Source organism: Artemia sp. Qi Xiang Cuo, chromosome 12 (assembly GCF_049724085.1).
Source record: "Artemia sp. Qi Xiang Cuo chromosome 12, ASM4972408v1, whole genome shotgun sequence".
In the NCBI taxonomy this organism is placed as follows: domain Eukaryota; kingdom Metazoa; phylum Arthropoda; class Branchiopoda; order Anostraca; family Artemiidae; genus Artemia; species Artemia sp. Qi Xiang Cuo.
This window is the reverse complement of record NC_142805.1, coordinates 30,298,722-30,370,810: the sequence shown is the minus strand read 5'-3', so window position 1 is coordinate 30,370,810 and position 72,089 is coordinate 30,298,722. Positions and strand designations below refer to the sequence as shown.

The window sequence follows — 72,089 nt, the reverse complement described above, 5'->3', positions numbered from 1 at the left end:
CACCCCCCTGGATCCGCCATTGGGGTGGAGGTAAGTCGAAAAATACTACGTGCATCCAGGTCATTGAAATAGCATATCTGTAATATCTCTGGAACGGCATGGAATGAAGTTGAAACGTTCAGGCATTTATTGGGGAAGGACGGGGGAGGGGGGACAGCCGGACTTCAAATTTTTTTCTAAAGGATGAGAGTATGGGCTATTTTTGTCATTGGCCCACCAAAACGCTTTCGCATTATAAACTCCTATGGGACTTACAATCCATGCATAGTTAAGCAGCGAGGCAAATCAGAAGTCACAGTGTATTGCTTGGTTATCAAAATGGCGTATAAGCAATATTTTGGAAATAACTTGGGGCATCGTATTAAAATATCCATGTAGTGTTGAAAGTGAGGGGACAAGAGAAAGTTGATCTATGACTTGGGGGAGAGGGTTGAACTAAATCAAAAGATACTATGTGGATCCGGCTTTATAAACAAAATACCATATTTGTAATGTCTCGGGAACGACTCAGGGGACTTTAAGATAGTAGTGGAGAAGAAAGGAAGAAGGAGCAGGGAAACAAATTTTATCTTGGGCGTCAAGAACGCCCATATGTTTTGTCTCTTGTTATCTCAAACGCATAGGACTAAAAGGTGCTTGGGACTTGGGAGCTAAGTAGCGAGGTAAATCAACTAAGACTGTGTTGCCTGGTTATCAAAATATCGTACCTGTAATATTTTGAGAGCGGTTTGTGAGACGAAGTTGAAGGATTTTTTTATTTGTCTGAAAGATCATGGAGCATCAAATTTCAACTTTGGGGAGAGGGCAGAGAAGAGCTAAACATGCTGTCTCAAGTCTGCCTAAAAATGCTGCTACTTTAAGTCCTTGTGAGCCTTGAATTAACTTCGTGGAGAGGGCAGAGAAGGGCTAAACACACTCTGTCTGAAATTTACCTAAAAGTTTTACAAATTTAAGCCCTCTGTGGGACTAGAAACTATTCACGCTAAAGTAGCGATATGGATTTTTTTTTTTTTTTTTTTTTTTTTTTTTTTTTTTTTAATCAAATATTAGCGAAAATCAGTTAACTCGGGCATCATGTTTTTTAAAATATGATGCCATATGTTCCAAAGAGATCATATTAATGGATACTAAATTAAGCTATTTAAAGATATCTACATACACGTGTTCTTAATACGAATGTTTCAATATTTTCTACACTGCACATGCCTCAATCGGGAGATTTAACTTGCCTTAGCTTTTGTATTGCAATTTTACACCTATTTCGAAATTCGATAATGTAGGTAATATAAGATTTTTGGTGCGGTGAAAATGTGTCATATGGTATATACTACTACTACTACTAACAACTCACCGCAGCACCAAACCATCTGAGGCCAACACAGCTACGCACGCTCCTCCTCCATCCCAATCTATTCAAAGCCTCCCTCTTTACACCCTTCCACGAAGTTCCCATTTCCTTTAAATCTTCTTTATGACGTCCTCCCATCACAGACGAGGACGACCTGCCTTCCGTTTAGCCCTAAACGGTTGGCCGAAAAGAACAATATTCGGCAATCTGTCATCCTTCATCTGCGCAACGTGCCCTAGCCACATCAACCTTTCTTTCATTATAGCCCTAGAGAGCGGCATTGAACCACATTTCTCGTACAGTCTATTGTTTGCAATAAAGTAAGTCAGCCGGGTGCCCAAAACAATCCTTAAGCAATTTCTCTGGAAAACATCTAGAATCTTCATCTGCTTTTCGGAGTGCCGATGCTTCAGAGCCATATTTGACCACTGTCATCACTGTAGCTTCTAATATTCTAGTCGTGGTTTCCAGGCGTATCTTCCTATTCTTCCAAACTTTTTTTTAACTGTGAAAAAAAAACCGAGCCTTGGCTATTCAACTTTTAACATCTTCACTGCTCCCAACATCTTCTTTACTAAAAATACTAACAAGCCAAGTGAAGCTGCCAACCTGATCAATCTTTTCATTACCCAGCATCACCTTTTCATCTTCACTTATTCCTAGCCTTAGTGACTTAGTCTTCTTAACATTCATTTTCAAACCTATTCTAGCTCCCTAAGCTCGTAAAACCTCTAAAATTTCATTCATTTTGCTCACCCTTTCATCTAGGATGCTTAAATCATCAGCATAACCTAAGTCCATGAGTCTTTTTCCTCCCCATTTGATTCCGTGGTCTCCCACTGCCTTTCCTGTGCTCCTTAAGACGAGTCCGTCAAAATTATCCATATAAAGGGGGATAGAACACAACCCTGTTTAACTCCTGATTTAATACAAAACCAGCTGCTTACCTCATTTCCTACCTTAACCGCAGCAGTGTTATTCTCATAAATAGCACTAATCACTTTAATGTATTTGTCAGGTATACCATACAAGGATAAAACCTTTAGTAAAGCTCTTCTGTCAACAGATTCGAACGCTTGCTCATAATCTATAAACTACTACTACTACTAACAATTCATCGCAGCACCAAGCCGCCTGAGGCCAACACAGCTACGCACGCTCCTCCTCCACCCCACTCTATTCAAAGCCTCCCTTTTTACACCCGCCCACGAAGTTCCCATTTCCTTTAAATCTTTCTTTATGACGTCCTCCCAACCCAGACGGGGACGACCTGCTTTCCGTTTAGCCCTAGATGGTTGGCCGATAAGAACAATCTTCGGCAATCTGTCATCCTTCATCCGAACAACATGCCCTAACCACCTCAACCTTTCTTTCATTATAGACCTAGAAAGCGGTATTGAACCACATTTTTCGTATAGCCTATTGTTTGAAATACGGTCAGTCAGCCGGGTACCCAGAACAATCCTTAAGCAATTTCTCTGGAAAACATCGAGCAAATCTTCATCCGCTTTTCGGAGCGTCCATGCTTCAGAGCCATATTTGACCACTGTCATCACTGTAGCTTCTAAGATTCTAATCTTGGTTTGAAGACTTATCTTCCTATTCTTCCAGACTTTTTTTAACTGTGAAAAAACACCCTGAGCCTTGGCTATTCTATTTTGAACATCTTCACTGCTCCCACCATCTTTACTAATAATACTACCAAGGTAAGTGAAACTGCCCACCTGATCAATCTTTTCATTACCCAACGTCACCTTTTCATCTTCACTTATTCCTAGCCTTAGTGACTTGGTCTTCCTAACATTAATTTTCAAACCAATATTAGCACCCTGAACTCGCAAAACCTCTAAAACTTCATTCATTTTGCTCACACTTTCATCTAGGATGCTTAAATCATCAGCATAATCCAAGTCCAGGAGACTTTTTCCTCCCCATTTGATTCCGTGGTCTCCCATTGCCTTTCCTGTGCTCCTTAAAACAAAGTCCATCAAAATAATCCATATAAAGGGGGATAGAACACAATCCTGCTTAACTCCTGATTTAATACAAAACCAGCTGCTAACCTCATTTCCTACCTTAACCGCAGCAGTGTTATTCTCGTACATAGCACTAATCACTTTAATGTAATTGTCTGGTATACCATACAAGGATAAAACCTTTACTAAAGCTCCTCTATCAACAGAATCGAACGCTTGCTCATAATCTATAAAACTGAGGACCAAAGGTGTTTGAAAACTTAGGCACTTCTCAATTATTAACCCTAAGAGTGAAAATTTGGTCAACACATCCTCTACCTTTTCTAAAACCGCACTGCTCTTCTCTTAAAACTTTGTCTACGGCATCTCTCAGTCTAAAAAGTATCATATTACTAAGCAATTTGCTACCTACACAGACCAGACTAATGCCTCGATAATTACCACACTCACTTTTATCACCTTTCTTATAAAGTGGCTTAATTAAGGTTTTCCTAAAATCGTTAGGTCCTTCCCCTTTTTCAAAAATCATATTCATAATCTTCAATAACTTATTTCTAACCTCAGAGTCACCATATTTAAGAAACTCATTTACTACCCTATCAGCACCTGGAGCCTTATTATTCTTTAATCCTTTTAGTACTATTTCTAATTCCTCCTCACAAAACAAATCTTCCTTCACATCCAAGGTATCACAAACTTTTTCATTTTCCTCTATATTTATTCCTGCAACTCTATCTCGGTTAAGCAAATTCTCAAAATGTTCGACCCATCTCACTTTAGCTTTTGTCTTATCGCTAATTGCCACCCCTTTCCTATCTTTTACTGGGACAGGTCCGCATTGACTACTACCTCTCAATTTTTTAACGTGCCAGTACAATATTTTACTATTATGCCGTGAAGCTGCATCTTCTAATCCTCGTCAATTTTATACATGGCCTCCACTTCACACCTTCGTAACTCATATTTCAATGCTTTCTCCACTCTCTTTACATTTCTTTTGTTTTCATGTGATCTATCACTCAGATAATTCTTGTACAAGTCCTTTCTCCTTTCTATTAAACATAAAGCCTTTTCACTAATATTCTTAGCTACAGTTCTAGCTTTCTTCCCAAAGACACCTTCAGCAACTTCACAAATTATTATTCTAAAATTATTCCAACCATCTTCCACATTATCGAATTTTAAACTCTCAAGTTTAGTATTCAACTGTTCCTGGAAAGTTTCTCTCAAATTCTCATCCTGGAGTCAACTAACATCATAACTTCCTGGGAGGTAATTACCCTTCCGATATTTCAGCTTTAAATTAACCCTTGACACTACTAGATGGTGATCTTTACTTTTAACATCAATAACAGCACTCCTATATACCCTAGTATCTTGTATTGATCTTGCCAATCTTTGATTTACTATAACATAATCAATAAGGTTTGCTGTCTTACCATCACGTGAATACCATGTTAGCTTATGAGCCATTTTATGACCAAACACCGTATTGGTTATAACTAGATTGTTATACCTACAAAATTGCAAAAGTCTGTATCCATTACTGTTTTCTTTTCCTACACCAAATTTACCTAAGCTGGGATACCATCTATCCTTATTTCTACCAACCTGGGCGTTAAAATCTCCCATCAATAACATCATATTTCTACCTGGGACCTTGTCTATTTGCTCCTGTAACTGTAAGTAGAATTCATCTGAGTAACTAGTATCTCCATCAGTCGGTTCTACAGGGGCGTATACTACTATAACTGATACCTTGAACTTTCTAGTCATAAAATGAGCAATTAGTATTCCATTATTAATACCTTCCCAGCCTAAACAAGACTTAGCAGCTTCCTTATTCATCATGAGCCCTACTCCCTGTCCATGTAACCCATCCTTCCTGCCTGAGTAAACAAATTCTATATCACCTAATTTCATGCTTCCTACCCCTGGGATATGAGTTTCTGAAACTCCTAATAGATCCAGTTCGAATCGTCTGAATTCGTCAGTCAAAATGTCGATACGATAGTCTTTTTTTAATGTCGTAACATTTCAAGTTCCAATTTTAATGTTCTTTAAATCATTGAATTTTTTTTGGCCTCAAGAAAAGCAATTATCCCGGATACCAGTGAAGGACGGGGATCACATATCTTCTCACGTCTACACCGAAGAGCTTAAGCCGACTTAGAACCGGACAGCAAGAAGTCCCTGAGACTTCCATGAATGGAGGCTTTGTGCAATCCTGGGCACATCTTGGTCACAACATGGTTTTCAGCGCTTGGCGATGCTCTTCTATCAACAAGAGTTGATATCCTGCACAGACAATCTCAATCCTATTACCTCTGAATTATTACATATTCATGTCTACAAATATTATTCTACCATGGGGAGCCCGCTCATAATGGGTAGATTAGCTCGAAAAAGATTTTTGAGCCCAAAGACACCCATCAAAACATACTAAGCCTAGAAAAATTGTCTATTAGGCAGAATCCCGTGCAAATGCTGTGTCGTTTACTAGGCTATAATTTCCTCGAGGGGCGCCACTCCTCAAGTGGGAATAGAGTTGACCGCAAGGTCCCCTGTCTTGCAGGTACCCCAAAAGGTCGAGGCAGCCCTTTGCAGAGGCCGTTGTCCATAGATCTGGATCTTACGCCCTGCCACAGTTGTCCTCATATAGAGGGTCCTCCCGCGATGGTGTTCTGCATCACCATGCAATTTAACCCATTGCTGGGAGAAGGTTTGCAACTCATGGAACTTGTGTATAAACAAGTGGTCCCTTTTGAGTGTACATTTGAGTGGCCTTCTTCCTCCTCCACCTGTATTTATGACCCCGGGCAAGGGTACCCCAGATTCTATTATGGACCCCCAGGGACAAGGTCCCCCCTTGGTCCATGCCTCCTATGGAGGTACCCTACATATCTGTGGAGCTTTCCCCTATCGCCCCCTGGGGACATGCTGAATGGCCTGGGGGAGGCCAGATAAACGGATCACTTTTGTTTTGCAAAGGCAATAACTCAGTGACATATTTAACCTACTACTTATAAATATACATAACTCACTGACTAGGCCTATATAAGTTATATACAGAAGTTATATATGAAGAATATATATGAAGTATGAAGAATATGAAGATATGAAGAATATGAAGATATGAAAATATGAAGAATATATATGAAGTATAAGAGCATCTTAAAAGAATCTATAAATTAGTGTTAACATTATATTTATAACAAATTAGCAACGTATTAAGTTTTATATTGGCATTCAGAAAAAAATTTCAATCTTTGAGGGGACAACATACTGAAGCTACTGCATGCATTGCTCGCATAGTTGATTGTGCGCAATATATTAAGTCAGAGCAGTTTTTCATTATCTCTTTTGGCTAAATTTGCTGTAATTTGTGCTTTGTGTTTTCCTGTTTATTAATTTTTTAATAGCAAAATATCAAATTTTACATCGGCATTCGGATCGAATTTTGAATCTTTGGGGGAAGACATACTGAAGCTGGTACGTGCATTGCTCGCATAGTTGATATTGTGCAACATATTAAGTCAGAGCAGTTTTTCATTATTTGTCTTTTAGCAGAAGCAAAAAAGCAAAATGAATTCTGTCACTGATATTTCTGCGTCTAAGCGATCACAAAAGCCTCATTTTCAAGTTGAGTCTGAAAAAAAAAATCGGTTTGTATTACCCCCTTAACACTGCTTTTTTTTTTTCTTAGTTGAAATTGTGTAGCTAGTCACTGCGACATATTATACTAGAAGTAAAAGAAATAAATCTTTGAAACTTCACTTAAGATTTAGAAAAGTTTAGAGTAAAAGAGAATAGCAAAGAAATTAAAATCCCGAAGCTAGCCTTTTAAGGCCTAGAAGATCAAAATCTACTTAAAATAAATGTCCACATATATTTTTAACTAGAATGCTTACTAGAATATCCTAATAAACTCCACACCAATAAGTAAAATTTTGGAAACAAATACATCCTAGAGAATTAAATTTACACAAAATTTGGCCCACAGAATCAAACTTACACAAAATATACTATATAAATTCAAACAGGAAAACACAAATCACAGCAAATTAAGATGGTTAAAAAAAATCAGACTAATTGTAAGAATAAAATTGTAAAGAATAAAGCCTTGAGTGAAAGAAGTGTAGTTTTCAGGTTCCATTCTTGACGGTTCTCCTGTTCCATACTTACTCCCACCATTTACCGGTGCCATTTAAACATTTTTGCCTCTCAATTACTCGGACTATCTGTCTTGTCTTTTTATTTTTGATGCCTACTACAAAATACTTGATTTTCAATTCAATTCATTTATCAAACAGTTCGTGGTAACGAACTGTAAGTAAGGAGCGACCCGGTTCAATGGTAACCGAAACTCTAGAAAACGGGTTTTTGATACCAATAGATACATCAAAAGAATCAGATTTCAATGCTGAATTCAAATATATAACTTTCAACAAATTTAGTCTTATGTATCAAAAGTTACACGCACGAGAGAATGTGGCTGATTTTCGGAAAAAGAAATACGGACTGCCTGAAAGATACTGAACCTTATTAGAAATCCCAACATTATTCAGCGTATCTGAGACCTCACATGTACATGTTTCAAGCTCCTATCTACAAAAATGTGGAATTTTGCATTTTTTGCCAGAAGAAAGATTTTGTTCAGCATGGTTGAAAATATGATAAGTATGTCCTTTAGGATGACTTAATTGAAAATATGGTTGAAAATATGATAAGTATGTCCTTTAGGATGACTTAATTCCCAGAAGCCCCCCGGGGGGGGGAGGGCTGAAAGTTATGAACTTTACCCACTGTTAACATATAGTATTGGTTATTTGGAAGTATACAGACGTTTTCAGGGGGGATTTCTTCTGTTAGTAGGGGGGTGGGTGGGTCGGGGGTTATAGCTATTTATTCTAAATAACGGCCTTTGTGATTAAGGGGTCATTTTTAAAGAATTGGAACAAAAATTCGAACTTTAGCTTAAAGAGCTAGGTATTGAATAGGGGGCGAGCCCCCTAATATACGTATTAAAAATATATGAATATAGAAGTTCAATCAATCATCAATCAATCAATTTATTCAATCAATAAACTTAACAAAATACACTTCAATATAAACTCCCCCGTAAGGCTCTATGGCCAGGAAAAAAACAGGGGAGAAGTTCGTTACGTAAGTTAATTCATAAGTTACGCATATTTATTACTAATAAAAACGTTTGTAAATAAAATCAAACAAGTTTTGAGAAAGCGATTTAACGAAATAAAAATAAAATTAATATGCAAATTTTTTTTTATTATTCGTGTACGGTGAGCTAAAATCAAAATCTGCGTTAATTAAAAAATGTTCAAAAATTAAATAAAAAATAAAAAAAACAAGTTTTTTTTTAACTGAAAGTAAGGAACGACGCTAAAACTCAAAACGAACAGAAACCACCCCGCACATGAAAGGGGCGGTCCCCCCCCCCCAACGCCCCGCTCCCCACGCCAAAGTTTGACTCTGTCTCACAACTTTATTTTTTAAAAAATAAAAAACTTTAGCTTAAAGAGCGAGGCGTTGAGGAGGGGACAGCCCCCCCCCACACACGGAATAAGCTCCGCTCGCTTCAAGTCCAAACGTCGCTCCCTACTCCCAGCCAAAAAAAAAACCCGTTTTCCTACTTAATCCCCTAAAATATCCACACTGAGAAAATTCGAAGACGGCATAACTCAACAATCAGACTAAAAAGTTCAATGATAAGACGACCTAATTTCTACCAGACAGAGAGAAATAGAGAAGAAGATATAATTGACAACGGATATGGGATGAAAAATTACTATATATATATATATATATATATATATATATATATATATATATATATATATATATATATATATATATATATATATATATATATATATATATATATATATATATATATATATATATATATATATATATATATATATATATATATATATACACAAAAAAAAAAAAATATATATATATATATATATATATATATATATATATATATATATATATACATATCATATATATACACACACATACACATACATATATACACACACATACATATATATACATATATATATATATATATATATATATATATATATATATATATATATATATATATATATATATATATATATATATATATATATATATATATATATATATATATATATATATATATATATATATATATATATATATATATATATATATATACATATATATACATATATATATACTTCTCTTAAAACTGTTCTTCTCTTAAAACTTTGTCTACGGCGTCTCTCAGTCTAAAAAGTATCATATTACTAAGTAATTTGCTACCTACAGAAGCCAGACTAATATCTCGATAATTACCACACTCAGTTTTATCACCTTTCTTATAAGTGGCTTAATTAAGGTTCTCCTAAAATCGTTAGGTACTTCCCCCTTTTCAAAAATCATATCCATAATCTTCAGTAACTTATTTCTAACCTCAGAGCCACCATATTTAAGGAACTCATTTACCACCCTATCAGCACCTGGAGCCTTGTTATTTTGAATCTTTTTAGTACTGTCGCTAATTCTTCCTTTAAAAAAAAGTCTTCGTTCACATCCGAGGTATCACAAACTTTTTCATTTTCCTTTATATCTTTACCTGCAACTCAATCTTGGTTTACCACATTCTCAAAATGTTGTGCTCATCTCTCTTTAACTCTTTTCTTATCCCTAATTGTGGTCCCGTTCATAGCTTTAACTGGGACAAGTCCAGATTGACTATTATCCCTCAGTTTATTATCATGAAAATACAATATTTTACTATTATGCTGTCTAGCTGCATCCTCCAGATCCTCGGTAAATTTATCCATGGCCTCCACTTCATACCTTCTTAGTTCATATTTTAATGCTTTCTCTACTTCCTTTACATTCCTTTTGTTTTCATATGATCCATCATTCAGATAATTCTTCTACAAGTCCTTTCTCCTTTCTATTAAACATAAAGCTTTTTCACTAATATTCTTAGCTGTCTGGTATACCATACAAGGATAAAACCTTTAGTAAAGCTCTTCTGTCAACAGATTCGAACGCTTGCTCATAATCTATAAAACTGAGGACCAAAGGTGTTTGACAACTCAGGCACTTCTCAATTAATAACCTAAGAGTAAAAATTTGATCGACACATCCTCTACCTTTTCTAAACCGCACTGTTCTTCTCTTAAAACTTTGTCTACGGCGTCTCTCAGTCTAAAAAGTATCATATTACTAAGTAATTTGCTACCTACAGAAGCCAGACTAATATCTCGATAATTACCACACTCACTTTTATCACCTTTCTTATAAAGTAGCTTAATTAAGGTTCTCCTAAAATCGTTAGGTACTTCCCCCTTTTCAAAAACCATATCCATAATCTTCAGTAACTTATTTCTAACCTCAGAGCCACCATATTTAAGGAACTCATTTACCACCCTATCAGCACCTGGAGCCTTATTATTTTTAATCTTTTTAGCACTGTCGCTAATTCTTCCTTAAAAAAAAGTCTTCCTTCACATCCAAGGTATCACAAACTTTTTCATTTTCCTCTATATCTTTTCCTGCAACTCTATCTCGGTTTAGCAAATTCTCAAAATGTTCTGCCCATCTCTCTTTAATTCTTTCCTTATCCCTAATGTTGGTCCCGTTCCTATCTTTAACTGGGCCAAGTCCAGATTGACTACTCTCCCTCAGTTTATTAACATGCAAATACAATATTTTACTATTATGCTGTCTAGCTGCATCTTCCAGATCCTCGGCAAATTTATCTATGGCCTCTACTTCATACCTCCTTAGTTCTTATTTTAATGCTTTCTCCACTTTCTTTACATTCCTTTTGTATTCATATCATCTATCACTCAGATAATTCTTGTACAAGTCCTTTCTCCTGTCTATTAAACATAAAGCTTTTTCACTAATATTCTTAGCTGCAGTCCTAGCTTTCTTCCCTGAGACACCTTTAACAACTTCACAAATTATTTTTCTAAAATTATTTCAACAATCTTCCACACTATCAAATTGTAAACTCTGAAGTTTAGTATTCAACTGTTCCTGGAAAGTTTTTCTCAAATTCTTATCCTGGAGTCTACCAACATCACAATTTCACAGGAGGAAGTTACCTTCAGCTTTAAATTAACCCTTGACACTACTAGATGGTGATCTTTACTTTTAACATCAATAATAGCCCTCCTATATACCCTAGTATCTTGTATTGATCCTACCAGTCTTCGGTTTACTATAACATTATCAATAAGGTTTGCTGGCTTACCATCACGTGAATACCACCATTTTATGACCAAACACCGTATTGGTTATAATTAGATTGATATACCTACAAAATTGCAAAAGTCTGTGTCCATTACTGTTTTTTTTTCCTACGCCAAATTTATGTAGACTAGGATACCATCTATCCCTATTTCTACCGACCTGGGCGTTAAAATATCCTAGTAAAAACATCATATTTCTACCTGGGACCCTGTCTATTTGCTCCTGTAACTGTAAGTAAAATTCATCTGAGTCACTAGTATCTCCGCCAGTCGGTTCTAAAGGGCCAGATACTACTATAACTGCTACCCCGAACTTTTCAGTCATAAAATGAGCAATTAGTATATGAATCTGATAAGGGAGCAAAGGAATATATCTTTTGACATTTAGAATACGGCAAATTAAGTTTGACATAAAAAAAACTCTAGTTTGACCATATTTATTCTAATAGGCAGCAAAAATGTACTGTATTTTGGAATAAGAATTTGGAACACGCCAGGAAACAATAAAATAAAGAGAAGGTAGATTGAACCAAAGACCAGATGGTAGAAATTATTTCTAGGGGGGGGGGGTGAATCTGGTTTCCTGAAAGTGGCACATTATGACTTTTGAATTACAAGAATCGATTTTTTATAATATGTAGCAGCGACTATGATTGTTTTATCTTAGTTTGAGCCATTTAAATACTAAAGCTGCTAAGGAATCTAAGTTATGTAATAACAATAGAAAGTAACCTGATAGAGAACTTTTAACTAACCTGTAATAGTTCCTCTTGTACACCGCTCTGGCTCTGCGGATACTCCCACTTCTATCATTAGAAAATTTTGTTTATGTATCCTATATTAGTATGTTTTTTTTTGGCTATAACCATAATAACTTCACAAAAACTTTTTTTACTTGAGACATGCTATTTCATTTCTAAACCTGGTATGTCTAATGTAAACAGATACTTAAAAAGCGCTCTAATGTCTTAGAGAGAGAACAGTGATATAGTGGGAAACTCGCGCATGCAAGAACAAGGCTAAGTTTTTCTTAGTCATTCTGGGACAGGAGATATCCGGCATCGATATCGATCTGTGATTCAACGAGGGTTCAAGTTAGCAAGCGTTTAGGGATTTCATTCTGTTAATGATGATTTCATTTTTCATCGCGGACTGCAGAAGAAAAGTTGCTTATAGGTTAAACCTACTATCTTATCTTTTTGAAAGTTCCTGAAATATTAGGTTTGTTACTTTCTACCTTAAATCCTCACAAAATGTTTTGAAGATCTATCATTTAGGCCAGCGTTTATGTTGCTAGGCTAGTTCGTATCATTTTATCTTAGGGGATGATAAACCACCTGTGATGAAAGCTAGACTGAAGTTTAAAATTACACATAGTCTATATGCCATTGATAGCCAAATTTGTGCTATAGACTTATTGAGTGGTGGTTCAATACTAGCAGAGCACTTGGTAAATTTTCACCAAATCATATTATTGACTTACAAATAAAGTGAATATACCACTCAATGCCTTTTTTATTCTCTTTACAAATATAATAATTATTTTTGTTGGAAATGAGTTTTATTCCCACTCCTATATATAGGATTCAACAACAACAGCAACCTCATAAGAAAATTAAAATAAATTTTCTTGTGAATTATTATCGCTTCTAATCTGCAGCTGTACCAAACCACTCCTGCTCAACTTATCCCCAGAGCTATACTGTGGTGTTTCTCCTCCCCATAGTATAGAGCAGACAGTTTGATATCATTCTATTTTCCCTTCTTGTTTTAGTTTTTTTTTTAAAGCTTTTTCCAATAGACAGTGTTTAGAAGTCCTCCAAAAAAAAGTCCCACCAGATCCCAAATCAAATTCCAGTGAAAGTCCCATAGTGAAAGATACCCATTTTGGCTGGTCAAGCACACTATCTCAAAGTTCAAATGATAGCTCCAATTTGGAGAATAGGACAATGATAAGTGTAGGGGCTAATGTGACCATAAATGATGATAGGCCTAATGGGTTTCAAGAGGTCCTCTCTAGAAGCTCTAAAAAAAAGGAAAAAAATCTCCCCAATCAAAAGCATTTCCCCTCTCCCTGCCCAAGATCCTCCCTCCAAAAACTTAATAATTTACATTAAAATCACTCCTTCTACTCCCTTTGAAATAAAAATGATCACTGCAATAAGAGTTGCAATTTTTAAATTGCTAAAATCAATGTTCTCTCTTAATATTAACCATGATAGATCTCTGCTAATAGCTGTAGAAGATCAGAAATCGGCAGATACAATAATTAACCTAAAATCCCTTCTGAATACCCCAATTATTGCATCTAATTAGAACCCAAAACAATCACGAACAAAAATTGTAGTTTATAAGGGTCCCCCTGATAGATCCACATAGGATTTAAAAGAAGACCTATCATATAGAGCTGGAAACACAATCCAAATTGATGTTGTTACCCAAATTGACACACCTAACCCTAATGACTTAAAAACTAGTAGATTTTTCTCATTTAAACTAATTGTAAAAAATGATGTCCAAGAAAAATTATTCCTATTTGGGCAAATCAAACCACAAAAGGAGTACAAACCTAAGCCAATCCAGTGTCAGAAGTGTCTCAAACTGGGACACACAACAAACAAATGCAATGAAATTCTCCGAGAGTGTAGTAATTGTAAAGCTTTCCATCCTAAAGAGCTGACAACTTGCAACAACACTCAGCCTACATGTATCAATTGCAAAGGCCCACATGAAGCTACAAATAAATCATTATGCCCTGCATACAAGAAAAGAGCTCTAACACTCCAAATATCAACAGAGAAGGCCATCCCATACCCCTTTGCAGCAATAGAAGCACATGCTGCTCAACTATACCAAATAAAGCCTGTAATGAAACCAACCAAAACCCCCAAGTCCAACGCCCCCCATGCATCAAGCACCCCATCTACACCCCCATCTTCTAAGCCCCCCTAGCTCAAATCCCTATCAGATGGAATCACCAAGCAAACACGCCTCCGTGTCCGGTGATATGAGGTCTTCCTGGGGCCCCCCCCCCTCCCAAGAAGAAACAAACCAGAAACACTACCAGAAATCAATCCCCTAACCAACAAACAGGATGCACAACCAAAAATGCAATCCCCAAATATATGCTTATTCATTCTAAACTGTAATGCAGTTCAGGCCATGAACATACATCAACTACAGAAAACAAAAATCATTGCAGAATTGGCAAAAATCTACATCCCTGATGATATGCTCATTAAAGCGAAAAAAGATCTTGCTTTACTTCTAACAAAGCTGAACATTGATGCACAGTCATATGAAGAATAAATCAACAACACAACATATATCAATACTCCAATGGAATGTAAGATCACTCACAGAAAATAAGCTAAATGAACTAATATATTTTATGAACAATAATTCCATTAATATTGCTTGCCTCCAGGAAACTCATTTAACCCAAAATCAACAAATTAGGTCTCTGGGATATACTATCCTCAGAAAGGATAGATCTTCAGAGAGAAAAGGAGGTGGGGTAGCTTTATTAGTTAAAAATAATATAAAATTTTGTGGTATCAATTTTCCAGATTTTGCAAATGATGTTGATGTAATTGGTATCAGTGTTTGGCTGAATAATTTAAAAACCTACATAATAAGCTTTTATAACCCTAATGGCCAAACTGCAAATGCCAAGGATTTCTTTAATTATATAAATAATTCTAATATGTTAAAAAATATCATTATCTGTGGAGATTTCAATGCCCACAGCCTTTTGTGGGGGAATAAACCAGCAAATAAAGCTGGTAAATTCATTGAGCATATGACTTCAAATAATAATGAATTAGCTGTTGCTACCCCTCCAAACCTGAATACATATTTCAACCCCAGAAGTGGCAGATTCTCCACAATTGACCTACAAATTGTGTCATTAAATTTTTTGAACAAAATTTACATAAATAAAATTGATAGTCTATGTACAGACCACTTTGCTATAGTTTGCTCTCTAAATGAACCTGCTGAAACTTTATCTCATACCTCCAAATATATCAACTCTAAAGCAAATTGGTCTATGTTCCAAAATAAGCTAAATGATGAAATTACAAGTTTCACCCAAAGTTCATGCATTTCTAACACAACAGTTGACACACATGCTGAAGCCTTGACATCTTTACTAATAAATACAGCTAATCATGCTATCCCCAGGACAACACCTAAGAAAACATTCCCTAAACAAATTCCTAAAGAATGGTGGACAAATGAGTGCCTAAATAAATGGAGGATAAAAAAAGGCAGCTAGGACAGAATTCATAAAAAAACCATCACCTACTATATATTTAAAAAAATTACAAGCAGAATCTAATCTAAAAAGGACTATAATAGATGCTAAATATAAGTACTGGAATCATTTTGCAAATAATCTCTCCAGAGAAACACATGAGCCAATTATACATAAATTAATAAGCCACGTCTGTGGGAAAAAGACTTCCCCAACCCACTCCTGTATGAGCTTATACATAATAATACCCATTATAACAATGATAATGAAAAAGCTAACCTATTTGCAACCCTTTTTGTTAATAAGCTAATATCAAGTAATCAAAGCAAACTGTCCACAATTCCTATGAACCCAAGTTACCAACCACACCCAGGATCCGAGTACATAACTAATCCATTTTCAATCCAGGAATTGAATAATGCAATACATCATATTAGGACCAAAACTAGCAGCAGCTATGACAATATACACCCTACATGGATAAAGAATCTCACATCTTCATACAATCAAGAACTGCTAAAATGTTATAATCAAGCTTGGGCATCTTCTATGTTCCCCAATATGTGGAAATGTTCGTCCCTCCTACCAATGCTAAAGAAAAATAAACCAAAAGATAACCCTGAGTCTTATAGGCCCATTATGATTACTCCTGTGATGAGTAAAATAATGGAGAAAATGATCTATCACAGACTCCTCTGGTATGTTTTAAAAAATAATATGATCCCTCACACTCAAACTGGATTCAGGAAACCACTCCTCAACAGATGCTTTCATTTTGCTAAAAAATGCAATCAATGAATCTTTCTCAAAAAATAATGTCCTAGTTGCAGCTTTCCTAGATTTTGAAGGGGCATATGACAATGTGAACCACCAAACCCTTTTAAACAAACTTGCAAACCTTGGAGTACCCCCTAAGCTAGTATCTTTTAGATTGGTTTGCTGAAGATCAGGTTGCTGATCTTTTATTAAATCCTTCATAGAAGTGCGTAGTTTCATTGTTTGTGTTGGTTCAGCCTCTTCACCCCAAAAGACAATAACCAAAGGCCTACCTCAGGGAGCAGTCCTCAGTTGCCTCCTATTTGCCCTATATCTATGGGACATGAACCTATCCCACATGAATCTACAATATGCTGATGATCTGGTGCTATGGTCATCTGGCAACACCTTTCAGATAGCACAGTCAAATCTGCAAAAGTCACTTTTCCAGTTTGAAAAATTCTCTCAACATTCAGATTTACCCATTGCACCCACCAAGTCAAAAATAATCCAATTTCACCAGAAGCGAAACCATGTTAATGCAAAACTAACTCTAAATAAAACAACTATTCCAGAAGATAATCATATTAATTACCTAGGTCTCATGCTTGACCAAAAACTTAATTTCCACCTCCACATTTCAAACTCAATAAAAAAATGCTATAGAAAAACAAGTATACTAAAAAAAACTTCTTTCCACACCCTGGGAATGTAAGGAGAAAACCTTACTCCAGTTTGATAAATCACATATAAGACCCCACATTGACTATGGGCTCATCGTCTATGGTGCATGTGCAAAGACCCAGATACAAAAAATTAAAACAATACAAAATGATATAATACATCTCGTATTTGGTCTTAGGAAACCCACAAGCACCAAGTTTCTGCTTATGGAGAGTGGATTAACAACAATAAGGGAGAGATGTAGGTTTCTCTTGACAAAACATCTTACAAAAATCGAATCAAATAGCTCACACACATTACATAATTGGTTAAGAAATCCGGCCATGTATAGAGGCATTGCAGATGAGTATGCCAATATTCAGAAGAAGTTCCCCATACCAGCAAAGTCTATTGCACCCACTTTCCCCTGATCCCCCCTCCATGGAATTGGTCAGGTTCCATAATAAATATTGAATTCTCAAAGTGGAATAAAGATTTAACCCCCATTGCTTTTGTCCAGAAAAAATGTGCAGAACTTAATACAATTACCTATAAAAATCTCTTCGAAATATGTGTTGATGGGTCAAAAATGAATGAGAAGGTTGCAAGTGGTGTTTTCCTTCCTCACCTGAAAATTGCAATGGTCGAGAGATTATATAATAATTTATCTATAATGTCTGCTGAGTTAAATGCCATAATCATGGCATTAGAACACCTTAAAGGAAAACCAACCTTTGATTGCAAATTTAAATAATATTATCATCTATTCCGACTCTATCAAGCCTTGAGTTGCTGGCCTCAGCTCCCCAATATAAGTTGGACATTGAAACTTATCATTGTCTCAGTATTATTGACAATCTTGCTTCAAGTGGGATAAAAACTTACTTTTAGTGCATTCCTAGCCCCTCTGGCATAAGTGGTAATCATCAGGTTGATGAAATAGCAAAAAATGCTATAAATATTGACCAGTCAAGTGGGAGACCAATCCAAATTAGAGATATTTACCGATGGAGGCTATCAGATATTAATTTTAATAAGATTAATCCTATCCTTTCCCCCTTTCCCAATAAGTATCTTTCTAAAATTTATCATAGAATTTGTTCTGGAACAAATGGACTAAACTTACTTGCATTCTCATATAAGCTTTCTAACTCAAGTGGTTCAATCCCCCTGTCCCCTCTTTGCAGGCATTGTAATATGAATAATGAAACAATTGACCATTGCCTATTTGAATGTAATATGCCGATGTCTGCTCAACTTACCTTGCTTTGTAAACTGTTAAAATGCTTCAAACACCACAAAATCTCACTATCAGCCAAGAGCCTAGCCAACTATACCTGCACACAGAGCACAGAAATCTATATCTATCATCTTATATTTGAACTCCTTGAGTCGAAAGATCTACTGAAAGATATCTGAGAATATCTAATAAATAAGAGACAACCAAGACAGTAGCTCTGTAGCCCACAGAGTGAAGCAAAAAGAAGAGGGCTAAATAGTACCAACTGAATAGCCCGCCTGCTGTGAATTAGAAGAAGAAGTTATCTTTTTGAAAGTTCCTGAAATATTAGGTTTGTTACTTTCTACCTTAAATCCTCACAAAATGTTTTGAAGATCTATCATTTAGGCCAGCGTTTATGTTGCTAGGCTAGTTTGTATCATTTTGTCTTAGGGGATGATAAACCACCTGTGATGAAAGCTAGACTGAAGTTAAAATTACACATAGTCTATCTGCCATTGATAGCCAAATTTGCGCTATAGACTTATTGAGTGGTGGTTCAATACTAGCAGAGCACTTGGTAAATTTTTACCAAATCATATTATTGACTTACAAATAAAGTGAATATACCACTCAATGCCTTTTTTATGCTCTTTACAAATATAATAATCATTTCTATTGGAAATGAGTTGTATTCCCACTCCTATATATACCGATTCAGGGTACATATTTGCACATTTTGGAAAAAAAAATTTCAGATATAAATGGGAGGTAAGTTTAAACTTTACCCCCACCCCCCTAATGTGCAAATATATACCCTGAATTGGTATATTGGGGTGGGAGTAAAATTTATTTCCGACAAAAATGATTATTATATTGGGAAAAAAGGCATTGAGTAGTATTTTCACTTTATTTGTAAGTCAATAATATGATTTGGTTAAAATTTACCAAGCACTTAGCAATAGCTTTCAAGTTAGCCTATTGTGGTAAATTACAAGCCCTTGATTACCCCAGATAGTCTATAGGCCTAGCCAGATTGTTTTGCATCACATGTTGTGTCATATCTTATTTGTTATTTTTTTTGTATTAAGACCTGGTATAAACATTCTCCTGAAAGATTTCAATAAGCTTTATTCTTTGAAATTATTTAAAGATTATTTTAGCCTATAGCCTATCACACTTGCCAGCAATAGGATGATTATGTTATCACCAGTCAATGAAGATAGGCTAATGTGCTGACTGATCAGGTGAATCCCCAAATAATTGCCAGAGCATTTTGCACTATTCCTTGTCAACTGATCATTTGAATGACTCAATACTGGCAGAAGAAACTGTGACTTGATCTAATGACTTCTCTTGACTCACCACCCAATTACCTTGAACTATGGTAAATATTTTGCAGTTCATATTATTGACTTATAAATAAAGGACATGTTCCTGGTCTGACAAAAAGTTAATAATATTTAATAAAATTTAACATTTCATTCCAGGTGAGAGCAAATTACCAGCTGGAATAATCAAAAATTAATTTTTTGTGAATACAGTTAACTAGCGTATTTACTGAATTAACTTCTGTATATTCATCATCAAAGTGGGAAAAATAGAGGCAAATAACCAATCTAATAGTAATTAATTAGTATTAAAGGATCAAAACTCATATTTTTCATATTTTACTCATTCCTCATTAAAATTACTCATGTTTTAATAATAAATTACAATGCATATTAACCCTTTCCGGCACAAATTATGAAATTGTCAGAAAATTTTGCTTTTTTTTATGTTTCCTGTGTCCCTGGGCTTAGAAATCAACAAATATTGAACTAAAAAATTTATTCCAACTATGAAATGAAATATAAGGTGGTGTCTGGTAGAGACCACTTTGAAACATGTGCAGAAAAAACCTCACTTCTAGTGAAAAGAACTAAAGCAGTTCTTTGTGTAATTCATGCACAATAGAACTTTGCAAACTGAACATTGCTATTTTGTGTGATGGGGCTCAATCTGTGTACTGCATTGAGCACATCTTCTTGATGTAGCTTGAACAGGTAAGTGTTTTTGATTGATCCAATCTCTTTTATGGAGGAACGTAAGGCTTGAATTTGGGAAAAACTTCCAATTTTCTGGATGGCCGACCACTCTCACCCTTACACAAATAACTTCCAACCAAACCAGTGACAATGCAGCATCTAAAGTCTTTCAGCGTCATCTTGTTAGCATCTGGCATAGTGGACAACTTGAACAAGACAAAGGCATTGATTGTTGTAATGTCTATGAAGTGCCACAGTAGGCGGTGCCACCACTTTCTGCTTTTTCTGTCAATCCCATTGAGACTTCAACATATCAGCTTTGTCAATGCATCCCATAAACTTGTTGTACTCGACAACCATGTTTGGGCATGTAACTTGGGCAATAAATCCATCTTTCTCCTTCCTACCAATCTGTGTCACTTCACTTCCTTTATGAATCGTCAAAAGAAGTTGTAGACATCGTTTGTGCTTCCAGTATACACAAAAGATTCCATCTGAACTCACAGCATAGTCGGAATCACCTCGTCTCAGCTCTTTTTCAGCTTTGAGTTTGGGAAGACCTTTATGGTTTGCCTGAAGTGCATCACAGGAGTAGAGCTTGTTGTTCTTCATTTTTTCCATGAGGTTTACTGAACTGAAGAAATAGTCCCAATAAATGGGATAATTTTTGCCTTCCAATCCCGTGGTAAGATCGATAGCTACTTGTTCTCTAAGTACAAACTCTATGGTATCAGATAACTTCCTGGTGTAGACCTAAAAATCACAAACGAAAATGTGCGTGTCTTCTCTGACCCAGATCTTGTAGCCTCGTTTCATGGGCTTCATAAGCATATAATGTTTGAAAGCAATGCGTCCTTTGAATTTGAGCATGCTTTCATCGACGGCCTGCTCTTTGGTAGGCTTTTAAATCTTTCAAAAGCTTGAGCATAGTTCTTCAATCAGAGGCCTGATCTTGTAGAGTTTGTCATAGTTGTCACTTCCTTTCCGAGGTAAGATCAAATTGTTATTGAGATTAACATGAGCAAGAAGCCAGCTGAAACGGCTTATATTCATCAGTCCAGAGATGTAATTATCTCTGAGTTCATCATGACTTGACCAGAAATCTCAATAAGATGGTACTGTCTGACACCCATAAGCATACTTATTGCTAAAAAAAAGTTTCATTTCATCTTAAGTAATTGGGGTGAACAAAACATCTTTCTGAGTAGCTTAGAAGTTTGTTTAAAATACGAAGTGGTCAATCAGATCAAGAATTTAGAATTAAAAAATAAAAATGTGCAAATTTATTTTAATATTCTAGATGCTAGGCTCAGTTTTTTGGAAGTTGCTCGATTTTAATTTTTTTGTCGAGCTGCTGAATTGATCTAAATCAAAGACCACGCCAAAAAAAAACAAAAAAACTTTTTATCATATGCTGCAAGGTGGTCATTGGGGATGACCAGCCTCTCATGTCCAATATCTACTTATTGTGCTTCATATCTGAAACTGTGATGCTACTAACTTGTACTCTAATACACAAAGAACAAATTGACAGGAAAACAATATTAAAGATACTACTGTTTCCAAGTATTTTAAACTTCTTACTTTTTATTAAAAAACAGCATGTGGTCTAATCTAAATACTAGGTGTCACCTCACTAGGTGTCAATTAGGCTGTCCATAAAATTTTGCCTGTCAGATAGCATTGCTAGGCATATGCTAGACCAGTGGTTTATTATTTTCACCACATATGGATCATGGTAAAAAAAAAATATAAAAAGATGGTTTAACGTTGGAACCACTTCGTCAGAAAGGGTTAAGGCATTAGTTTACAAACTGTTCCAGCTTGGCAGTTAATTTGTAGTAAATTTGAAGTAAATATGAATTAAATTGTAATTTCCACCTGAAACACACTCAAAGTAAACATACTACTCAGTGCCTTTTTTAATGCTCTATGAATATAACAATCATTATTATTAGAAATGGATTTTACCCCCACTCCTATATATTCCAATTCAGAGTATATATTTGCACATTAGGGGGTGGGGGTAAAGTTTATTTCTGATGAAAATGAGATTTAAGTATAAACTTTACCCCCCCCCCCCGAATGGGCAAATATATACCCTGAATTGGTATATAAGGGGGGGGGGAAGGTCATTTCAGACAAAAATGATTATTATATTTGTAAAGAGCATAAAAAAGGCATCAAGTAATATGTTCACTTTTTTTGTAAGTCAATAATATAAACTGCAAAAAATTTACCAAAAAGGCATTGAGTGGTATGCTTACTTTATTTTTAAGTCAATAATATGAACTGCAAAAATTTACCAATTCCCCCCCCCCCTAAAAAATGCACCTGTTTGAAAAATTTAGGTGAATTTTTCATTCTTCATATTATTGACTTATGAATAAAGTGAATATACCACTTGATGCCTTTTTTATGGTCTTTCCAAATATAATAATCTTTTTTGTCCAAAATGAATTTTACCCCCCACCCCTATATATACCAATTCAGGGTATATATTTTCATGTTCGGGGTGATGGAGGGAGGGGGGGGGTAAAGTTTAAACTTTGTTCATTTGCATCTGAAATAAACTTTACCCCCACCCCCCTAATGTGCAAATATATACCCTGAATTAGTATATATAGGGGTGGGGGTAAAATCCATTTCCCCAATAAAAATGATTGTTATATTTGTAAAGAGCATAAAAAAAGGCATTGAGTAGTATGTTTACGTTATTTGTAAGTCAATAATATGAACTGCAAAAAATTACCTAAATTACAGCTTGGAGTAATCTAAGGATTTCTCCTTTTAGAGCTCTAGTATGATGACTTGAGTTGTTTTCAAAGTTCTTTAGTGACTAGGCACAGTTGGATGATCAGTAGCATCCTAATTTAGTTTACACTCTTTGAAGGACCACTCAGCATCCAGCCTTCATTTGAAAACATCAGCAGATTCAACAGTAACTGTTTCTTCAGATAGTTTGTTCTGACTGTTGACAATTTGTGATTAAAAAAATTGAGTACAGACTCTAGATATGGTAGACTGCATGACAATTTTCAGGTGATGACATCTAGTTCTTGAGTTGGGACCAACAGTAGGGAATAATGCTGGGGCAGTATTAGCCCTCATTAACTTATAGGCTAAAATGGCATCCCCTCTATTTGTCCTGTAAACAAGTAGGCCTATAAGGAGATTCAGCTTTGATAGTCTTGCAGGATAGGAAAGCTCCTGCATGCCAGATATCACTTTGGTGGCATGTCCCTGCACATCTTCAAGAAATGTTATGTCTTTTTTTAAATATCAGGAGACAAGAGACATTCAAACTTCAAGCTTAGGATGTACAAGTCCCTTATATAGAAGACTAATGACTTTAGGGGAACAAGTAGAAAGAGTATGCTTAATCAGTCCTATAGTTGAATTAGCACCAGCAGCAGACCTCTTAGCATGATTCCTGAGTTTTAGTTTATCATTAATAGTGACACCAAGATCTTGCTTGTTGTTGCTCCAATATTCCTATTAGAAAAAGGATTTGCTATGCAACCTTGAGTTGACATGCTTCTTGAAAATTTTTTTGATCATGTCCTCTTGTTCTTGAAGAATTACCAAGATGAAAGATATTTGGGATAAGCTTTTCATGGTTGAGCAGCATGAATGTCATAATCAAGTCCAAGTCTATTGAATTGCTTCTATTTTTATGCATTCTCAAAGTGGGTAAAATTCTGGCAGCTTGAATTTAATGTCCAGAAATGCAAATAAACCTATGTGCAAGTATTTTATGGAATCCAGTGATAGTTTAAAACAGCCACTCATATGCAGTCATGGTGAAAAAGATCTGGGAGTCTTGGTTGATGATAAGCTTAAGTTTAATTTTCCTTCACAGTCTGTAGTAGCCAGTACCAATCAAACTCTTGGTTTAATAAAAATAACATTTTGCAGCAGATCTCCAGCTGTGATCACCAAGTTCTTAAAGTCCCTGATCAGACCAAAATTAGAATTTGGGAGGTACATTGCTACTCCAGTCAATAAGATACATCAATTCTCAAATCAGGGCAACAACATGCAACTAAATACATAAAGGGATTTCAACATCTTCCATACCCTACCCAATTACATAAGCTCAAACTACCATCTCTCACATATAGACACAGGCAAGGAGATATATTAATGACATACAAGGTAATACATGACCAGAGCATGATTCCCAGCCTGTTCCAGATAGGCAGTTCACCAAGTACTAGAGGTTACTCCTTGAACCTTTATTGAAAGCATGCTGACACCATGCTACAAAACAAAATCTTTTCTAATCTTGTAGTCAGCCTATAGAACTCCCTTAGCCAGGATACTATTATGTCTCCCAGTGTTGAAGCCTTCAAGTCTGCAGTTGATAAAGACTGGTGCAAGAAACCTTGGCTCACAGTTTGTGATGCACCTAACAAGTTGAGTTATCATCATCAGTGACAAGCATTCACAGTACTTTTCCTTATTGCTGGCAAGTGTGATTTAAGGTAATACCATCATTGATCTTAACATCTGCTGAATTCTGTACAGCAGCATTATTGAACTGAAGTGGTCTTACTGATAATGTTCTGGATTTGGGCTTCACTAAGACCAAGTCTGGTGCTACCTTTGCAAACTGGGCAATTCCATTCACAGCCCAAACATAATGTCATTTTCATGAGAACATTGTACTCATGGTCACTTATGTCTAGGCAATCAGTACACAACCACTTTTTACTAACATTGCAGTTCACTGCAGCTGATTCATCATCCAACTTTGGTCACAAGTTGCATACTTGTCTGTTCTGTTTTTGGGGTCTTTTTGGTGGCATAGTTAACAGTAGTTAATACTATTCAATTAATTAAAACCAAATGCTAAGCTATTTGCTAGGCTCACTACCTATGATCAATAAAACTCTCAAAAATTAGGAACTGCTAAGGATCACTTGTTAAAAAATTTTTGGTTCAAAAATGTGGATACTAATGGAAGGAAACATGATAGACTGATTAATAGGAACATGCTGCATTTTCCAAATTAAGCTTATAGGCATAGAATTGGGGCTATTGAGAAAAAAACATCTTAAGATGACAATTTTTACTTCATAATAAATATTCAAAAATTGCAGTTACCACATTTTAATGGCACTTCCACTATACTTCATCCTCTGTCCCCTTCCCCCTCCTTTAATGTGCAAGTATATAGCCCAAATTATATATATTCCCATGCACTTTGCCTTGTGTTACTTTTGTTTTCTGACAAAATCAAGAAATGGAAAAATACATGGGAAATATATACTCTTGGCTAGGCCTATATATTTGCATATGAAGGAGGGGGGGTAAAGTATAATGGGAGCATGTTCAAAATATCTTAACTATAATTTTCTTGCATATTATGGAGTAATAATTTATTTTTTTTTTTACATGTGTCCTTCTCAATAGCTCATGTTCTATTCTTATATCAAATTAGGGATTTCCTTGTTTCAGTATTTTCATGTATTTTTTTTTTTATTCTATCCCAGGGCCATTTATGGGTCTGTCAGGAGAGGGATGGGGGTGGGGGCAATGTCAGAAAAGCAACCATGACATTTGAGTATGAAATATGGGATCTAATAGTAAGTTACTTCTTTTATTTTAATAGCATGTTCCCTTTAGATATGGTCAACCATAGCAAATCTACCCATTGTTGTTTAGTAGTAGGCCTACTGTTTCACTCTTGCAAAGCAAGCTATTTGAAACCCTTATAATTTTGGACATTAAGGATAAATATTAAGTTTGCCCTGCTAATTTGGATTTCAATCTGGCTTGGTGGTGCCTAATTCATGAACATGTTAGGGAATTAAGGTATTTGGCCCCCCTCCCCCAATCAGACCAATGATCTGGCTTAAGTTGTGCCCATACTTCTCATGTTACAGGAAATGTCCTGTTTGATGTGTGTATTGAAAAATTTTTTTTTATGAATTTTAGAGGTAAAATTCTGGATAAGGGGCTCTTATTTATCTTTGAAAGTAGTTGAGGAAGACAAATGAAGCACAGATCATAAGCTTCAATGATCCCCTGGGAATGTGTTTTGAATTACCTATCCTCACCACCTCTCCCTCTACTTACTTCTTAAGGTTTTAAAGATGTGAAAATGTATTGATTAAATTTTGGAAAAAACCTTGATATGGTTAAAATCCTGCTCAAATAATAACGGTTACATTTTCCAAAACCTAGAGCCAATGAAAAAGAGACTTAAACCCAAAATTAAGATGAAACATTTTTTGTCAAAATTTTGATGTCATCCCTGCAATCCTCTAAGCTGTAGAAACAAGGAAAGAGTTGACATACTAACTTGGTAGGACTTTCTTGGGATATATCTTAGGCCCTGGATTCATTCCTGAAAGTTCCATTTGCTTAAAGAGCTTTTCTGGTAAAATTATTGATGATCAATCTGTTCTGGTAAGACTTTCTTTAATGAATGTTCTAATGACCAACAAAGGTTTTGTTAATCAAAATTATGGATGAAAATGATCAACAATTGAAATTTATCATCTGGTAAGACTTTCTTGATGAACAGTTATTAGACCCCAGCACTGCACTGATGAGGGAAGACTGGCGATGGCAGGGCCAAAACAGCACACTGCTGGTAAGATGTTGGCAGTGCACTGCTGGTTCAATCAATGTTGACTGCAAACATTAATGTTTTCATCAGTCTTTCTCAAATCACAGCTTAAATTTCTAACAGATTCAAGCCTATTCATGAGTTCAAAAATTCACAGGTCACTGGCTGGAAACTGGTCTTCTTCATCAAGTAGAAATCTGGCAGAAACAAAATGGCTGTGGTATTTCAGAACCCTTGCATAATATGAGTAGTTGAAGTATCTATTAGCTATGTATTCTGAACATAAATAATTATCAAAACTAGTAGTTTTTTTTTCATCAAGCATTACTGAATACATAACTTCAAACACCATATCACAAAATTTGTCAGTTACCTGGGTAAAAACTTTGAATATAGCTTTGAACTTAGAAGCTTAATTGTTTCATAATGCCCTTTGCCTATATCTGTTTTGTCACCTTTAAAACCGTTGAAATGGGCAACTTTGATATTGATTGTTTTTTTTTTTTTTTTTGCTCTTTTGGGTTCCTAAAAAGCCTTGTTGTATTAAAAACTGGTTTTTAATAACAGTTTTAAAAATTGTGTAGGCTAAGGCTGAACTGCTGCTTTTTTATTGCTTTTGGCTGCTCTTTTGGATATTATTCATTTTTTCTTTTGGGGATTCATTCCAAATTATAAACTCATAAATATCTAATATCAGTCAAATTATAAACTGCATCTAAAAGGAGTAAATTTATCAAATTGAAAAATACATGATGAACACTTCACATGAGAACACTTCAATTACAATGAAACAAAAAACACTTAATGGTTTATTTGGTATGAAGAAAAATGAAGGGCCAGCTATTTTCTTAGGTAAAAAATGAAAAGCTCATCTGTTTTAAATGTAATTAAATTAAATAATATGCAGAGTGAAGTAGCCCCAGGAAGATGTTGAGATTTTCTTCCTAGTTTGTCACTTTTAATCCAAGCAAAATTATTGAGTTTAAGCTTTGATTTCCAAATGCTCACAAAAATTACCAAATTTAACAAAGTCGCAAACAATAAGTCATCTTTGGTCAAAATACTCAAAGACTCCTCTTTGATCCCCACCCAGCATCAAAGCTTCTGCTATGGTTATTTCCATGGAAATCTCCAAAGAGTTTCTTTTTAAAATAGCTTTCAAGCATAGTTAGGGGTATTTAGCCTTTTTTGCTTTTCTTCAAAGCTTTGAAAAAAGTGTTATAATATTCCAAATGTTAGAATTGTTATATTTGTGCATATTTTTGGCAATCATTTGTGGGGTGATCGAATTTTTTAAACCACTCTAGATACGTAAGAACATTGCAACATCTAATACCCTGAGGTCATAAGACTGTCAAAGACTCCTCCTTGAACCTCCCAAATTGAAAGCTTTTATTATGACCTGGCCTTTTAATGTAACTTGGGCACTGGACCAGGGCACCATTGTCACTCAAGCACAACGTTAGGTGGGGATGTCAAATATTGCTTTTGTCACACCAATTCGTTTGAATGTGAATCTGCCTGGTACTTATGAATGAATGTTTTCAAAGTAAACCGGTAATATCAATAAGAAAAACGGGTTGGACGAATGTGTCCCTTTCCCTTTGGATGATAAAACTATGGAAGTGCTGTATCAAGTTTTTGTCAACTTTTCAACTTTTTGGCATCCCCGCTTTCAATAAAAAAAATCAAGGCACTATCACTTAAATATAATAACTCCCTTTGCCCCCCCCCCCCCCCCCTCTGGATACCATCTTGATAGTATACCGTCTCTGCTTTAAATAAAAAAAAAGTAATTAACTTATTGGCACCCCTGCTTTCAAAAAAATCAATGTATTATCATTTAAATATGACAGCTCACTACCCCTCCCCCTCTGGATACCACCGTGATAGGATACCGCCTCTGCTTTAAATAAAAAAAAAAAAACACTTTTTGCCAACCCAGCTTTAAATAAAAAATTTTCGAGATATTATCATTTAAATGTAATACCTCCCTACCCCGCTCCCCTCTGGATACCACCTTGATAGGATACCGTCTCAGCTTTACATTAGAAAAGTAATTTACTTAATAATTAACTAGGTCTGTATATGGTTCAAACAAATACACAAAATAACGTTGTTAAACATCTTAGTGTTCCTTGAAAAAAATTGAGGGTATGAGTAAAGGGGTACAAAGACAACAACAAAAATGTCAAAATTATTCAAATATACCTCAAATTATTGGAAAACTGATTCATAGATTCACCATGGCATTCAATAAGGTCCAAAGAATCTAATTAAAAGGGAGCACGCACAAAAGCCAAATTAGGCCAGTAGCCTATGAGAAATGACAAAACACCCAAGACAATGAACAAGTCCCAATGGGGAGCCTGAGTCTATCAAAATGTTTCAATGGTTTCCCAGGGAATTTGATATCATTTTCTTCCACCTCCACTTTAAATGAAAAAAATAATTATCTTTTTGGCATCTCTGCTTTCAATAAATTTTTTTAGGTATAATCATTTAAAAATGATAGCCCCCTATCCCCCCTCCCCCCTATAGGCAATAATTTACAATTTATTTATGAATTGCATATTTTTGGGGTAACTTCTTTTTCAGTCTTTAATTGCCCAACCTTGTACATAGCTCAGTCTATAGCTAAATTTTGTCTAAATAGAAGGTTTGTTTTTTTTTGGTGGAGGGGGGGGGGGGTAAATGTTTCAGAAAGAAGATTGTATTTTCTATCAGGCGTTCAATGATTGAGTATTAAACATTAAGAAAATCTAATTTAAAAACAGCAAAAGAAAAAAAAATTCTACAAACTTACAATTCAGCTGTAGAAACAATCTGTCAGCTGTCAATTTCAAAATCCAACTGAATGCTGAATCTGTATAGTAGTGAATGCATTCTATAATTCTATTAAAATTGAAAACAAAATTCTTGACTACAAATGATGTAAGAAATAGAGATTGGGAAACTGCCTTCAAAATGATTTAAACTAATTTCATAAAGACAATACTTTTTTTGTCAACACGTGAAGAACTGTGTATATTGCAATATTGCAATTGCATATTGCATCTGTCTGGTTTTTATGCAGAGTAACAAGAGAGACAAAAATTAACAAACAAGAGAGTAGTGAAGAATTATGGTATGCAAAGTAATATTTGGCAGGGAAAATCACTGGTGATAAATTGCTATGGGTGGTACCGTGATTGAGGGATTTTTGGGGATTCGGGGAACCAATTTTTTTTTCCGGGTGATGCATAGATTTTTGGGAAATACCCAAAAATTTGGGGATAGTGCAAGCCCTGCTTGATTTCTAATCAGGAAAGTCGAAATACTAAACCACACGAGAAAGAAAAGCTCCAACTTTGCAATTCACGCAATAAAGAATTGCTGCAAAATTAACTTAAAGTCGACCATACGCCACCGCCTGTGCTGGTGGTGGCATTGAGACACTTGGGCAGCAGTCGATTGGGCATCTTGTCGGCAGCGTTCGGTTGATCTGCTGGGGTCTAACAGTTATGTTCTAGTGACCAACAAAGGTTTTGTTAATCAACATTATGGATGAAAATGATCTACAATTAAAATTTACCATTTGTCAAGCTTGTTGGTCAAATTAAGCAGGAAATTTCAAGGCAATTCTACAGATCAAATTTTTTTTGTTCTCTCAATTTTAGAAGAGGAAACAGATACTTTGCCATAAAGAGTGTTATATTTATTATTAGTTTGATTTCTCACCTAAAGTAAGATACAAGAAGGTACTATATGATTTGTATACCTCTTTTTCTTCTACAGAACACTGGACAACTTTATCTGTATAAACTAGAACTTCAGAATTCGATCAAACATTGAAAAGCTGATTGAAAAACATGAGTCTAATGGGAAATAGCAAGACAATAACTGCTAATAAATAACAGTTCTTTTGTGCAATTTTGTCACAATGGTTTTATCTTTCCTTTCTCTAGGTATCACCACAGAGTAGTATTGGTCTTTATCTTTTAATTTAAATAAAAAAAAGAAGTTTTTTTTAACTGAAAGTAAGGAGCAACATTAAAACTTAAAATGAACAGAAGTTATTCCACATATGAAAGTGGCTGTCCCCTCATCATGCCTTGCTCTTTATGCTAAAGTTTGACTCTTTCTCACAACTCTATTTTTTTAAACAATAAAACACTTTAATGTAAAGAGTGAGGCATTGAGGAGGGGACAGCCACTTTCATATACAGAATAATTTCTGTTTGTTTTAAGTTTTAATGTTGCTCCTTACTTTCAGTTAAAAAACTTGTTTTTTTTAAATTTTAATTTTTGAACGTTTTTGAATTAATGCAGCTTTGATTTTGGCTCACCATACATTAAAAATTAAAACGAAATTTACATATCAATTTTACTTTTTTTGGCTAAATGGCTTTTTCGAAATTTTCTTCTAATGTAACGAACTTTTATATGTTTTTATTACGTATATTTGGGAGTTCGCTCCCTAGTCAATACCCTCGCTCTTCACGCTGAAGTTCGAATTTTGTTTGAATTGTAAACTCCTGAATCACAAAGGCCAGTTAATTAGAATAGATAGCTCTTTTGAAAGTACTAAAAAATCTTTAGCATAAAGAGTGAGGTATTGACTAGGGGTTGAACTCCCTCATATATGGAATAAATTCTGTTTGTTTTAAGTTTTAATGTTGCTCCTTACTTTCAGTCGAAAAAACTTTCAACTGAAGTTTTTTTCATTTAATTTCTGATCGTTTTTTAAATAATGCTGGGACATCTGGCGCCCCCTTCTTAGAAATGTCCCTTTCCCCAAGGAAACATCCTCCTTGGAAAGATCTTCCCCCAACCACTCCCCCCCCCCCAGAATATACTTCCCAGTAACCAATGTACTTCCCAATAACCAATACTATATGAAAACAACGGGCAAAGTTCATGACTTGCAACCCCTCCCCAGGAACTGTAGGGGACTAAGTCATCCTCAAAGGTATATTTATTCGATTTTTGACTATGCTGAACAAAATGGTTATCTCAAAATTTTGATTGGGTTACTTTGGGAAAGAATGAGCATGGGAGGGGGCCAAGTTGCCCTCCAATTTGTTTGGTCACTTAAAAAGGGCACTAGAACTTTTAATCTCTGTTCAAATGAGACCTCTCACGATATTTTAGGACTAATGGATCGATACGATCACCCTTGGAAAAAAAATAAACATGCATCTGTGATCTTCCTTCTGGCAAAAAATACAAAATTCCACATTTTTGTAGATAGGAGTTTGAAACATCTACAGTAGGGTTTTCTGTTACACTGAATCTGATGATTTGATTTTCATTGAAGTTTGATCACTTTTAAGGGGTGTTTCCCCCTTTTTTCGAAAATAAGGCAAATGTTTTCAGACTCGTAGCTTTTGATGGGTTAGACCAAATTTGATGAAACTTAAATATTTGAAATCAGCATAAACATCCGATTCTTTTGATGTATCTACTGGTATCAAAATTTCGTTTTTTAGAGTCTCGGTTACTATTGGATAGAGCCGGGTTACTCCTTACTTACAGTTCGTTACAACAATCTGTTTGATGAGATTTGAATAATCTGCAGTGCCGGGTTCATAATAATAGTGCTGGGTTCATAATAGTAATTAGTACTGGGGGGGGGGGTATATTAACCATCGAAACATTAGGCTTTGCCAACCTTTTGTCTATCTCTTTCTTACCTTATTAGCTACCTCAATTGGTCATCAAGGTTTTGTCAGTATATACTGGAGCTGCAACCATGTGCTGTTCTAGGAATTACATGCTCTACCATGCCCTGGTTCTGCTCTACTGAAACTAGGGATTGAATCTATAGCTCATGAAAGGGGATGCAGAATTACTCCCTGCATCTCTTCTCTAGACCTACTTACAAAAGTTCTGTAGATTTTGTGACTAGTGATATACTTTAGCCTGTTTGAGTAAATCTTAGCTTTTTTGACATGATCCTGTTCTGGCTGCAAGTGCAACCCCTTTAAACTTGGCAAACAAAGTAATCTAGTAAGTACTTTAGGCCAAAATTTGATAAGCCAATATTTATGGGTTTTTAAAGTAGTTAATTACAAATATAGGACTCAAATTAAAGTATGGCTCTCTGAAGTGTCATTGGTGATATGATGTGACCATATTTAGACTGGAAGAATAAATAATTTTCACACAGATGACAATAAGAGCTAAAAAGCAACCTTGGACATCTAAATATATTAACCATATGCAAAAGGTTTAAGCAGAATTTAAACCTTTCCCTGTGATTCCCTGATCAAAAATTTCACTGCATGAAAAAAGGTATGCTTCTATGTGAGGGAACAAACTAGGCAAACAAAGTAATTTAGCAAGTACTTTAGGCCAAAATTTGATAAGTAGATATTTATGGATTTTTTAAGTAGTTAATTACAAATATAGGACTCAAATTAAATTATGGTTCTCTGAAACATTTACAGTATGTAGACTACATTTTCTTCAATAGCATCGAATATCCTTTGTAGCTTGCATCTCTGAACACTCTTGTCATGACTATTTCAAATAAACTAATTATAAACACAACTTTTCTACCAAGTTTCTTCTGTTAATTAAGAGTTAACTATTATTAATATATGGATATACTTAAAAAAATGGCAAATATTATATTATAAATTAGTTAAGTTTTTCACAAAAAGTAAACAGCAAATCTAACCTTTAAAAGAAGCATGAATTAGTTTGTATACATTACTAAAGTTAACCAAACAATAACTACTATCAATGAAGAAATGAAACTTAAGCAAAGAGGAATTACAACAAACATTGAAGCCTCATTTAATTGAACAGAAATAAGATGAAATAAAAATGGTGTCGGTATTTCTGTCCCTTCCAATGTCTCAAAAAGAACCTCAGGTTATAGAAGACAGATCTTGATATAAATTATCTTGTGGCAATCAATAGTGTTTTATTATGTCAGTAAGACACTAATTCTTTCTTTTTCAATCTATTTCTTCAATTCTACACTTTTAGTAGTTCAGTTAATCTTTCAGGAATACTGGGTAATTCTATCCAAAGACGTCTATTGGACTGAAAAAGGAAGAAGTCAAGCTTGCAATAAATAAAAATGACTGGACATACTAGTGAGCTTGCTGCACCTTCGAAGGTACCCCTTAAGGCAGAATTGTCATTTGTACTGCAACAACAACAAAAAATCTTTTGTGCCCACCTTAAGACTAAAGTGACTTTGTGTTTTAATGCAAACAAAGATCTATCTGCTTAAGGTAAAAATCTGATTAAATTCTTACAGTAAACAGAAATCACCTCACATACAAATGGGCTTGATGCCCCTTCAAAGCTATCCCATAAGGCGAAAGTCCCATTTGTACATCAATAAAAAAATCTTTTGTGTCCAACTTGAGACTAAAGTGGTCTAGTGTTTTAATGCAACAAGGAAAAAAAATATTTATCTGCCCTCTGCCCCCTCTCCCCTACTGAAAATGGCAAGAACTTGTGACCCAATAAGATTTTTTCAGGTTTGAAACACATAAAAATGGAATAGCTATGAAACCTAAAGATCAAGAATGTAATCTTGATCTTTAGGTTTCATAGCTATTCCATGATAAGTAAAAAAGCTTATTAATTGCATAATATTATATAATATTTTTTCTTTCAGATGTTTTAGAAATGGCAGTTAACGTTTATTCTACCTCTGTCACATCAGAAAATCTTAGTAGACATGACATGTTAGTGTGGGTTAATGACTGCCTTCAGTCAAGTTTAACAAAAGTAGAAGAACTCTGCACAGGAGCTGCATATTGTCAGTTCATGGACATGCTGTTCCCAGGTATATACTATGTATACATGTATTTTTTTTACTAGAACTATTTTTTTAAAGAAAGATATGCTATGCCATTAATGACTTATACTGTATTTGTTTGTTTCTCTGTACAAATAGGTTGAACTTGTTTTAAAGGATTGAAAATTTCAAGTGAACTTAAATTGCAGGAAAAAAGGAGTGATTTCAAAAAGGTTGCCATAATTTATGTTTATTGAGTTTTTTTTTGTTCAGATAACAAGACATTATTTGAAATTGCAATTCCTTTATAAGTACTTTGCTGTTGGTGAAATGAAAAAAAAAAATGTGTCATAAAAATATGCATTGATTTGGTTTGACAACATCAAAGCACTTGACTCTTTAACTGAATTCAGTCAGAAGGATATTCTCTGAAAATAAGGACAAATACCAAGAAAGGGCAGACATTTTTATTTTAGATTAACTTCATCAGCAAAAGCACGGGCCCCTGTTACCACCAGTTAGTGACAGCTACATGATGACTTGTATGGTGCACTAATACTGTTTCTACATTTATGACGACGCTGTATGGGGCCAATATAACTGTGGGCTCACTCAGGTTTTTTTTTCAATTATGTTGTTCTACTGTGTAATAGGTTGTAGCAGTGACTGGATATTCGCGTTGAAGAAGTGCATGTAATTATAGGCCTATGTTGGAACTGTATACCCATAAATATTTTGACATCTAGTCCCTTTTGATTTCCAATTTTTAATTCAGTTGGTAAAAGAAGCTGTGCAAAATCGTGAAATAGAGATATGCAAAATTCTGAGTTATAAAAAGATTATGCTTTTAGTGTATATATCTGGAAAAGAAAGAAAGCCTTTTTGATGCTGTGGACGCAAGAATTTTTTTCTGTCCCCCCTTCCCTTCTCAATGGCTGCAAAGATGTTCTATGCTTGACAAATGACATTAGCTGATTGATGTCATGTAAAATTGTGGACAGACTGCTAATAGCAGAGAGAAAAAGTAGAGTTTACTGTACTATACTTCTGCATTAAAAAGCGCTTCAATACCATTGATTTATTATTGTGATGTCATTCGTCTGGTTTTTATTCAATCATATTATTACTTATGTGATTCAAGAAGGATAGCCTGATTTCATTGTTTTTTGTTTACTTAAGAGTTTGCCAAGAAGGGTAGCCAATAAAAGTGTCTTTTTACCTGTTGTTTCATGTACCTATTGCTGTTATGCCAAATTTTTAGCCAGTAAAAAAGGATGCGACACTAGATTCGTTCATGTATGTATTAAAATAACTTTATATTTGTTCTTTATTATAAATCTTATATAAGAAAATTTAACCAATAATGAATTCTTACAAAAAAAAAATAATTTAAAAAAAATGGTGTTATACTATCTTATCTAAAGAAGTATGTGTTGCATCATCATCTATATATATGGACTACAGTTCGTTCGTTAATGTACCGGGTTCGAATCCCATCACTGCCCAGTTTCTAATTCGAAAGCAAAGAAATTACTTGTTTGAATATTAAATGATGGTCTTATTCCAGTTACTATGGGCTGAAGTTTGTTCTTTACAGTAATTTGAAAAAAAAAATTATGTGAATGAACCACAGGGTTCAGTTTCTTGGGCTTGAGTTCGTTCTTTACTGTATTTTACGAAAAACTGTATTTTCATGTACGATATTGATGAATGACGTCAGAATCTTAGGTTGTAACCATATAAATAATGAACTCTAGCCAATAATAACTGGATCCGTGTTGCAGAGGTAGCTAGCAACCTAGTAAGAGGTCAACGAAAATTACAAACAGGAAAAAGCCTATGGCTTTTTCTTATTTGGAATAGTAAGATACAAACCTCAGAGATTGAGGCAGCTAACTAAGTCCAATATGTGCCTTGGTTTGTTCTTTACTAGGTTTCAGCTTTCTCTGCAGTCATGATACCAATTAAACTTAACTAATTCCCATTTATAGCTAACCGATCCTTTATGTAACCCTGGGAAAAAAGGCAAACAAAGAAACACGCATCTGGATTTTTCATCTTTCTTCTGACAAAAAATACAAAATTCCACATTTTTGCAAATAGGAAATTGAAACCTCTACAATAAGGTTCTCTGATACACTGAATCTGATGGTGTGATTTTCATTAGAAATTCTATGACGCTTAGGTGGTGTTTTTCCCTGTTTTTGAAAATAAGTAAATTTTCTCAGGTAACTTTTTATGGATATTAGTAAACTTGACGAAACTTATATATTTAAAATCAGCATAAAAATCCGATTCTTTTGATATATCTATTGACATATAAAATTCCGTTTTTTAGAGTTTCGGTTACTATTGAGACGAGTTGCTCTTACTATACAGTTCGCTACCACAAACTGTTTGATGACTGATGAAACTTACATATTCTGCATTTATGATGAACCATATCGATCCTTTATGTACCTTTACTGAAATCCTTACTGTATTACAAACAGGAAAAGTCTATGGCTTTTTCTTAATTCGAATAGTAAGAGACAACCTGGCTACAACCTACAATTATGACATCATTGATCAATCTTTAACATGAAATTATAATCTTGTTTTAGTTATTATAGGCTGGAAGTTTGTTCTTTACTGTAAAAAGTATCAAAAACCTAACAAAAAATAAAACTAATTTTAAATTTTCAGGTATTTTTCCAGTTTAAATTACAAGATTAAAATTATTGCTCAGATACCATAAGTGTTTTTGCAGTTTATAACTTTATTGATTCTGAACTAAAACGAAATAAAAGAAAAATTGATTTTTCAATTTTTACATAACGTTACTCATTAGGTTATATATGGTTATTAGTACACAATCGGTGTTAAGATCTTACGTTACGTCACGTATCATTTTATGTGGTTGTGATTGCTTAAAAAAATCAAACATCTTTGAAAATATGAAAAGACATCTAAAGTGCAGTTTTTTTTTATAAAAAGTGATTCTATTTTTATTTTTATTTTTTTATTAAAAAAGGCACTAAAACTTTTAATTTCTGTTCAAAAAAAGCCCTCTCGCGGCATTCTAGGACCACTGGTTCGATACAATCACCTCTGGGAAAAAAAGGCAAATAAACACGCATCCGTGATCTTTCTTCTGGCAAAAAATACAAAATTCCACATTTTTGCAGATTGAGCTTGAAACCTATACAGTAAGATTATGTGATACGCTGAATCTGATGGTGTGATTTTCATTAAGATTCTATAATTTTTAGGGGGTGCTTTCCCTTTTTTTGAAAATAAGGCAAATTTTCTTAGGCTCGTAACTTTTGATGGATATGAGTAAACTTGATGAAACTTATATATTTAAAATCAGCATAAAAATCCGATTCTTTTGATGTACATATTGATATTAAAATTCCATTTTTTAGAGTTTCGGTTACTATTGAGACGAGTTGCTGTTACTATACAGTTCGTTACCACGAACTGTTCGAAAATTTTAATGAAAAAGAAAGTTTTGATTCATAATATTCTTTTACAAGTCAACTCTAGGTTTCTCTGTGCTAATAGCACAGGCTAGAACTATGAAAAGTTCTCTACTAGAACTCCAAGGCTGAGTAAACCAATAGTTAAAGTACATTTGTACACAAGGGAAGACATTCTAATCAGTCACTGTTGATTGCGAGCATAAATTTTTGCTTGTAAAATACAGAGATAAGGACAAAAAGATTTAAATGTGCTCAGAATAATCTGTTAAAAGATAAATTTATTTGAAATGAGCGGGGTTTACAATTTAAAATTTTTAAATCTGTTAAATTTATTGCAAAGATTATTTCCTCTGTCCTGAGGTTACCAACCAGAGATGACTGCTCGGTTTGTAGGATAGGGTAGAAATCGCATATGAAAAATAGAATTCATGTTCATCTTTTGGGGTCTTCCTGACCGAGATTGCATTACTATAAATAAAATAAAGACACAGCACCAAGTAATTCTGTTTGAAATTCTTAGTTCTTATTTTTTGTTGTATTCAAGTTTTGTTAAAGGAAGTTTACATGTCTTTTTCCCCATTTGCCTTTTTCTGTGAGTTATAATGACAATACGGGTTTTATGTTTAATCCCTTATTTCTGCTTTAGTTGTTACTTGTTTGATAAAAGAAACTTAACTGGTATTCATTTCTTATACCAATTTTGCTTAATTTGTAGTTAGACGGATATCTTCAAAAATCTTCTATTAGGAATTCAACTGGTTACCGTCATATCACTCTCGGCCCATAAGAAGTGCATTAGAACTTTCAATTTTTGACCGAATGACCCCCCCCCCTAAGTTTTTCGACAGCAACCCTTTTATACAAAATTTACGTTGCCTATGCAACATGAAGTGTTGCAACAAACTAGTTTTGGCTTCACTTACGAAAGTATTGCGGGAGCAAAACTGGTCAGGAATCTGAGGAATAGATTTAAAAATATTATATTGATTTTGCAGCCAGTTAAGGACAAACAAATTTTTCATTTTTGTTTTTCTTATTTTAAGTATTAACGTATATATATACCATCATCATCATCATCAGATTATTTCGTTGTAGCCCATTCCTCTATTTTCCTTATTTTTTTCGTATATTATCTTGCTGCTTGTGGATACAACTGGTGACTGTTTTCTCAAGTTTCATTCAGGCATGAGTTGCCATGCCAAAGAGTCTCCTAACATAAAATATTCTCTGAAGGCCATCTTTAAACTAGTAGTATTATATAAAACAGTCAAATCACCTTCAGTAGAAAGTTAGTTATAGGCATACCCTTATGACAGACTTCGTAGCTCATCAGTTAGTCGGTCAGATCTCTTCTTACTAAAAAAATACGGCTACATTTAGAATTTGAAACTTCTGTCTCGATATCCAAAAACACTTTGAAATTGAAGATCTCACAAAAAGAAAATAAGAAATGCGAAATATAATTTTTGAATGCTTTCTAAATGGCAGAACTGTGCCCAAATCATCTTTCTTATGAGTAGGGGGTGGGCCAATCCCATTCAAAGGACCTGTCTCTTGGAAGAATTGAGAAAATTCAGACCTAATTATTTACTTTTTTACTTTCTAAACCACCGCCCCCACCCCTTTCAGAAAAAAAAACTTATGTTAACGTATACCTCCTACCTCCGTGAATTAAATATGTTTAATTCACTTTAAAATCATGTTTCGTTCTCGCATACCTGCGAAATAGTCTGAAAAAAAAAATGAATACAATCACCAAACTCTTTAATATTCTGTTAGGTTACAACAAGTTTCAAAATAAATGAGGAATATATGATTCTGATTCAAAGATAGTTGGCCCGCTAATTTGACGAATGATTTGACAGTTTTAATGATTTGGCAACACTCTTCAGACAATTGTGATGATTAGAATTTGGCAAACAACATAGTCATGTCAGTTAAGCCAAGAATCTCCTCCTTATTTTCTTGCCTTATTCATTCAGAAAGGGTTGTTTTAAAAAATTGGACGGGTAGCGTAAGTTAAGCTCGACGAAAGCTAGCGTTAAGTTTTAAGAGGACACGCTACCTTGAAGGATCTACCTATCTCGCCCATTATAAACTTTTTTAGGCTGTGCGTCCGAAGTATTCAGAATTGATTGGGCGGTCGTGCCATAACTTGTAGAGCTTGTATAAGAGATTTGAATAAATGACAAAAAACAAAAAATTGACACCTTCTTTCCTTCATATCTTAAAAAACCATCTAACTTGTCGCTTTATGTGATGGAGATAGAGATGTTCAGTTTGTAATGAAATTTATGTCGTCAAGAAGTGTGATTTTTTTCGATTAAACGGAGTAGAATTTTCTTATTAAAGTTTAGGGAAGGGCAGTCCCCAAGAATGTTCTGGCATACCTGCTAGGAAAACGCTAAAAATACCTCAAAACAATTATCCTTTGAGCAATTTGACCACTTTTGATAATCACCAAACTATTTAATATTCTGAGTGTTTATCCAAAAACGCAAAATTAGCGTCTATTATGTCTTGAATATATTGATTAAAAGACTTTGTTTAGTTTCTTTATTCTGTTTAGTTTCTTTGTCTAACTTTTTTTAATTTCTTAGTTATCTTCTTGTTCTGATTTATATATTTGCGTTTTTTTTTAATTCTAGGGACTGTACCCATGAAGAGAGTAAAGGTTCGGACGAATTTAGAGCATGAATACATACAAAATTTTAAAATCCTACAAGGAGCTTTTAAGAAAATGAGTGTAGATAAAGTAAGTTTTTTTTTTACAGTAGGACCACAACTTACTTAGAATGGAAGGATCATGTAAAGTCTTGTAGAAAAGATCTACCTCAGTTTTGTCTATAAACGCTGGTAGACGTTTCGGCCAAAGGAGGCAAGCTTGTGGGAAATTTCCACTGAAAAAGGCAACAGTAGCGTCAATGGAGGGGGGAGGCTGTGTTCTCTGTATTGTTTTGCCCCCCTCTAGATTTGGAAAAATGTCTTGGTATTTCCATTGAAAAGGTGTTTTTTGGTATTTTTATAGGGGGAAAAAATGAAAAAGCAACAATTTGCCCATCCCTTCCCTAGATATTGAAAATACATTTTGTCCCTTCCAAGAGCGGATCCAGGATTTTTGTTCGGGGGGGGGGGTACTAATTTTTGACTCTGTTTTCGACTAATTTTACTAATTTTTACTAAGGTTTTACTAATTTTTGACTCGGTCAAAAATTTCGGTGGGAGGGGGGGTTCTAACTGGGTACCCCCCCCCCTGGATACGGCCTTGGTCCCTTCTTAAATTTTTATGGATTGATTCCATTGGAAGGGGAAAGTTTGAAAAATGATTTGTTTTTTGATGCCAGAAAAATGTCATTTTTTCGGGTATTGCAAAATATTGGACTTATTCTGTATTTTGGGTTCCAAGTGGGGGGTCGAAATTCTTGGGGTGAATTTGAGATATTTAGGCCTATATGGCAAAAGAAGTTGCCAGTGGAGTCAATTAAGGGGAAGGGACAGTGGGGATACGTGCCCCTAGGTTTCTGTCCATCTCCACCCCCAAAATTTTTAAATGTCTTTTTTTCTTATTTTCGTTGGAAAAAGTTGTTCTTGGTATTTCCATTGAAAAAATGAAAGAATTACAAATCTCCTCTATAAATTTCGAAAAATAAATTGTTGCCTTGAACCGAACAGAAATTGTTCTGTATATGAGGGGATTGCTCCCTCCTCAATGCCTCACTCTTCACACTAAAGTATTTTATAACTTTACAAAATGCTTCTTATTCTAATTAAACAGCCCTTGTGTTTAAGGAGTCAATCTTAAAGGATTGAAAGAAAAAGTCAAACCCTCGCTTAAAGAGCGAGGAATTGAGGAGGGAGCAACCTTCTCATATACAGAATAATTTCTGTTCGTTTCAAGTTTTAATCTTGCTCCTTACTTTTGTTTTGAATTTCTGATCTTTTTTCAAATTATACCGGGAAACCCAGCTCCCCTCCATGAAAATTTCCCTACCCCCACAGAAAATTCCACAAAATGAAGTTCCTCCCACGTAAAGTATCCCCCACCCCCCGGAAAATTCAATCCTCGTTGAAAATCCCCCAGGAAGATCACTTGCGGACGCTTCTGCCTGGAAAATTTTCCTTAGCATAAGTTCATTTGAAAGAGATTTAAATTTCTGATCGTTTTTCAAGTCATGTCGGAAATGTACCCTCATTGGGAAATCCCCCAATCCCCTGCGGAAAGCTGCTTCCGTGGAAAATTCACCCATGGAGAATTTCCCCCATGGAATTTCTCCGCCCTCCGTGGAAGAATGGTCCAGACAATTCCAACCCCGCAAAAAAATTCCCCCGGAACATTTCAATATGTTAAATTTAGTCGGTAAAGATAAAGTGGGATAATAATAAAATTTGTATAGGAATTCTGGCAAAGTTCCTTATTGTAAAATTTTCCTTGGAAAGCTCACTCCCGGAAACTTTACTCACAACAGAAAATTCTCACCGTGGAAAATCACTCCAAGCCCAAAATTCCCCCCTCCCCCCCCCCAAGATCTATACCTCTCAATAACAAATGCTTTATGTAATGGGTAAATTCCGCAACTTACAGACTTTTCCCCAGGGAATTGAGGGGGGGGTCTTATTATCCCCAAAGGCACAGTTATTGGTCTTTTCAACTATGCTTAGCAACATAGCTATCTCAAAATTCTCACCGTGGAAAATCACTCCAAGCCCAAAATTCCCCCTCCCCCCCCAAAGATCTATACCTCTCAATAACAAATGCTTTATGTAATGGGTAAATTCCGCAACTTACAGACTTTTCCCCAGGGAATTGAGGGGGGGGTCTTATTATCCCCAAAGGCACAGTTATTGGTCTTTTCAACTATGCTTAGCAACATAGCTATCTCAAAATTCTGATGCGACGACTTTGGGCCAAAAAAGGGCATGGGGTGCTAGCTGCCCTCCAATCTTTTTGATCACTTAAAAAGCGCAATAGAACTTTTGATTTTCGATCAAATGAACTCTCTCCCGATCTTTTAGGATCAATGGTTTGATGCTATCACCCTAGGGAAAAACAAACAAATAAGCGCACATCCGTGATCTTTCTTCTGGCAAAAAAAAGTAAAATTCCATATTTTTGCATATAGGAGCTTGAAACCTCTACAGTAGGGCTCCCTGACATTCTGAATCTGATGATGTGATTTCCATTAAGATCACTTGATGTTTTGAGGGTGTTTCCCCCCTTTTCAAAAATTGGGCAAATTTTCTCAGGCTCGTAACTTTTGATAGGTGACACTCAACTTAACGAACTTTATATAGTTTGAATCAGCATGAAAATTTCAACTCTTCTGACGTATCTATTGTTATCAAAACTCTGTTTTTTTAGAGTTTCCGTTACTATTTAGCTGCGTCGCTCCTTCCTTCCAGTTACCACGAACTGTTCGATATTTTGAATACTTGCGTATTTAATGACATAATGGGAAATTGGAAGTTTTTGAGAATAGTAAATTACAGGCGCAGACATATTTTTGTTAGTAATTTCCAATAGTTATTTGCAGCCTCTTTACGAAAGAAAAAAAATGCCGAAAAACTTTGTGACCGTGGAAGGTTCAGGGTTGCCAAGTTTTGACTTCATGGTTGAGATAAGGATTCATGTATTTCTTGGCAAAATATATGTTTCTTGTTGAAAATACAACATCATAGTGTGTAATGACTTTATTTTCAGGGTTGCAACGCGGTGAAAAAATCACTAGATTTGGTGATTTTTTGGTTTATTTGGTAATTGTCTTCAATAATCTAGTGATTTATGTGCTGATTTAGTTATTTTTCTTATGTAATATAAAAAATCACTTGAAATATGGATAAATCACTAAGGGTGGCAACTAAGTGTATTGTTGGGTGATAATCAGATTTACTTATGACTAATTTACGGTAATTAAATGCTCGCATTCCAAAATGCTCTCAGGAGAAAATTCGTCCATACTGTCAAACCAATTAAAAGGATGGACGCAGTTTTTGACATAATGGACATGCATCATTATAGTACATGTCATTTTACGAGAATCATCTCTTATCTCAAACCTAAAAAAGTTCAAAGGCTCACGAGAAAATGCGGGGATAATCACCTTGCTCGTTTGTCCTTCATTATTAGTATCTTCATGGGCGCCTAATTTTTTTTTTTTTTTTAAAAAAAAAACTTAAAATGAAGTTAAATCCCGATCATATTATCTGCTTTTTTGACACAAGTTTAGAAAATGATCAGATTTGTTTTGTGCTGGAATTTTTTAGGGCACGATATAAGATTTTTGGAGACAAGGATGATAATTGTTAAACAAACTAAAGTCTGCTGATACTGGATTAGAAAAGATAAAAAATAGCCAGAATCAAATAACTTAAAAAAAAGTGGTTCAGTGCAATATTCGTGATTGTGGAACTTATCAAAAAGAAAAGCAATTGAGTTCCGATTGTAGAAGAGGCACAACATGGATGTTCAGGAAAAGACTTCATTTAGGGAATATGAGTGACATCATCAAATTGGAAATGAAATTACTGATGTCATCCCAGAATCACTGGACGGATGCACGTAGAACTTTCTAGGTGAAGGGGGGTGGGAGGACTTGCAAAGATTTTTCTAGGTGGATCGGTAAAAGTTTGACAGAATATTTGTTTTTGCCAGAAAGCGTTGTATTTGTTCAATTTGTTCAAAGCATATACTTTTTTATATTATTGGTTTCTAATACGGGGGGGGGGGATACCCTCTTCCCCTTTGTGGTGCCCACGCTTAAGATAAATAGACAAATTGTTGTTGAAAGTTAGAAGAGTTGTCTCTGACATGGTACAAGCAATTTACCTTATAGTTTAGAACAAAGGCAAAAATAAACACATTTTTTTAATGGAAAATAGTCAAAAATCAGTGGCGTCCCCTCAAGAAAATTTGCGCTTTTGTCAATATACTGCTTTGTTAATTTGCCGTAACATTCTCAAAACGTTTAAAAAATGAAAGTGTGCAAACGATGATACAAACTCATATATTCATTTTCCTTTAATGTCATTTGCAGATTATACCAGTTGATAAGCTCATAAAAGGACGTTTTCAAGATAATTTTGAATTCCTTCAATGGTTTAAGAAGTTTTTTGATGCCAACTATGATGGATCTCCATACGATGCATTGGCAGCCAGGGAAGGAGAGCCACTTGGTGCAGGCGCTGTATCTGGGGGTGGACGGCATACGCCAACTCAGAAGAAATTGCCCACTGCCACAAGAAATGTTGGAGCAGCGAGAGGTTTGAATTTAGAAAAACCTGCTGAAAAAGTGCCTGATATGGCTTTGCAACTGCCTCAAAAAAAGATTGCACGTATGCTTGCTTTTTGCCTGCTTTACCTTAGACTAGGCTTACCTTACTTGCCTTATCTTTGCCTTAGTCCTGCTTTACCTTAGACTTTTTTTCCTTCTCTTGAATTATACAGTATTCTGTGTTTCTAGACAATGGTTATAAAGGTCCCATTAAAGAGAATATGAGTGATCACTTTCCCATAATCCCGCGGTAAATAGTATATTTTTTTTTTTTTTTTTTCATTGACATGTCTCAGACATACATTCGTAAACCAATCGTATTATTCAGAAAAGAAAAAAGAACCTATACTTTTAAGATCTCTTTAAGACTTGCTCTGTGTGAAATTTTAAGCCAGTGAAAAGAGCCAAATATTGTTAAGTTGCAAGAATTTTACAAGTTATCCCTATTTCTCTGTGGTCCTAGGTCTCACCAAATAGGCAAATCGACTCTTTTCATTGCCAATGAATATCAAAGAATCCTGTTTCTTTTCTCCTTCACTTCCCTCCAAATAGGAAAATCAACTTTTCTTATTTCCATCAAACCATCAAGGGGCTTGTTTCTTTTCTGCTGTTTCTTTTCTTGTTTCTTTTCTTCCCAATAAATAGGAAAACAAACCCTAATTATTGTCATTAACTATTAAGGAACTTCTTTTTTTCTGCTTCTCTTTCCACTAAATAGACAAATCGATTCTTCTTAGTGCCGCTAAACTATCAAGGAGCCTGTTTCTTTTCTGCTTCTCTTCCCACTAAATAGACAAATCGATTCTTCTTAGTGCCGCTAAACTATCGAGGAACTTATTTCTTTTCTGCTTCTCTTCCCACTAAATAGAAATTCTTCTTAGTGTCGCTAAACTATCAAGGAACTTGTTTCGTTTCTGCTTCTCTTCCCACTAAATAGAAAAATCGACTCTCCTTGGTGCCGCTAAACTATCAAGGAACTTGTTTCTTTTCTGCTTCTCTTCCTACTAAATAGGAAACCGATTCTTCTTAGTGCCGCTAAACTATCCAGGAACTTGTTTCTTTTCTACTTCTCTTCATACTAAATAGTAAAACCGATTCTTCTTAGTGCCGCGAAACTATCAAGGAACTTGTTTCTTTTCTGCTTCTCTTCCTACTAAATAGGAAAACCGACTGTAATTATTGCCACTAAACTATTAAGGAACTTCTTTCTGCTTCTCTTCCCACTTAACAAGTAAACCAACTTTTCTTGGTGCTACTAAATTATCAAGAAACTTTTTCTTTTCTGCTTTATTTCCCACCAAATAGGAAAAACAACTTTATTATTGCCGCTAAGCTATCTAGGAATTTGTTTCTTTTTTTCTTCTCTTCCCACCAAATAGGAAAATCGAATCTTTTTATTGCTGTCAAACTATTATGGAACTCTGAATCTACTCGGCTACGATAAAACACCAATCCTCGGTTTCTGGCTCTACTCGTGAGTGTGAAACCCTTCAATAGGTGGAAATGCTCTAAGGTCAATCCCTAGCGAAAAAAATCTATAATTCCGCAAATTCGTAACGATCTAGGCAATATTATTGCCAAATTTGTCTGAAGGAACACGAAGAAACCAAAATTACTAACGCTTTAGTTCTCTTTTGAATTAAACACTTTTTTTGTTCTGTTGCCTATGAAGTCGGACTTAGGCAACCAAAAACGGGACTCATGTATAATCATGCGTTTTCTAGTCACATAAATAGTTGAATCATTATATGTTTCTCTGCAAACCCAATCTTAAGAGACTTGCTCTATTAAAAGATCTTTTGATCCAAAAATTTTCCAATCCAAAGTTTTTCCTTTCTAGTAGGTATTTTTTTGGAAGACCACACTGCGTTTATATGACGAACAAATAAAACTTCAAATAGGGATAATTCCTTTTATTAGACAGTAAAACAAATACAAAAAGTTCTGGACATTTCGATCACATATACAGTGACTGACATCAGCAGATAAACTTAAAGTGCTACAATTTAAACAAACGATATTTATTCTGAAAAAAAGACTTCTGGGCCACAAATAGTCTTCCAGTTCATATGCTGAGAGGGTTCAACAAGAGGGTCCATTCCATGTCTTGAGTTGTAAACTTTTCTCTTTAATATTGCCTTAGTTAATTCAACTTACATTAGCTCATAAGCTCAGTATTGTCAACCGGGGGGGGGGGGGTTGTCGTTTCCCCCTCTCTCCTTAGGTTTACAAAAATGGCTTCTTGTATTTTCTTTAAAAAATTTTTTTTTTCGTTGCAACAAATAAATGCCACCCTCCCTAAGAATACGTTTTTTCTACATTTGCGTGAATTGACTCCATTGTATCAGCTGTTCCTTTTCAATTGCAAAAGTAGTAGCCGAAATCAGGCAAATCATTGTCTTGGAGGCGAGGGGGGGGAGGGAGTACAGACAATAGCTGCTTGAAAAGCATAGAATATAAAGTAGAAAGTTGTAAAAAATATAATGTTTTGTTTGTCCCCTGTCTGAATAATATTACCAACTCAAGTCTCAAGATTTAAGTAATCAAAAGAATTACTTGAACAATCATAAGACACCCGTGGTTACTTCTATTGTCTCTTATTTGTTTGTGTCAGCCCGCTCAATATTTTCAAACATTGGCACTTTTGTGTTAGAAAAAAAAACATCGTTGTTTGCTCTATGATAAGCCTTATATTAATAAACATATTATAAGTTTAATTTGTGATAAAATGAAGCCTATAAACGCTTCTAATCCAACCGGTGCAAAAAACCGAAGGTTAATAAAAAGTAGTAACAAAACTGGAACGGATGCGGTTTTTTTTTTTTTTTTTTTTTTGACAGGATCATACACAAAGACCAAATTTCCAGAACTTTCAACACCGCTGAAAAAAATAGATATTTTAAAATTTTTATTGGATGTGTTTGGGAAAAGGGTGGGCGTGAGAGGGGGGTTAGTTGCCTTCCAATCACTTTCGACTATTAAAAAGGGCATTAGCCCTTTGAATTTCCAATCGAACGAGCCTTTTTTCAAGTTTCTATGACAAAGATTTCAACAAAAACCTTATATGCCCCCAGGACATAACTTACAACCCTTGCCCTGGGGGCTGTGCGCGAGTGTCCTCCTCAAAAACATAATTTCTATATGGAAATCCTCTTTCGAATACAGATAGACAACTGGAAATTCTCCGGGATTCCCTCTTTAGATATTGCCAAAATGAAAGTGAGAAGTGTCCTAAAATGTCTAAAGTGAACTTTTTAGTTTTAATTTCACGTTTTTTTTTAGGGGATTCTTTGGGAAAGTCTTTTTAAGGGTTTAACTCATTTTTCTGTCTGGGTAAGCATAGGGAACGTAATGTGTTATGGTGCACTCTAAATATTTCAAAAATAAAAGGTAACCGTCACGCCGCGGTACTCAAATTGCAACTTATTCCAAAATATTCCTCCAAAAGCATGAAGGTTAAGCGTAAACCCCCCTTGCATATCTTATCCACTTTCCACTGAAATTCAGAAAATTTAAATCTAAAAATACACTTTTCGAGGGTTCAGGGACAGAAAATACACTTTTCGGGGCATAAAATGCACTTTTTCAAGCTTCAGGATCAATTCAAATAAGCCCTGTTTCGAATACTAGATTCGATGGAGTCATTTGTACGAAAACTTCGTCCCTTTTTGGTGTTTTCGCCGTTTTCTAAAATTTTTCAAATTAATAATGTTAATAACTTTTGGTATATAAACCTATAATTACTGAACTTCCCATGTTTTGAACAATGAAACAGCTCTTTTCATGCATATGATGATATCAAAGCTCACTTTTGAAGAGGTTTACTGTTTGTTACCAAGAGCGGCTTGATTTAAATTCGCTTCCAAGTTTAATTAGTGCTACGAATCAAACTTACAACGTTTTCCTAAGTACCAGTCTATTAAACAACAGTTTTATTGTTTGTTGAATTTAAATGAAATATCTATCTCGTTAGAGAGCAATCAATCGATGTCTGCAGAGATCCGTACTGTACTATCAATATTTTTGACAAAGAGAGGATTCTATAAATTAGATATATCGCTCTCTTCCTGCTTACCCAGTTATAAATGCCATTCAAACCCAAAATAACATTTGTAAGCTGAAAGAATTCGAAATTTGTGTTCATGATATGTCTTCAGTGTGATGTTGTCTGATAATTTAATTCTTCAAAGTGATGAGTACCCAAAGTTATTGAAAGTAGGGTTACACTAAGAACAAGGTGGTAATGATGCTTTGTATAGTATTCCTTGAACAAAATTGGTTGAACAAAAGATTGGTCCTTCAGATTGATCTCAATCAATCAGATTGAGATCTTCAGCATGTGGCTAACGCTGATTCTTGATGGCCTGAAAAATGATTTTTAAATAATTAATAGAAATCTTCCATAGTTTTCTTGTTGAGCCGTTACTAGATGAGATTACTGCTTCATTTTTTCCCTACCTGGTTCAGTCTTTAAAATATATGAGTATTTACTTGAATTCTTTGCCAGTTCTTTCAGGGACCCTCAAACGTACTCTTTTAGCCCCCTTCTTTTCCTCGTAATGGTTAATCAGTTGGCTAGGGACATTACTCACTGATAGAAATATGTTAGCAATGTGACCGTGTTGGAGGTTTGCCAAAATAATATCAGCAGCACCGTCATGGATATTTTGAAGGAAATATCTACTGTTGCTGCTACAATTCATTTAAAAGTTAACAGGAACAAGTCTCTTGCAATTTTCAAGTGGGATAAACGTATTACTCATGGCACCAAGCAATTCACAAACAGGTGTCTCCAGCTAATCAAGCTATTGTTTTAAATTCAATTACCCTCGCGTATTTTCATGTCTTTTATATTCCTATGTTAGAATATATTTGCCCTTCTTTGGCCTGAACTTATAAATAAATATTGCTACCCATAAAGAAAGGTGTGCAGGGGCGGATCCAGGATTTTTTTTTTGGGGGGGGGGGGGCCAAAATAGGCTGATCCGATAAACTTCCGTTAGGAGCAAGTTTATTTAACGCAAACTTGCGTTAATTAAGTAAATTACATTACAATTGACTACGTTATAGGAGAGCGCCCCCCCCCCACCCCACCCCAAGATCCGCCACTGCTATGGTGGCGATTTGGTCTTAAAATGGTAGTAAAGTGCCGTGCAGACATAATTTTCCTTATTCCCTATAACCTAGAATGAGTGCAAATTCCAGGAGTTAAAGAACAATCACTGCAAAAAAGGTACTGTTTTATGAAGCGGTAAGCGCTTGACAATTGTATTGAAAATCAGATAGGATAAAACCCGGTGCTTATACGAGACGCTGTATAAAGATAGGAATTGCAAAGAGTTTTTTCACTCCGGGAGAACTATATTTAAACTTTAGTTTTTTGGGTTTAGGGGGACTAAAAGGTACCTAAGTTGGGTTGATTAGGTTAGGTTACGTATTCAAATATGCTATGTTTACCCCCGCCCCCCCCCCCCCAAGGTGCAAATATATAGCCTAAATTTGTTTTTGAACTATTATATTTTCATCCATTTTGTTTTATTTCATTAGCGTTAACGAAACTTCACTTTTCGCGCGCTTACCACCTTGTAAAACAGTACCAAAAAAATCTAGTGTACGCTAGGGAATTTAAATAAAGCCAAAGCCTCGTGTTAGCCTTTGAAAGTAAACATGATTTCCAATGAAAATTCATCCTCCGTCCTTTCTACTTTGATACTTTTTCTGCTTTTTACCTTTCTACGATTTCTCCGTCCTTGACACTGTGGCTCATGTTCATTGTTTCTATTTCGTATTATTTGAAAAAAACTACGTTTTCTAAAGAGTTAAAGAGGCTGAGTTACAAGGTCGAACCTTAAAACGTACAGGGATTAGGAGGCACAGTTGGGGGCTGCCGCCCCCAAACCCCGCTTTCGCAGCCTTTAAATAAAAAAAAAATTTAAACTGAAAGTAAGGAGCGACATTAAATCTTAAAACGAACAGAAATTATTCCGTATATGAAAGAGGCTGTGCCCTCCTCAACGCCTCGCTCTTTACGCTAAAGTTTTTACTGTTTAAAAAAAGAGTTGTGAGAAAGTCAAACTTTAGCGTAAAGAGCGAGGCGTTGAGGAGGGCACAGCCTCTTTCATATACGGAATAATTTCTGTTCGTTTTAAGATTTAATGTCGCTCCTTACTTTCAGTTTAAATTTTTTTTTATTTAAAGGCTGCGAAAGCGGGGTTTGGGGGCGGCAGCCCCCCAACTGTGCCTCCTAATCCCTGTACGTTTTAAGGTTCGACCTTGTAACTCAGCCTCTTTAACTCTTTAGAAAACGTAGTTTTTTTCAAATAATTTCTGCACGTTTTTGTACAGTTTATTACTTATTATTGCTTGACTAACTGTTAGCTGATCGTGTCAGGAGTTAAAGTTGGGGGACTGCCGCCCCCCAAACCCCCCGCTCTTGAACATTCTTGTGTTAAGGCTTTTAATTCCTGAATACTCAAATCACGTCGTACAGGGTGCCTCCTAATCCCTGTACGTTTTAAGGTTCGAACTTGTGACTCAGCCTCTTTAACAGCCCCCCAACTGTGCCTCCTAATCCCTGTACGTTTTAAGGGTCGACCTTGTAACTCAGCCTCTTTAACTCTTTAGAAAACGTAATTTTTTTCAAATAATTTAAAAAAGAAACTGAGTTTCTTTTCAAAGTTATAAAAAAGTTGCTCTGATGGTGAATCGAACCCGAGTTTTCCGAATGAAAGTCTGAAGTCTCAGCCGCTGGACTATACAAACATAATAGTAATTGTTGTTTAGCAAATAGAAGGTATTTTCGACGCAAGCAAATTCCCAAAAATCTTGATATGTGGTTTTTGGAAAACAGGGAAGGAGTGATCAGATTGAGCTGAAATTTCGACTATAAGCTCCCAGGCCCCAGGAAAGCTTATCCTCTAAATTTCAGCCCGATCAGACAACGTTAAAGTGGGGGTTGTGGAGGGAAAAATTAACATGGGCTAATATAGGAAAACGAGGTTTTTCGTAAATGTAAATTCGGGGGATAATTTTTTCGGTCTGAAAATATCAAAAGGCCCTAACAGGTCAAATTCTGCTTCGAATGAGTCCTCATTCAACCGGATCCGTTGCCAACTGTGGCCTGTAGGCGTGGCTAAGAAAAAAGAAAAGAGATGAATTTTAAGTGGCTATATTTGGTTTTTTGAAAACAGGGAAGGAGTGATCGGATTGAGCTGAAATTTCGAGGATAAGCTCCCGGGCCCTAGGAAAGCTTAACCTCTAAATTTCAGCCCAATCGGACAACGTTAAAGGGGGCTGTGGTGGGAGGGTCCAAACTTCCGGCCCAGTTTACCCCATGAAGATAAAGTCGGAGGAGGATGAAATTTTGCAAGTTTCTTAGTTTGAGCTTGGGCTACAAAATGCAATTACCGCCGTCTCTCTGCGACCTCTAGGACCTGAAATCGCTTAACATTGTGGTGGGTCGCCTCTTTATAGAGGCACAAGTGTGCCTCCTTGATTTTTGTTTTCCCATAACCCGTTGATTAACGTTGATTAACTTTTTAACTCGTGCTTGCAGCAGGATTAGGCGTTCTCCCCCTCACCTGGTATCTCAAATTGAGATATTTCCTGGAAATTTGTTTAACGGCAACTGAGTCTTTCCAACTGCCTCTTTTATGACGTAGCTTTTAATTTATTGTACATAGTTTTGCTCTTTCATGACAGTTTCTTGTATTCATTGGCTTTTTTTTTACTAAAAAGTGCAGTTTTGGTTGCTATGAAATCTGCTTTAATGAATAAATCTTGTTTAACGGTTGGATGTCCAAAGTAATATACACCTGAGACTGAGGATGTCTACCGCCTTTATTGATATTATTCGCATGTGTTGTGAAATTGCATGCTCTGCTTTGCTTGCCTTATTGTTTGCACCTGCAGTAAATTAGTCTTGTGGTTATGCTAACCTCAGCATTAATTGTCACAAAGATTTGCTTGATTTATCTATACTTTGTTAATGATAATACTGGGTATGTTCAAATCAAAAGATTGATTTTCAAGTTTTGTCTATTGCAACTTTGATTGCCTTTTTTATGTTGATAAATTGGTTTCTAACATGTGTTAACATGATCAGCCTTTTTGCATTAATAGTTTGCTTTTGACCAAAAGCCGTTTTTGCTTGCTTGAAAGTATTTTGCTTTGGAAACAAAAAACAGTCAAAGATTGTGTGGAAAATTTTGCTTGGAAAGTCAAATTACGTGAAATGTTGACTAAGTATTATATGCGAACAGGGTTTCTTTGAAGGGGACAAAACAGTTGTTTATGAATAAATGATCTTTCTAGAAAAACAAAAGTCACCTTTTTTATTTGAACAAACCTTTTACTAATTGTTTATACCCAACATAGATCAAAAACATAAATAGTGGGTAAAACATGGAAAAAGAAGAAAAACGGGAGAGGACATGAACCAAGAAAGAAATGTTAAAAACACTAATAAAACAAACGGAATAAACCGCGGTAATATGACTAGCACTGATACGCTGTTTCCAACAGCATATTGTGTAGATCAGTTAGCTTCTGAACAATATTTGGCAGATGGTATTTTTCTATTACATTTAGTATGGATTCAGTATGAGTGGCGAAAAATAATAATTTTTATGAACGCTTTTTTTCTTAGGCATGACCCCTTATATTTCGGTTATTTGCAATTTAGTATTCGTTGAGATGCTTCAGTTCTAAAATATCAAATCATTTTAAGTGCAGTTAATCAATTTTGTTTCTTGTTCGCTTAAGTATAGTTAATTGCTTATATTTTAGCTTTCAAGCACTTATTGTGCTTATTGAAGCACTATTTGAAAATCGCCTACCACATTTTTTTCAGCGTTGCCATGTTGAACCGTGAAAACAAATAAAAACGAACAAATTAATTAAATTTGACAATATGAATGACTCATTTGGAGCCAGATTAAATACGCCTGTGATTTGCCAGGGTTTTTGCGTGCGAAACAAAGTCGGAATAGCCACATGAGAACAAAGGCTTTAGGGGTTAAAATTTATAAAACCCGGAATCAAAAACCAAGACCAGTATTTTTCGGCCTTAGCTGCCTTGATCCTTTTGTTGGCAGAGTATCTGGAAAGAGATCTATTATGAATAGTGAGGAAACCAAGCGAGCTATGAGGTGAAATATGAATGAGATGCGATATTTATTTTGCATGCTGACGAAAAAATCCACGGCCGGGTTGGTGAACATAGTTATGGGGATGTTATGCTTGGCTACAGAACAAGTTTTTCAGTTGACGGGCTTTGCTGATGAACCTCTTCTTTACTTTGAAACAGGCCAGAAAGCCCAAGCTTTAGGTTGGAGATCTTCTTTTGAGTCAGGGGAATTCAGGGAAAATGGTTTTAAGGTCCAATAGCCAGGTTTTGAAAATTATGCTGTGCCTTTTATCAGCGAATAATATCGGGGTTTCTTTTTTGTGTCCTTTGGGTGGGGGGTAGTCCTATATTTACAATATATATAGTCACTATTTTGTCTTGCTATGATATAAAGCTTTAATGATATACTGAAAAATAATATTTTATTTCAGTCCCGTCCAGACCAGCTGCCAGTATTCGACCAAACCCTGCCAGTTCTAGAATCCCTCCTAATGGAGCAGTCAAGAGTAGTCCTGTAAGTGATCATAGAGTTGATGAATTAACAACGCAGGTAAGTTTGAGTCTGCTCTAGCTTTTCTCATTTTGTTCCTTATTTCTGTGGGTCTCTCTGCTTCTGAGTTTTAATCAATCATAATTCCAAGCCAATTGCTCCTATTGCAAAAAAAAACTCCTCTATCCTACAAAGATAGAGGAACTCCTCTATTTTCTATCCTACAAAGACTCAAATCCATCTATTTTACCTACAAAGACCCTAATAAGGAAGGATTTATTAGAAAAACATATAAATAACAAAGATATTTTACTATCTCCCCTAAAAAGCGATTTTGGTGCGTGAAAGGGGGGGGGGTTGGAGAAAAAGAAACACGGAGAGGAAAGGGGAAAAAACTTTACCACCGACACCACCAATACCACCACAATGATCAATAAAAATATTAAACAAATATAACATTTTTCCGCCTCCGGAAACAATGGAACATCAAAATTCCTCATAGAAATGAATGAACAAGTCAAAATTCATATTCTACAAATAACAGTTTCTTAATGGTTTTCCTAAGTAAATGCAGATCGTCTATTGTTTTAACATCCCTTTTTAACTTTTCCATTTTTGAGTGCCTCTGTAGTAAGGGTGGCTGAATCTGTTAATATCCATTATTTTAGAAGCAACATAAGAAAATCACAATTGATTGAATATATAATCATAAAATTTTAAAATTATGTTTAAAAATTATAAAAGTAAAAATATAGAAAGAAACATCATATCTTTTTTACCTCTGGAAACTATAACGTCAAAATTCCTCTACAAATATATAAATAAATAAGAATTCATATTCTACAAAAATATTTCTTAATAGTTTCCCTAACTAAATGTGGATCATTCTTAGTCTTAATATCACTATAAAATCTTCCATTTTTGAATGCCTCTACATAAAACAGAAGAATACGAACGGGAAGTAATGGCTCTAGGTATAGGGAAATCAGCACTACCCCTTGTATTTCGGGAATGAGTAATCGACCCAACACACGATAAACCACAGTGTATAAAATTCACGAAGGCTCGCAGCGCCGATAAAATTTTTAAGCTTGGATGAATTTCCGGAACAAAGTGAGGCGGAGGAAGCTAACCTGCATAGTCTTTAGAGGGCAGTTTTGTAAAATTCTAATTGTTTTAAGAATCCCTGGAAAAGCTGATAAATAAATACTTTAACAGCAAAGAATGCGAGGGTGAATAGGAAAAAAAATAAGATCGCGGAGAATAGATTTAGGGGGAAATGCTGAAGTTTATTCATTATACCTAGATTTTTTTGCCAGGATTTTACCAACTAAAGGTACATGTTGTTTAAAAGATAAATTGTTATCAATTACTATCAAAGACATTTCAAAGACGTAGTCTGTTTTATAACTCCATTAGTTGTTTTTAGTCCCCTACTCCATCGATAAAAATAAAGTTAGACTTAATTATGTTGATGATTAGTTTATTTACCCTCAACCGTGTTACAGTTGAGACAATCGCTGTTATGTGTTTGGCAAGAAGTGAGCTGTTTCATAGTTGGTTTTACTGTTGGTTTATTTTTTTTTATTAAAGTATTTAGACAATTTGGCAAGTCGTTTATAAATACCAAAAATAAAATAGGATCAAGAACCGATCCTTGTGAATCGCCTATTTTAACCCTTTCAACTTTAGATGTTCCTAGTGAAACGCCTATATGTTATATAATGATAAAGCGGAATCAGAATGGTAAAAAAAAATAAACATTGGCTATTGAGCATTGCTATTCACTACGAAATTAGTATAGCAGCCCTCCCCCCATATATCATAATAGAAAAAATGAAACAAGTAAAAATAATGTTACATAACGGTGTTTAACTAGCTTTTACATCTTAGTTCGTCAAAAATCATCTTTAGCAAATATGCATTTAAATTTTATAATCCAAATACACATTTGATGTCACTGTAGCCAGGTACCATCTCCTAAACTGGTCATCAAATTTAGTCATGTTTAAACACCACAGATTTTTTTTTTCATGTTACAAAATAGTGCTGCAAACTATTTCTGGATCGCTAGCTGTTTTTTCTTCTTCTTCTTTTTATTACATTGATGATTAGGCACTTATGTATCCTATTACGTAACACTTTTTTTTACATTGAGAATTAGGCACTTGTGTCTCCTGTTACATAATATTCTTTGGAAAGAAACCCATATCAATTTTATCATGTTTTTGTAAACATGCAAATATGGTATATTATAATGCTTAAATAACAATCAAACAGTTCGTGGTGACAAACTGTAAGTAAGGAGCGACCCGGCGCAATAGCAACCAAAACTCTAAGAAACAGAATTTTGATACCAATAGATGAATCAAAAGAATCAGAATTTTATGCTGATTTCAAATAATAAAAGTTTTATTACGTTGAGTCTTACCTATCAAAAGTTACATGCTTGAGAAAATCTGTCTTATTTTTGAAAAAAGAGGGAAAGACCCCCTAAAAGTCATAGAACCTTAATGAAAATCACACCATCAGATTCAACGTATCAGAGAACCCTACATTGGAGGTTCCACACACCTATAGGCTAAAACGTGGAATTTTGTATTTTTTGCCAGAAGAAAGATCACGGATGCGTGTTTGTTTTTTGTTTCTTTTTCCCAGGGGTGATCGTATCGACCCAGTGGTCCTAGAATATCACGGGAGAGCTCAATCGAACGGAAATCAAAAGTTCTAGTGCCCTTTTTAAGTGACTAAAAAAAATAGAGGGCAACTAGGCCCCCTCCCACGCTCATTTTTTTTTCAAAGTCACCTGATCAACATTTTGAGATAGCCATTTTGTTCAGCATAGTCGAAAAATATAATAACTATGTCTTTGAGGATGATTAATCCCCCATAGTCCCCGGGGGAAGGGCTGCAAGTCATGAACTTTGCCCAACGTTTACATGTTTTTTGGGGATGTCTCCAAGTGTGATAGATTATTTGATTGTTAGCAAGGAACTTTTTACTCGGTGTATGGATTGTGAGGTTATGGGGATACAGGGTTCAGACCATTTGCCTATAAGAGCTTAGAAGAAAAGATAAGGAGAATGAAGTAGTGAAAGTAAATAAGCCCCTTAGAATAGATCAGAATAATAAGGAAATACTTAGGCTATATTTTTCCGAGGAAAGTTCAGAGAAAAGACTAGAGAAGAGCACTCAGTTGACAAAAGAGGGGGATATAGTGCTATAGACCAGATATTTATTTGAGTATGTTGATAAGAAAATATGCTAGAGGAAGAGAAAATAGGTTATATGCAGCTTTTCTGGACTTGAGAAGAACTTTCGATGAAGTAGTTAGGAAGCACCTTATCGAGAGTGTGCTACAATTAGGGTTGTCCTTGATATTAGTAGGTTTGTTATGATATTAGTTGCTATGTATAGTGTACTTAGGATCGTAGTTCGAGTTTGGAAACAGTTTTCTAGGGTAATTGAAAGTATTGTAGGGGTTAAGCAAGGCTGTAGTTTATCTCCTAGACTATTTTTCTTTATTTATAAATGATATAGAGGATTATTTTAGGAGTAGGGCTGCACCATGTATTGAGTTATCGTGTAAATCTTAGTTTGCTCTCCTTTTCGCGGATGATATAGTGTCGGTTGCAAAAAGTGGAAAAGAGCTGCAAAGATTGTTAGCTCTGACCCATGATTATTTAGTTGAGAAGAAGTTAATTTTAAATATTTGATAAGTCAGCGGTAGTAGTATTTGGAGAAAAAGGGGGACAAAGTGAAATTTTTGATGTGAATGGTAGTGAGTTAAAGATTGAAAAGAAGTTTGTGTATTTAGGGTGTAAGGTTACATCTAAATGAAGGTGGAGTAGTCATGTTGATCTAATGAAAAGAAGAGAACTCGGGTTGATGTGGAGTGTGTTAAGAAGTAGTTTAAGAAAGATAGGCCTAAATAATATTAAATTAATGAAGAGGATTTTTGATAGTAAGATAAGACCAGTATTTAGTTATGGGTGTGAAATTTGAGGAAAAGGGGGCTAAGTTAGAGAGGACCTAGTTAAGTTTTTTTTAAGAGATTGATAGGTCTAAGTGATAAGTTTAATGGTGTGGTTTTAAGGGGTGATTTGGAGTTGAGGAGTGAAAGAGTTATAAGGCTAGTTAGTATGATTAGATATTGGGAAAAATTAGTATCCCTCCCAGAGGAGAGGATACTAAAAGCAGCTTACCAAGAATCTTTGAGAGATAGGAGGAAAGGCTCTTGGGCTAGCCAAGTTAAACGTATTTTGGAAAATTGTGAAGAAGCTAGGCTGTGGGAAGGGGGGGGGGGAAAGGTTTAGTGGTGAGAAAGGGGGGCGGTATAAAAAAAATTTAAGTTACTTTAGAGAGCCAGGAGATCCAGAAATGGCATTGTGATATATCCTCGTCACCTTCTCCATCTCTGTATGCTAGTATTAAGGACCTATGGGGACAGGAAGTGTATTTGAAGGCGGGGCTTAGTAGGGCGAAACTAAAGTGGGGAATATCGGCAAGGGAAAAATTTGTAGACTTTGGAGACAGGAGAAAATATTTGGGGAAGACTAGGTCGCAGGCTGGTCCCTATTTTTGTCCGAGGTGTGGGGACGAAAATGATGATTTAATTCTTTTTTTATGTTTATGTAAGGAGTTAAGAGGTGTGAGAGAGGAAATTTGTGCGGGGTGCTTCGAAAGGGAGGAATGGGTGGGTAATATATGAAGAGATAGAAATTTTTGGGGGATAAAGAATTTGGGAAGGTTTATTGGGCTGGGCATGGAGTATAGAAATAATTTTCTTTAGATTTATGTTTATTTTTGTTTAGTTTATAGTAAGGGTGTTTTCATACATTATTTTTGAAGTGTATCGTGTATTAACCATGGCCCAGTGGGGCTTTTAGTGTTAATAAATCATATCATATAGTATTGGTTAGTGGTAAGTATACAGACGTTTTCAGGGGGGAATTTTTTTGGTTGTGGGAGGGGGGGTCAGAGGTTACATGGGAGGATGTTTCCCTGGGGGAAGGGACATTGCTATGAAGGGGGCACCGGATTTCCCAGCATTATTGAAAAAAATGATCAGAAATTAAATTTAAAAAAAAAAGTTTTTCAACTGAAAGTAAGGAGCAACATCAAAATTTAAAAAGAACAGAAATTATTACGTATATGATTGGGTTTGCCCCCAAGTCAATACCTCGCTCTTTGCGCAAGAGTTTTTTTGAATACTTTCATAAGAGCTATTTATTCTAATTAACGGCCTTTGTGATTAAGGGTCATTCTTAAAGAATTGGAACAAAATTTGAACTTTAGCGTAAAGAGGGAGGTATTGACTAGGGGGCGAACTGCCTAATATACGTAATAAAAATATACAAATGTAGAAGTTTGTTACGTAAGTTAATTAGTAAGTTACGTATATTTATTACTAATAAAAATGTTTGTAAATATATTGAACAACTTTCGAGAAAGCCATTTAACCAAAAAAAGTAAAATTAATGTGCAAATTTTGTTTTAATTATTCATGTACGGTGAGCCAAAATCAAAACCTGCATTAATTCAAAAACGTTCAGAAATTAAATAAAAAAAACAAGTTTTTTTTACTGAAAGTAAGGAGCGACATTAAAACTTAAAACAAACCGAAATTATTCCGTATATGAAAGGGGCTGCCCCTCCTCAATGCCTCGCTCTTTACGCTAAAGTTTGACTCTTTCTCACAATGCTATTTTTTTAAACAATAAAAAACTTTAGCGTAAAGAGCGAGGCATTGAGGAGGGACAGCCCCTTTCATATACGGAATAATTTCTGTTCTTGTTAAGTTTTAATGTCGCTCCTTACTTTCAGTTAAAAAAAACTTGTTTTTTTTTATTTTATAACATATTATAAGCCATAAGTCAGATGGAAAGTTGATCTGAATAAATCGCTTACCGTCAAATGCCAAGGTTATTATTGCATCTTAAATTGTTATGACTGATGACCCACTCAAACATAGCTGCGCTCGTTCCTCCTCCATCCCATTCTGTTCTACGCTTCATTTTTTACTCCTTTCCATGAAGTTCTTATCTTCTTTAAATCGTTGGATGTTGTCTTTTTGTTTTACCCCAGATAGATGGCCAAAAGCGGGATTTCTGGCAACTTGTCATCCTTTATCTCTAAAGTGTGTCTTAATCATTTCTTATTATTCTTTTTATTATCATTATTATTCTTATCTTCTTACGCTTTTGAATTACCCGTATTTCAGAGCCATACTTGGCTCGTGGCCTACGTTTTAATACTTGCCAAAAGCTACGGTTCCTTGAAAGCCACTTTTCAAGCTTTGGACGCCTACCAAAGAGACGTCTGACGTTGTTCCTTAGTGGTAGTGCCCATGTCTATCTTAGAAACCATTTAAATTACCAACACGGCCAGGGACGTACGGAGGAAGAGGACCTTGAACCTCTCCTCTCCCGGAGTCCTAATTTTTTCAGATTTCTGAGCACTTATTGATCCAGTTATAAATAAAATTTGTCCCTCACCCCTTCCCGAAAAAAAATGCTGCGTAATTTTCCTGAACACAAGGTGTATTAGCTAGAAATTAAATCAACTTTGACTCATCTGTCTTTTTTTGTTTCTAAGATTCTGGAAATATATATATATATAAGAAATTTAAACATTTTATATTTGTCTTCTCACACTGGTGATGCTTTAGTCTATTATGAATATATGATTGAAATGATAATTAATAAAATATTAGTAACACACTATGAGAGGCAAGTGGCGAAAATAGTAAAACTCTCAGATATTGAAAATTACGCTGCACGGATACAAATGCAGGTCCACTTTAGGTTTATGTAGCCAAGGACATCATGTAAAAAAAAACTGTTTGGAAACGGGAACTTTGTAGAAGAAAATACCGCATGACGTAGTATTTTCTTCTTTTTTTTCAATGATAATTTTGAGGTTTTTATAGCCTATTGCAAAGCCTATGGTTCTAAATGATTTTTAAGAATGTTCACGCTTCTAGCTGAATAGTTCAGTTGTTTATTCTGTCTTACAACACCTGACAAGCTGCTTTTATGTGGAATGTTGTAATTATAAGATTATTTGCAGTTGGTTGAGATGAAGCTGACTGTCGAAGGCATGGAAAAAGAGCGTGACTTCTACTTCAATAAATTACGTGATATTGAAGTGATTTGTCAAGAGCCGGAATTCGCTGAAAATCAATTGACGACTAAAGTTCTAGATATCCTTTATGCAACTGAAGTAAGTCCTTTTTTTGTTTATTCACCTGCTGGCTAAAGAGCTTTTAGGACGCCAGGCATAAAAAATAAAGAAAAATGGCCTATACACGGGGCATATCCAGGGGAAGGGGAGGTTACTAAGTCTGAACCTGCTCCCCCCTCGAAATAATTCTGTGACACGTAAAATTGATCCCAAATTGCAGGTAAAAAGACTTTCTCCTAAGAAACAAAAAAATATTTCTTTGTCTCTTAAATGAGTCTTAAAATGCAGGTAAAAACCCTTCACCACCTCCCCCATCATTTTTTGGGGGTAATAATACCCCCGCAATATTTAAGTCGCCTGGGACGAAAAGCAAGAGACACTTCGTGATGTTTGTCATTCTGCAATGTTAAGAATAGAGTAATAGTGACTCACAAGAATCATGTTGCTCATAATGATAGTTAGGTAAGTACGGATAAGCCAAAAGCCCAGCAAAAGAAGCCGTTTGTGATTTTCTTTATTTTTGTTTGTGTTTGCTGTTAATTTGAAACAATTAAAAATATGGCTAAGTTAATTGGATTTGGACAAATTTGGCTCATCCAGCGGGATTTTTTTTTTTTTTTTACCTTATCTAAAGCTTTGTATGACGTAGACCAGTATGAAGTCTTAAGTACGCTTGAACCGAAAGCCCAGCAAAAGAATCCGTTTGTGATCTTGTTTTTGTTTTGTTTTTGTTTGAGTGAGAGATTCGATTATATAACACCAGGCAGGCTAATCTATAATGGAGTTGTCATCTTTAAGCAACCAAATATGAACTAGGTTTGATTTTAGTGGAACAGTTTATAAAATACTGTTGATATTGACAATTAAAAACATTGGTATACTTGTTAATTATACAGAACACACACTGGAGTTAAGTTAGGTTAATTCTAATGAAACATACCAAAGTATGATAAAAATATAATATTTTAAAAAATTATGGAAATTACGACAAAGAATTATGGAAAAAGGTATATTTAATTAAAATATACGTACAACGTAGTTTTCCACTGAGCTTAAGCTAATTGTCTCCGAATACAGACAGTTAAACCGGTTTTTCTCAGATCTTACTTGTTAAAATTCTTGAGTGTGCTCTTGATAATTAACAAGTACCAAAATATTATCAAGTTAATGAGGTTGGGACAAGGACAGCTTATTCGCTGGAGGAAAAAATTGAGACCCCTCTTTAAGCTTTGTATCACGTAGACCTGTATATATAACATGCTTTTTAGTCTTACCAAAACAATAGCATCTTAGCAAGGCCGTACCCAGGATTTTTTCTCGGAGGGGGTTTTACTAAAAAAAAAATTGTTAGGGGAGGGGGGGGGGGCTATACAAAAAAAACATTTTTACGAGTCAGACATTTGGGGGGGGGGCCCTCCCCCTGGATACGGCCTTGCATCTTAGCATTGAATAATATTTGCTTTTTAATAAGTAATGTTCGTAAAAACCTTCTTATCTTTTCTGATTTGTTAATTGACTCTCTTTGTTGTTTTTCGCCAGCATTTGGCAGACGTGGCCAATGTCACGTATCCATACCTTCCTTCCATACTTAATTTATTGATATCGCATCTTATCTATGTGAATATTATCTTTTGTTAAACCGTTTCTTTTTTTAGTTGATTATCTTGTTAGCCTTGTAATGCAAATACTTGCACATATTTGTTATGGTATTTGAAATGTATGAACAAATCAATATTGGGTGAAAAATTAGAAGAGCAAGACAGACGAACCTGCGCAAGAGGAATTGTTCAATTGTTCACTGGTCGACACGTTTTTTTTTTTTTTTTTTTTTTTTTTTTTTTTTTTTTGAAAAATCTGAACAGTGAGTCTAGTGTAGTTTTCCATTCTAAATTCAGATATGTAGTCAGAATTTTTCCATCAGACATATATTGAAAAAATAAGTCCAGAACGAATAAGACTTTTGATGATCGATAACTTCAAAGTGTGATTAAACAAAACTTATATTTAGCCTTATTTTTGACAACCACAAACCAAATTCACGCATGAGATTGGGATCCGAAATCCGAAAATTAAATCTGATTCTTTAAATTGATTAAGTGGAAACTAATACAACCATATATGTCTTAAAAGATAAAAAAAAAAAACGGGAACTCAGTTTTTCATGAAAAGACATTCAATTTTCCATATGCAGTTAGGTAGTTTTACGCTTAGCTGGCGCCAAGTTTGAAAATAAGGAACGTGCGTAAAAAAAAATCAGCAGAAAATTAGTGAAAAAATATATTATCATAGAGCCCAAGAAGTGTAACTATTCTTATTGCTGAAGCAAAAGACAAACAGCGCCATGAATTTAAGCTGTGGATTAATATGAATATTATTATTATTATTCAAGATTAAAAGCTTCACATTATAATTATAGGTAATGCTAATAATTATTAGTTGATTGACTTTCCTACAAAGCTTCTCAAAGACCAATTAGCCTATTCTGTTATATTTATCCCTCTAGTTGACTACTGACCTATCGATAAAATCCTTGTTTTCTTCTGATTTAAAAATGTCACTTTCATTGCTTAGCTTTTACATTTCCCGGTAGCCTATACTTGTTCAATAGCCTGATATAGCATACTGATTGTATCATCCTGTGGATCCTTGTTTTGATCGACAATTAGCCGCAGATATACTGGGTGTTACAAACAGGGCTGTGGAGTCGTGGGGTCGGCGTCGGGGTTTTAGTAAATTTTTGCTGAATGGAATCGGAGTAGCAAAAACCATGTAAGACCCTTTGTAGTCGGAGTTATGGAAACACAAAGGCTGGGGTTAAGCCAAATCCTCTTAAATGCTATTAAAAAGCGGGAATAATAAACAAAATTAATATTGTAAGCTGATTATACATATAGTGAATAGGATGTTTTTAAAATTAAAAATTGTATTTAAGGAGAAAAACTTATAAATTGAATTTCTGCTGTAACTTAGCAGGAATGTTGGAGTCGTAGTTCTTTCTTCTTTAGAGAAAATGTTAGGAGTCAGAGCAATTATATTTAAAGTTTCAGGAGTTGGAGTCGGTGGTACTGTGGACTGACTCCATAGCAGTGGTTATAAATATTTGGTTAGGCTTGTTTTACGCAACGAAAAAATCTAGTAGTTGTACAACAGCCAAAAGAAAAATCGTAGAAAATCCTGGTTTCCAGGTTTGAATAGGAACCAGGATGGAACTAGGAACCAAATGGAGCTAAGGGACAAAAAAAATCTTTCACTTTGATGTCATTGGTACTTCAACAGAATTGGCCAGAAGTACCAGTACTCCTAGAAAATTTGAAAATATAGTTCTTTGGTTAGCTTTTCTTGCATTTCAGACCTCTTTTTAAAGAAAAGTGGTACGACACACAACTTTTGATAGTGCACTATGGACGGTTATCAGTCCCTGATTTGCCTGATCAAACCTGAAAGCTGTTATTTTCCCTAGTTTTTTTTTCCTTTTTTTTTAAATTATTAAGTTTTAGAGTAGCAGCAAATTTTCGTCAGTGTTGTCAGTTTTCTGTGAAAGCCACTTTCCAAAATATGGTTTTAGCGTTTACTTCTACGTGTAATAGGAACCTTTTTTCTCAAATATAGCGATTTTCTTCAAGCTGTATTTAAGAAATTTCTTTATAATGTCGTGGAGAAGGACCATAGCACTTGACTGTGAATGTTGATTCATCTTTGAAAATGTTACATGCAATTGAAGTTAGACCAATTTGACTGTTTATTAGTTTTTGCTCCTAGAGCCAGCGGATTAGTTATCCGATTTAACTGGATCTTCATCGTTCCAGCTGTGATAATATGATGTTTATTTACTACCCACATAAACCAAAAAGATAAATAGTGAAATAAAACATGACGAAACAGCAGAAAGGGACATAATAAAAACAACAACAAAAATACTAACGCTTGAGCCTATTGGGTAAGCCAGTCAGCTTGTCAGTAAAATTTGGCGTTAAGAAATTTTATCACTATTTTTGTTTTCGTTGCAAAAGACGAAGAAATTTACTGCAACGGAAATAGAAATATTGAACACAAAATGAAAGGGAGATCCCCCCTCCCTCTGATTGGTGCCACTGATTGGCGATTTTTCCTCTAAGGATTGATCTACATCCTAGAGCAATCCTCATAGCTATTCAACTTAAAATCCCCTTTATTTACCTTTCCCTATGAATTTGAAGTTAGGATAAAAATAACTCATTTTTTCTGGGAAACGATAGATACAACAATTTGATGATATTAGTAATCTTATTATGGTGTTTTTTCTGTAAGCTAAAAAAAAAATAAACAGTGATCCCAGTTAAATTATAAAAAATCATAAAGCTGTCTACATTTTTTTTATTTCTAACCTTAGGTATGCAATACGCTGAAAAACTCTGGTTTCTTTGTATTCTGGTTATTTTCAACTACCGCCAAACCTGTAATCATGTTATCCAGTCAGTCATCTTTGACCCTTTATATACTTTTAGTTTGATTCTTCTAGTTATTTTGAGCGTTCTAGCTTGAGACTCCGTTTGTCCTATCTTTTCTGTGATCCGTGATTTTTTCATTGCTAATCAGATTAAGCCGTATCTGCATTCCATTGGACATGGAACGCAGGGAGTGATGTATGGAATTTGTATTTGAAAATGGTTACCGGCAATTTTTCAAGAAACATCCTAAAAGCAATCTTTGATTGAAGTTTACAAAACGGTAAATAAAGACAAAAATTGAAAAACTTTGAAGACGGTGTCTTAAACCTTTTTTTTTTTTGCCTACAAGAATTTCTTTAATTTGCAGTAAGAACCGCAGCGTCATCAATTAGTTCATAGTTTGCCGCTAAGCCCTGCAATTGGACGACTACCTGCTGCATGGGCGATTAGCCCGCACAATAGGCAAGCATTTTTCACCGACAAAAGTTGTTTCATTGAATGATTAATAGTCAATTACCTAATAATTATCCTCCGCAAATGTGGTGATGACCCTCAAAAGAGTCTAGAATCAGGACTTTACGTCACGTACCATGCTCAAACTCTACAGGTAGAGTCCCAAACCTCTCTGTAGCTAACTTGAACCAACCACACAATTACATTGATTTTACGACAATTCAAAGTCACAAGAATTACTTATCAGACTAGTACTACCTTCCATCAATGTAATAATATACACCCTTGCCCTGCTCTTGGCATGATTACTGAATATAATGTCCATGGGGTACCTAATCTTTAACGTCTTTGTTGAGGTTTAAAGGCCTAGGATAAGTGACCTTGTCACGCTGAAATGCACTGTTTATGTTCTTATGTTAATTGTGTTTTAATATGTGTACTTCGAAATATTTCCCTCTCTTTCAGGATGGATTTGCACCGCCGGAAGAGCAAGACGTCCCGCCTCCAGATGAATATTGACTTTGCTAGGCTAGGAAGAGTTCACTTAAAATTGACACTGATCTACTAAATTTCGTGCTTGCTAATAAGAAAATTTATTTGCCCTGATTTATCCTTAATCCAATCTTTTTTATGAGCAAACCTGCTTTGTTTTAATTCAGCTTCGGGAATCAAGTATTTTCTCTTCTAGTGTAAATGGTTAACATTTTAATGACAATTCAGTTCTAATTCCTGTGTTAATTTTTTTTTTTTCGTTGTAGCAAAGTAACATCATTAATGAAAAAAAAAATTATTTCTTAAATTTAGCATCAATTTCGCTGGAATTTCGGCTTGGCAGAGGTTCAGTAAAAAAAAAGACAAGTTGCTAGTGTAAAACACCATAGAGCTATTTTTAGCTCCCATTATATCTTGCATTAATTTTGGGTAATTTTTGGGATCTGACAGTGCAGTAGCCCAGCATTTTCAGGAAGAAATTAAACAAAATAATTTTCGAAATACATGCAAAAAGTGCCTTGTGCTCACAGAGCACTTGTTGTTTATCTGTACGTTACGCATTATCTTTGTTCAAACATATAAGTAGGTACCAAGAATACTTAGCCTGCCCTGCCACCCTGGCGGTATTATTTGCCTGGGTGCAGGTCCCTCCTCGAAATCCTAAATTTTCCCGAATTACTGAGCATTGCATATCTATATTGTCAAATAAATTATTTTTATTCCCCCCCCCCCACTACCCCATTGAAATTTTTCATTAGAGGACCGAATCGGCTTCTAAACTACTCATTTCTTATTGTTTATTGCTGAAAGATTGCAGTTTATAGATTGCACTATACAAACAGAAACCAAGCACGAACTTTTCTTTTCAACTGTTCAGTCACTTTAAATGTCTGCCAATTTGAATGTTCACTTTTATTATTATTATTTTTTGAATCGGATAAGGTGTTTTTCCTGGCTTAGCTTATGCAGTATTGACTCTAAAATTGTTTGGATGTGATACGTTGTGTGTACCCAACTTTCGAGTCGTGCCCAAAACCAAAGAGTGTGTGACGAAATTTTTAGTTTTACACGAGAGAAAAAGTATTGTCTGTTAAGCTTCTGTTGAGTAGCCTTATATTTTGTTTATTGACTTGTATTATTGTTTAATCTTGAAAATCACAATGTATAGCTTGAATAGTGTGGCTTCATTTTAGTACATAAAATTTGCCAGCAATTTTCTAGCTAGTCGTTTAGTGGTACTGAAATATTTGTGTCACAGCCATGCTCTCGGGCTCTGTACTAAGTAATATACCCATGAAATACAACCAGGAAATGATCATCCAGTAGAGAATTTAGAACCTTCAAAAAAAACTAGGTCATAAGGAGTCTATATATTTTTTTAATGTCTTTGATTATTAGTAACTGTCTCAGTTGTGATAAATAACGGCTAAGAATGATTAATCACGGTTAATAAATGTAACTCTAGTTTTTGCCTATGTCAGGTTCTTAAAGCACCTAAAAGTATCCAAGCATCCTAAGGTTCTTAAAGCATCCATTAGAGAATTTTAGGGGCACAATGTCCTTATTTTTGGAAGAAATGTCAAATACACTTGTGGTTTTGGGTACAACATGTGCTTTTAATAAACATTTTGTCTTTTTGAATTAAAAGTATTATTTTGTCCCTCCATTGCGTCGTTTCAGATTTTACTTGTTGATTGGTGACGAAACTGTGAGTGGGATTTTGCCTGTTACCTAAAGATGAATAAACTTTGTGTTTTGTGCATAATTAAAGCTGTATTTCCAATTTTTCTTTTTTGTCTTTGCTAAGTTTATAAATACATTCAAGCATTGTCTAATATTAAATTTTGGTTTAGTTTCTCCTTTTAGCTTAGATGTATCTATGCTAGATATTGCTCATTCAGCTATGTTGACATTGGTGTACATTAATGGTTTCCAACATTTTTTTGACTGCGAAACCACTACTTGTGCAACGAACTCTTCCTAGCATAAAACTACTCAAGCCTGACCTGGCATACTGGTCAACATTCTTTTTTCCCCCTAACTAATACTACTAACAACTCACTGCCGCACCAAACCACCTGAGCCCAAAGCAGCTGCGTGCACTCTGCCCACATATTCGAAGCTTTAAACTTTACTCCCTCCCAAGAAGTTCAAATTTCCTTTAAATGCTTTCTCATGGCCCCCCATTTAGGGATAACTTGCTTTTCGTTTGGCCCCAGACGATGGCCAAAAAACACAATCTTTAGTAATCCGTTGACCTTCATTCATAAAACGTAGCCTGACCATCTTATCCTTTCTTCATTATATTCTAGAAAGTAGGATTGAACCATATTTTTAGTACAGCTCATTGTTTGATATACGGTCAGTCAAACGAGCACCTACAACCATCGCTAGATCAGAGTTGCCACCCGGTGAAAAAAAATCAGTAGATTCTTGAAAAACAAATCACTAAATCAGCACGTAAATCACTAGATTATTGACTAGAAATCACTAGAATTATAATGCTCTTTGTCATTGTAATTAATATTTGTTTTGTTTCTTTACCATGTTCCATACAGGTGCACCTACAGGAAGGGGGTAAAATTAACCCCCGCCCCCTCCCTAGATGTGGAAAAATACTTTTAGATTTATATTTTGTTTTCTCTTCAAGCGAAAATTACCCTTGAAATTTTGAAAAATGCCTTTTTGCATCTTTATGCAGAGAATAGAACAAAACCCCCACCCCCTTAATGTGCAAATATATAGCCTAAGTTATATAAGTCCAATGTATTCTGTCATCTGTTATTTATCTTTGTGGCTATGAAACTGGTTTTCATAGATGCTTATTATCCTTAGCATACTTTCGTCCCCATACATGTCCTCGGGGGCTGCGCGGGTCATGTTAAATCTAAAGGTATAGTTTTGGAATCTTTCAACTATGCTAAACAAAATGAATCTCAAACATTTGATCGAACAATTTTTGGGGAAAAGGGGGCGTGGGCGGGGGGCTAATAGCTGTCCAGTCTTTTTGGTCAAATAAAACGGACACCAGACATTTTAATTTCTGTTCAAATGAGCGCTCTCCCGATGCTCTAGGACCGTTGGTTCGATACGATCATCCCTGGAAAAAAAAAAAACTAAATTAACACGCCTCCGTGATATTTCTTCTGGCAAATAATACAGAAATTCAACACTTTTATAGATATGGGATTGAAACCTCTACAGTAAGGCTATCTGATACACAGAATCTAATGGTTCGACTTTAATTAAACATTTTTAACTTTTAGTGGGTGTTTCCTCCCTCTTTGAAAAATCAGGCAAATTTTCACAGTTTCTTAGCCTTTTTGGGTAAAAAAAAAGATAACTAAGCTAAGCTTAATGAATCTTATATGTTTGGAATCAACATGATAAGCCAATGATACATCGATTGATATCAAAATTCCGTTTCTAGAGTTTCGGTTACTATTGAGCCTTGTAGCTCCATTCTTACAGTTCGTTACCACAAATGTTTGATATATTAGTACATAAATCCAAAACCTTAAAGAATAGGACGTAATCGGCGCTTATTAGGTATTTCAATTAAAAATAAGAGAACTTGGAGAATTATTGGAGTTTTTATTAGATATTAGAAGCAAGGATTAAAATTATTTGACAATTCCCAAAGTTGATACCCTCCCTCTTACTTCCAACCAACTACAATCGATTTAATCTATCTAGTTACATTACAAATCCTAGTATAAAACGCACTAAGTCCTATTTTCTTTTTTTCATTTAGAAAATTATATTTAATATATACCTTCCTTCTTATTTTACAGAGACGCTATTTTTGTTCTATTTACAGATGTAGAGGATATGGTAAGATCCACTATTCTCTACAGTTTCAAAGGTTTTAACAGAAGAAAGTCTATATTTAGGGCTAAGAAAGGACAGAGAGAAAAAAACACAGGTAGCATGGTAAAAGATTTACAAGAGCAAATGTTGAAGAATAGATAGTATTTAACATTTTTGCAATTTTGTAATTAACTAGGTTCACCTATTATCTTGATGATAACGCTCTGGGGTCTGTATCTGATATGGACATATGGTAGAGAGTTTGAAGTTTCAAAGGCGGTATATTTGCATAAATGCTAATCTGGAATATATTAGGAACTGTAGTGAATCACTATTTTCCGTTTTTTTATTAGTTAGCTTCTTGTATGATTTTTTTTTATTGAATCATGAATCTACGCGGTATATCGAGACAAACCACTAGATTTAGGAAAAATCACCAGTTTTAGAACAAAAATCCCTATAAATCACTAGGCAACACAAAAAATCCCTAGAAATAGTGATAAATCACTAG

General features: G+C 35.1%; 1 protein-coding gene across 4 annotated transcripts; it reads left to right on the top strand.

The window, feature by feature from the left end:
* Positions 1–12,703: 12,703 nt before the first annotated feature.
* Positions 12,704–68,134, top strand: LOC148945996 (microtubule-associated protein RP/EB family member 1-like). Of its 4 annotated transcripts, none has more exons than XM_089097907.1 (7): positions 12,704–12,836; positions 34,740–34,910; positions 40,975–41,081; positions 45,358–45,583; positions 55,153–55,271; positions 62,283–62,435; positions 67,742–68,134. In XM_089097907.1, the coding sequence occupies exons 2-7, from the start codon at positions 34,751–34,753 to the stop codon at positions 67,793–67,795; spliced, it is 819 nt and encodes a 272-aa protein (XP_088954033.1). In that variant the 5' UTR covers positions 12,704–12,836; positions 34,740–34,750; the 3' UTR covers positions 67,796–68,134. The 4 variants fall into 4 exon arrangements, with proteins under 4 accessions (XP_088954033.1, XP_088954030.1, XP_088954031.1 ...); XM_089097904.1 differs by having other exon boundaries at positions 45,358–45,655; XM_089097905.1 differs by lacking the exon at positions 12,704–12,836 and adding an exon at positions 18,749–18,863 and having other exon boundaries at positions 45,358–45,655.
* Positions 68,135–72,089: the final 3,955 nt, after the last annotated feature.

Excerpts from the sequence above, each read along its gene's own strand:
- LOC148945996 (XM_089097904.1), top strand. The coding sequence starts at position 34,751 with ATGGCAGTTAACGTTTATTCTACCTCTGTCACATCAGAAAATCTTAGT. Across the intron at positions 34,911-40,974 it reads CATGGACATGCTGTTCCCAG|GGACTGTACCCATGAAGAGA; the intron begins GTATATACTATG and ends TTTTAATTCTAG. Across the intron at positions 55,272-62,282 it reads TTGATGAATTAACAACGCAG|TTGGTTGAGATGAAGCTGAC; the intron begins GTAAGTTTGAGT and ends GATTATTTGCAG.